This window comes from Ambystoma mexicanum, chromosome 10, assembly GCF_040938575.1.
Source record: "Ambystoma mexicanum isolate Mex_15411 chromosome 10, UKY_AmexF1_1, whole genome shotgun sequence".
Taxonomy (NCBI): domain Eukaryota; kingdom Metazoa; phylum Chordata; class Amphibia; order Caudata; family Ambystomatidae; genus Ambystoma; species Ambystoma mexicanum.
In genome coordinates, this window is record NC_090932.1 from 1392845944 (window position 1) to 1392918032 (window position 72089).

Below are 72089 nucleotides of genomic sequence, written 5' to 3' on the forward strand. Positions count from 1 at the left end.
AGGCAGCGATCCCAACCTCCTGAAAAGCCACCTGTCCCTACACACTCTCACCCCTACCACTGATGCACGAAACCGGACCCAGATGAAGGTTTCTCTGTGATCATGCATAGCCATGCAGGAGCAAGGAATGCCAGAGGTTTTAGTGTGCAGCAGGGCTGTGGCAGGGGTGGACTGGCCTATAGAAAACTCTTGAGATTTTCTGGTAGGCCTCTGCACTCTGTGCCCCTTTTGTGTGATATTTGCATTTGTTTTCATAGGAAAAGGGTTGTGCTTGCTAAACATTTGTAATATGGGGGTTATGGCCTTGGCTACAGTCAGCCCAGCATGCAGATTGCATCCCAAACTGAAGCACAGCTGAGCCCGGTTGTAAAAACACAGAACCACATTAACGTCCAAGATTCACAAAAAAGACACAAAGGGCCTCATTATAAGAATTGCGGAATGGGTTAACGGGTGCCGCTAATGGTGGCGGACCCGTTAAACCCATTCCGCAATATTACGAGGTTGTTTTGTTTGTTTGTTGAGGTAGCAGGGCGCATAAGACAAGAGGACTTACAGCTTGGTTACAGAAGTTACAAATATACAGAGCATGGTAAAAACAGTTTTCTTGGCTCCACAGGGTGAAGGTAAGGCAGTAAAGTGCATATACAATATGGTGTGCAGACAGCAAGTCATCATATAGCTGACGTTATACATGATAGCAAATCTATATAAGTACAGTACATGCAGAGGATACGTAGGGCGAATGCGGGTTACATAGCATTCTCAGTGAGCCATTTTATTGTGTTCTTTCTGAATTTGTTGAACGTTTGGTTGGATCTAAGAGCATGAGGTAGGGAGTTCCAAAGTTGAGCTGCCCTGACTGGGAAGCTGGACCCTCCAATAGTGGTCAGTTTAAATCTGGGCACTAGCAGGCAATTGGGACTGGCTGTTCTTGTTGGTCTAGTGGAGATTATTCTAGTAAAACGTTCTGTTCCCTCGCGGGACCCGATGTGGACATCTGGTTTTACCAGGCGTCCTTACCGGGTCCCGCGAGGGGACCAGGGAGCTAACAACGGGGCAGTCGTAATCAGCCCGTTGTTAGCTCCCGCACCCATTCTCATTGAGCCCTATGGGGGCTCAAATGGGAATGGTGAAGGTCCGGTACTGGGTCCGGTACTGGGTTCTCTGAGGGAGGAATTACCGGGCCCTCCAAACTCGGAATGGACCGGTAATTCCCCATTCAGGGAACCCGGACCCGGATTTGGAGGCAGCCATGCCCCAAAGTCGTCATGAGGCCCAAAAAGTATTTCCCTAAGGTTTAAGTTGTATGACTTTATTTCTGACTAAACACTGCTTGATTGAAAACAACAGTCTACAGAGGCTGTGCTGAGTTGTCAAATGGCTGCATTTTTTTGAGTATTCCGAGTAGCAAACTAACCCTAGCACCGCCTTCCTGCTGGCATCTATTTTCTGCCTTGGTGTGTTAGAGGCCACTATAGGCATTGATGGTTCTTCTGAATATAAATACTCGTCTGGAACGCTTATATATTGTCCACTTATTTATTGTTCACTCTATTTTTGATTTACATGTATTTACAGTTGAACAATATTTATGTTGCATATTATATCTCCGGCCACTTTGCATGCCAATCACGTATTTGATGCTAATGTTAAAAAATGCATACATTTCAAATGAAGAGGGTAATTTTAAACAAAAGGAAGAAACTGAAATTGTACGAGGAAATATGGGGAAGGTTTTTGGGGCTAATGTAAAGAACGGACTTGTGTTTGGCCTTCCCAGACCATGTTTTTGTCAACTTTTATGTGTTGTACTATAGTAAATCTAATAGAAATTTGAATATAAAAAAATGCATTCATTGCACGGATGCGACCTGTTATATTTGCGCAAAAAGTACCTTCCAATGCAATTTTCATTATTTTCACCACAAAGTGCAACCGGAGTGAAAACAGGTCAAATTATCTTCCTTTTGAACTTTGTAGTGCAAATAGTGTTAATGTTGCCTCCATTTGCACATGGCAGACAGCATTTAAATTGGATTCCTATAGAATCTGTCTTTTTTCAGCAGTTGTAAATCGCAGATAGATCGTGTAGGCGTAGATCATTTGATCATTTTAATAAATGAATACATGTTTGAATAGGGTAGGAAGGGCGGGTTCTTGCGGTGGACTCTTTTGAACATGAACAAACATGATGTTGTCCCCTTCCATATGATGTCATATTGCATTAACACTAGATTTCTTTCCTAGTTGACATTTTTAGGTTTCCTTATTCCTTTTGAATTTGCCATAGCTTGTTCTCTCGATGCACTCCAATGAGCAGGTGCTCTGTGATGGACAAAAAAGGTTGCCGATACCCGTGTGATCAACTGGAATAGATCAAACTAGTAAGGACGCTGAAATTGCTCCTTCATGACCAGAAATCGTCATGGGGCTTGGGGTCATGTTATCGATACTAGGTGCCGTCCTCCACTGGGTTTTGTACAGTGAGATTCCTTCCTGATGCCATGTATTATTGATGATCTATTGTGCAGTTGAATTTCCATGTGCAATGCAAATTGCCTGATGCACTAGGGCAGCGTGGCCATCTCATGGTCTACCACGTCATCCCGTACAAACAAGCTGCCTTTGTGGCAGGGATGTCTGCACTTACTCTTTTGGCGAATGAGTCAGTGGTCCCCAACCAATAGGCGGGGGAAGCCTTTCGTAAACTAGAGACAGAGCGAATGGCACTATTTTAGTTTTTGCTTTGCTCTGCGGCAGGACCTTGTGCTCAACATAAAACCGGTTGTATGGGGCTTCACCTACTGGCACTCGAGGCGATGAGGATGAAACATTTACATTGCATCCTAAATCATCTATATTGCGAACCTCTCTCTGTCAAGATCTGTTACAGGACTGCGATTCTACAGCATTGCCTAAGGCGCCCTCGGCAGAGGTAGTGGGGCCTAAAGTTCCCGTACGTAGTACATGCATCGACATTCTGAAGTGCAAGTGAAGCATTCTTGCGCTGGCTGGTCTCTCAAGTGGCAGCACGTTTCATTGAATGTGTGTAATGGGAAGATTTGAAGCGGCCCCCAGTAGGGATTCTCTGATATCATTGGGGCATAACCGCATCATGCAAATCAGTTTATACCCCTTTTGGAATGCATGGACACTTTTAAAGTTTCCACCCATTGGGCCTCATCACGACTTCGGCAGCAACCCTTAAATCCGGCGGTAGCGCTATTACCGCCAGATTTAAGGGTCCGCCAAAGCAGGACTTCGGCCGATTTCTCCCCAGCTCTGAGCTGGGCGGAAATCCGCCGAAAATTCGTGCTATTACCGCCGGCGGGAAATCCGCCGGCGGTATTAGCGCGAAATTTCCCCATTGAGCCCAATGGGGAATGGGGCATTCCCGAGAGGGCTCAATGGGGAATGGGGATTGACATTACCGCCGAACTCGTGATCCGGCGCTATTAGCGCTGGGGAGTTCGGCGGTAGGGCTAATACCGCCCGCGCTAATAGCGTTACCGTTACTGCCCAAGTCACGATGAGGCCATTGTGTTTACAGAGGATGTCTTGTGATACTCTCTGTGTGTTTTGGCATGTGAACTGCACTCTTTGCAGGGTTTGGCTCATAGGAGGAACCAAAGTTACACCTGGCAGCACCAGATATGACGGTTTGGTGTGTGTGTGTGGAGGAGACAATGGCATTAGCAGATTCGTACGGTCCATTGGCTATATGTGCTTCTTTTCTACGGAACTGGGCTGCTGATTGGTTGGAAGCAGGTGCATGTCATTTGTCGAGTGTTGTGCATTTCATCGTGTCTGGCAGGGTAACGTCCCTGCAAAGGGTATTCGCTGTTTTCTTTTCTCGTATCATGTTTTCATTGAGAATGGGATTCTACGTTTGGTGACATTCACGATGGTTTTGTGTATAACTAGGCTTCCCTTCTGCAGCCTGTAAACGCGTGTTTTGCACACTGTTGTAAGTGACCTGGATTTGAACCATTGAGCGTTTGTTTTTGTTTGTCCAAAGAAGACAGGATTTCCAGTCGATGGCGAGGAAAGACCTCACCTTGCAAGTGATGATCTGCTCACTGTATGATGCATCTGTGCTCCAAAACGCATATGTATTACAGACTGAAAGTATGTACCTTTGAGGCAAATGTCACATTACTGGAAAGAGTGGTGCGTGACAGCTTCAGATCTGCAAGACATGAGGAGCTGGGATAGTGTTGTGGCCTCCAATGATCACACAGGCACAATCTGGTGTGTCTATGCCCTTTATTGCCAATTAGGAGAAATTCTCACACACCGTTGCTTCATTGTATTTCTTATTCTCTTGTGGCATGATGGGTAATTGTCTATGAGGGGTTGCAATAGGGGTGGGAGACAAGCAGGGGATAGAGGCTTGACTTGCTGGTTGGAGCGCTGGGGCTGCAGTCCTCGCCATGTCCAGCTCAGGCTGTGAATGCCTTTCGGCACACTGCACTCCTACTTCTGCTTTTCGCCTCTCGCAAGAGGTCGGGTGTGCTCTTGTGAGAGGGCGCTCTACATACCTCCTTTTGTTGGAAAATGAAGGCAGGTGAAGCTACTCCATAACAAAGCCTGTGAATCGTATTGGTCTCTTTCTCTCCCTCTGGGGTCAACCTTCTTGACTCTCATTCTTCTCTTGACGGTCCTTGGCTTCCTCCACCCAGTCCATTCCCACCTTCTGTGGTGTCTAGTGACACTCCTCCTGGTCCTCCTGACTTCCTACCATCTCTTTGCTCAGAGTTTGAGGTCTTTTGTCGATCCTTCGTTCTTCACCCTTCTCCCTGCTTTTGTGGACCTGGTCCCAAGCTCTGGGTCCTGGTGATTCTTTGAGATTTCTTTCAAACAGCGACACTCGTCCCAAGTTCCATCTTTTCCCATCCTGAGTGCACACATGATTGATCCCCCTTTCTCACACACGGATGGGTCTGCTGAATTTGGACTCTGCAACTTGGTCTCTGTGTGACAGCTTTATCTTCACCCAGTCTCCTTCACGAATCCTGCTGATTTGGGAGGCCCTCCATTTGTCATTCCATTCCTTCATGAGTGCCTTGCTCTTCTTCATTCTCCACACCAATTCTTCCATGTCACCTTCATCTCTTACTTGTGACATCAATGAAGGAACCAATGTGGATGCTGCTCTGAGGTCATCTCAGCATCCGAAACAGGGACACATTGGTGATCCTGTTGGGGGTCATTTGGTGGGCTGCCACAGCCTCCTTCACTCTGTAAAAAGAATCCATTCCTGATGCTGTAGCTAGTTGCATCACTCCCTTGATTAACCTATTGGCCCGTTCCACCATGCCATTAGCTTGGGGGTGATACAGCGCTGATTTTACTTGGTGAATGTTATTTTCCTTCAGCAATGTGCTCATCTCTCAAGAGACTAATTGGACACCATTGTTAGTAACCAATTCTTTGGGCAACCCTTCCCACTGGAAGATGTTCTTCAACACTACGATCACTGTGGAAGATGTAATGTCATGAACAAACTCCACTTCCACCCACTCCGATAGGAAGTCTATCAGCACAATGCCATGCTTGTGCCCAAGTCTCAATGGCTCCATTGGGCCTATGAAGTCAAATCCTACCGTCTGCCACACTCTGTCTGGAATTTCTGTTGGATGGAGTGGTGCTAGCCTCACTTTCAACCTCTTCTCGCTTTTGAGGTGCTCATGGTACCTTTCATTCATAATTCTTATGTCTGGGTTCATGCCCGACTACCAATATGATTCTCTCACCCTTCTCCTCACCATGTTGCTCCCCAAGTGCCATGCGTGAGCCTGCACATGATGGTTCTTCTCAATGCAATGGGCGGAATAGCTTGGTCGTCTGTCATCAGCATGCATTGGTCCTCATCTTGTCTGATACTTTCCTGTATGACCACAGGCCCTCCGGGATCATTCTTTCATCCGGCCAGCCGTTTCGAACCCATTGAGTGAGCTTTGCAGTGGTCACGCTCACTCCTTTCAGACACTCTTGTACCTGACCTTTCGCTATACTGGTCTCTTAAGCTATTCTGCTCCCACCACATTACTGTCCCTCCAACCTCTCCATCTCACTAGTTCTATGTTCTTTCTCTGGCAGTTTTCTTTTTCGCATCACTTTTTGCCGAAAAATATTTGCCGAAAAAAATCACAGATTAATTTTTTTAATTTATTTGAAAAAAACAGGATGAATGAACGTCATACCCTCTCACTCTGCCTTTCTACCTCCACCCTTCAATATTACTTCTTTTCCTACTCCTCTTCTTACTATCACTCCTACCTTCAACTTCCCCTCTATCTCCTTTATCTCCTTCCTCTCACTCTCCCTCCCCACCTGTTACTGTTCCTCTAGTTATAATCTCTATTTCACACTGTGCCAATTTTACTATTCATCCACTCACTATCACTCTTCCCACTCTTTGTCAATTTTTGGTATTACTTCATTGCTAACAGTATCCCTGCCCTACCTTCACTTCTCACTACTATTACTGTTAGACACTTCTATTCACTAGCACTCGCTGTTGCCCTGTACTACCAATTAACACTCTACTACTTGATTCTCACCCTTGCTACCCCACTATTCCTGCTACCTATTATCTTTACTCCCAACTACTACTATTACTTTTATAAGAACAGGGATATGGTGTCCTGCTTACCCCTTCCACTATCATAGAACCCAGGGATATGGTGCCCTTCTCACCCCGTTCACTATCATAGAACCCAGGGTTATGGAGTCCTGCTCGCTCCTTCTCCCTTTCTGCCACTCCTACCACTACCCTTCTACTACTACTACTCTACCACTACTACTCACACTCTCTACTTGCACACTCAAACACTCCACAGACCCCCTCCTAATAATATACTATGCTCTCCTATTCGCTCTCACCTCCACTGGTCTCTCAGATATCGTACACCACCTCCTGTCCTCACCCAGCTAACCCACACTAAACCATTCACACAGGCTTACTCAAATACCCCACCACCTCCCAGGATTGGCCGCTTACCTTAACAAATAGCTTACCTGGCTACAGGGTGTGTGACAGGGGAAGGTCATGGGAGGGCTTAAAAGAGCTGGTAAGCTCGGCCCCTTTCTAACATGGCACCTGCTGGGGTCCATGGACGTTGCACTGGTCAAGGCCTACAGAACCTTTTAAAAATAATATTCCCTAGTGGCATGGTGGGTTTAAGGCCTTTCTGGGGCCTTTAGTTATTTAAAATAATGCCGGGTGGGCTAGCGGGGCTCCATATAGGGGCAGACTCCAGCAGACAGTCTGCTGGAGCCTGCTGGTGTTGTGATGGAAGCTGCACTACATGTTAGACTTGAGCAAAAAAAGCTGATACCGAAAACTTGATAGCTGGGATGTTGAACACACAACCTGCAATGGAGCTCAAGTGTCCCCCATAAAAGTCACCCTTGCAGTATGGAGGGGTATCATGAAATGACTAAAGATTAAACAACCCAACCATGGCAGTTTCCCAGCCTGGGACAGAACTGATATCCAACCTACATTAGACAAGACTCTTAAAACCTCCTGGGAAACAGCAGGGTTGTGGGACTTTTTTTGCAAACAGGGGTTTTGTGACAGTGGGGAAGGCATTTGAGATTCTGGGTGATAGTAGGTTGGTCAGGCTACAACACTATCAGCGAGGTCAGTGCTTGGAGCCAAATGGATATCCTTTCCATTAGAACCAGAATTACATCCCTGTATCAACTGACTACCTTGTCACATTACAGTTCACAAAATAAATGATTTGTAGATCTTCAAGCAGACATCGCATACGCATATGATGTGTGAGACACGCTTAGGACCTGAACTAAGAGATGTCCTATAATTCAAGCTTCCATTTAATGCACTTCAAAACCCTGCATAGATTGCACTAAACCCAGAACAAAGTACAGACATTTGGGGTGCATGCACAGCTGGTGGGTGAAACAGGTCTAATGACCCACAAGCTGATTTTCTATATGTTTTGGTCATACCCGGCTTTAATGTACTGCTTTAATGTATATCTATAATAATGACCGAGCCACCTCTCGCGCTGCCAGCCTCATTTGCCGTCAATGAAGCGAGTGTCAGTCACAGCTTTTGCCTCCACTTTCATCCCCCCTCCAACCACTGTTTCTGAATCTCCCTCAGACTCCACCTCTCCAGCTGTAACACCCCTTGATATCCTTGCCCCTGAAACGTGGATCCACCTGAAGCCTGCCTCCAAGTGCAATGACTGGTATGACTCTGTTCTAGCTTCTTTGAAACGTAAGTGCATAGTTGCTGAACAGAAGTGGCAGACCTCAGGTTCCTCCTCTGACAAACTGGCATGTTGCCTGCTCAAAAGGCAATATCATGTTTCTATCCACTCCAAAAAGAGGGTCCACATCCAACCCTGCATCTCTGGAGCCCCTAAAAACACAGTTGAACCTTTCAAAATCTGCAAGGAACTCACAAATCCAATTGCAGTCTCCACCTCTCGCCTTCCTACCCAGGCTGTCTGCATGACTTTGGCCTCCCATTTCACTTCTAAAACCCAGGACATCCTGTCCTCACTCTCCACCACCTCAATCTCCACTCCCGCTTCTGCCCCCCTGCCTCCCTTGGCTCCCCTCCCTCCACACCCACCCTCTACTCCCTCCTGCCCATTGGACCTGATGAGGTCTCAAAAGTTGTAGGCTCTATGAAGGTTCTCATCCAAACAGGTACCCCCCTGCTCTTCTAGAACAACATCTCCTCTCTCACCCCGGCTCTTGCCGAATTCTGTAACCCCTAATTTTCCACTGGTTCCTTCCCTCTATCCCTCAAGCACTCCCTTGTGCACCCTCTCCTAAAAAGCTGGTTGCTTACTCCTCCTGTCCAGCTAACTATTGCCCTATCACCACCACACCCTTCCTGGGTAAACTCTTGGAGAAGTTGGCCCTCCCCCGATTGATCCTTCATACTGAACTTGTTGGTTGTCTCCATGACCATCAATCTGGATTCCAGGAATCCAGAGGCATGGAAACTGCTCTCCTGAATACCTGTGAAGACATGCTTGCAAATCTTGTCTCCAACTCTCCTCCTGTTGTTCTAATTCTCCTCTATCTCTCCCCTGCCTTTGACATGGTCAACCATCCTATCCTCATAAAATGGCTCTGTCATACCCTTGGTATCATGGAATGGATACTGGATTGGCTGACCTCCTCCCTCACTAACTGCCCCTCCCAGTTGCAACTAGGCCCTTTCTCCTCCACCACCTCACTCTCTACCTGCAGCATCCACCAGGGCTCTATCCTATCGCTGTGACTCTCCAATATCCTTCTCCCCCCTCTTGCTCACCTGATCTCCTCTTTCTCCCCTCATTGCCAGTATTATGCTGATGACACACAGCCTTCCTTCAAACTTCCCTCTACTACCTCCTCATCCTCCTCCCTCATCCCCGATGATCTGCCTTAATGCCAGTAAGATGGAGATCCTTCTCATTGGGACACCTGCGCCCTACTACCCTCCTACAATCTGGCCACCCTCCTTGGGCCTTCTACTCTCACCATCCTGTGAGGCCAAAATCCTTGGGGCCATCTTTGACTCCTCTCTCTCTCTTTCACCCCTCACATCTTGAACCTTGCCAAGAAGTCCCACTTCCAGCTTCACCTCCTTAGAGGCATTCTCCCTTTCCTCACCTTTTCCAGAAGCTCAATGTCTCCAGATCTCTGGGCTTCTGGAGGTTGGACTACTGCAACAACCTTTTCCTCAATCTCCCCCTTTCCTTTATATGCTCCCCCTTCAGCGAATCCAGAATAGGGCTGCAAGACTTATCCTTGGCCTCAAGCCCAGGAACCGTATTTCTCCAGCCCTAAAATGTCTCCACTGGCTCCCGGTGGTCGCGAGGATCAGGTTCAAGTTGCACTTCCCTCTTCCCCTGAAGCAGGATGGGCTCCCTCCCACCTCATGGCCTGGAGGCCTGTGGATTCAACTTTGCCCCACCACTGCTTGAAGGTAGGCCCTGCAGCCAAATTTGGGTATGATCTTAATGCGCTCAGGGCGCCAACTGGAAATCTATGTGTTGGGCTGAGCATTGTTTTGTTTCACATGAAACAAAATATTATTTCATCTGGAAGTTCTGTTTAATTGCTGCACATTGCTATATTGGAGGAAAGGTGCCTGAGCACCATCTTCATTCACTTATCTGGTCTCCTGCATCATGGCCAACGCCTTCTAACACAGTACTGCTGTTGCCTGGCCCTTTGCCTGCTCGCCTTTGATTGGTCCCTCAGTCATTCTTAATGACCTATCAGGCAAGCTGGCAGACGAATGCCGGCCTACCTCCAAGGCCCACGAACTAAGGCCCTGTCTGTTTCACTACCCGTTGCCTGGCTCGGTCTGTGGGCCCTCTCATAACCCCATGCAGATGAACGCTGAGGAGACCTCCACACGCTCTGGTCTAACAGATCTAATGGAACATCTTACACTTCACTAAAGGTCAGTTTCCCACAACAAACTTTTTATCCACCTGTTTCCCTCACTCCTGGGACTGTCTCACCTCAGACTCTATCTCATCTGATCTACCACTATTCTGGCTGTGCCCAGTTGCCACATGTTGTTCACCTTGCCTTGCCAATTTTGAATCTGGTTTTGCCCAGTTCCCGCATGTTGTTTTCACCTTGCCTTGCCAATTTTGAATCTGGCTGTTCCCAGTTGCCACATGTTGTTCACCTTGCCTTGCCAATTTCGAATCTGGCTGTGCCCAGTTGCTGCTTGTGTTTTCATCTTGCCTTGCCAATTTCGAATCTGGCTGTGCCCATTTGCTGCATGTTGTTTTCACCTTGCCTTGCCAATTTCGAATCTGGCTGTTCCATTTGCAGCCTCAACCGCCTCCCCCTTTTTTCCTATCCTGCTCTCCCCATCCTACCGCACCCTCTCTGCTTCATTCTCCTCTCTTCTTTCCTCCTTGCATTGTTGGTCTACAATCCCCCCTTCTGTTTCAAGCACCACACCATCTTCCTCCCTCCACCCCACCTCCCATTCACTATACCGTTAAACTGCTTAACTACTCGGAAGGATATTAATGCCCAGTAGCCCACATTCTCCTACACTCCTGCCCCCTCACACCTCCACCCCCTCCACTGTTTCTATGTTACGCTGCCATGCAATTGTTGCATTGTATAGCCTGTCTGTTCTACCCTAGACCCCCACCCACCTTTACCCTATTTGTGAAATGCACTTGGAAAAACTAAGGTCTGTTGTCAGACATGAAAGCGTTATCTTCACTGTTATATTTATTGTTTGCACTTATTCCTGCACTTACTTGCTCTGTGCATGTCTATATCATTCAGAAAGTCAATGGCTCTGAATGACTGTTGTTTTTTACCCATCCCCCCCTTGAGCGCTTTGAAACACAATTTGTGTATAGGAACTATGTGAATAAAAAATAAAGAAATGGGCCACGCTATCTCCAACTTTCTCTCCCTAACTACCTCCCTGCCAGAGCCCTCCTCTCCTCTAACTCCAAATCTCTGCTTGTCAATCCTTCTCCAAGTGGAGAGCAGGGGGCAGGTCTCTCTCTTCAACTGGTGCCTCTCTTTGGAACAGCCTCCCTGCCCCTCTCAAACGTGAGCCAGACATCCTTAAATTCCACAAACACCTCAAAACTCTGCTTTTCTCTACTTCTTTCCCTCCCCTGCTAATCACCCCACTGCCACTGAGACTGGTGGCCTGGTCCTTCATGAATCTCACAGGTAACCAGGCCCTCTACCCAGTCATGACCAGTGCCCCTTCGCTCACTCATCACTGCCCTTTCGGGCCTCCTGCACGGGAGCTGTGCATCCCACCCTTGGGATTTCACTGCCCGAGCACTTAGCCAGTGGTCTCCTCCCCCCAGCCTCCCACCAGCACTTGCCCTACCACCCCCACCCCTCATTTCAAGATGCCTAAAGTTAAGCAGAAGTTTCTAGATCTGTCCTTATTGCCAGTCAAAAGAACCATTCTGCAACAATGGAAGTTGTGAGCACCACTAGAGATGTACGCTTGGCTGAAGGACTTGACTTGGGCAAATAATACAGAACGAATACTTTCGACAACACAGTGTGGATGTATTTTCGTGCATATTCATTATCTCAGAGCACTCCTGCTAATCTCCCCACGATATCAGATCCTAGCATGCCGAAGCCTGTTCCATGTCATACTGTGTGTCCTGCAGTTAACGTGTATGAATAATTTTACATTACTGTAAATACATTCAGGATATATGTTGTTGACTTGCAAATTGCTGTATATAATTAACCAAGTGTATAAGTAAACAATTTTCAAAAAAGTCACTGGACCTATGGGTTTTTGAGACTGAAATATTTTATACATTTCTTTTCTTAGGTAACCTCTTGCACCACTAGGGGGCATGCAAGACACGTGTTTTAAAATAAATAAATAAAAGTACAGGCCGGGTTCCTTGAGGGGTGCATCCTTCTTAGAAGGGACCCCCTGTGCATTTACGCATAGTGGACCCCTCAAAGGAAAACAATTCTGATTTAAGAGACACAAGCAGAGCACTGGTATGTCTGTTGAAAACAGCCGACCCTCAATCTGGAGGGCCAAGCAGGTACTCTATTCACCACCCAATAATTTGGTTACCAGGTTGTTCCTGCAATTGGTATGCTTTGCACTGTTGCCAGGAGGGGTGCCACACCATACATCACTGTCATGGCCCAAGGCACTTCTGCTCTGTACTTTCTGTGATGGAGGGCATAGCGGGGTCAGCCCACAGCTGCATCCTCCCACAAACTCAGGCTTCCACCACCACACCAGTCATACTGGACCCTAAACTTGTGCCTGCTCTCCCGCCATCTTCCCAAGATGCCCTCTCTTCCCAGTCTATCCTCGTTTGTTTGTTTCCATCCTTCACATTCTACCCATATTTCCTAGTTATTTCCCATCCTTCCCTTCTATCCATTGGTTTTCTCTTTTATCTTTTTTCCTTCCCCCCACTCCAGGCCCCTTCCCTCCCTATCCCATCCCCTGTTCTGCCATTCCCCGAGTATCTTCACTCCCCCCTGTGCCTTTTGTTCTGTCCTTTCCTCATACTATACCATTTCAAAATTCTTCATGTTCCCCAAATACCTAGCATTCCCCCCAGTTCCTCTTATGCCCCCATCTGAGAGCCCACTACTTTGCCTGCCCCCCACTCCTTCCATCGCTAGTCAATTTCATCCCCAAAACACGAACTTCCACCAAACTTCCACTACCCCAAGCACAAGTCTATTCAACTACTCAGTTCATTCCAGTCCCAAACACCTTGCTCCCCCCAATGCCTTTCCATCCCCCAACTCTTTCCTGTTCTCAACTCTTTCCCATTCCCCAGCATTTCCCATTCCCCAACTCTTTCTGATTGCCCGACTCATTGCATTCCCCAACTCTTTTCATTCCCCAGTTCTTTCCTTACCCAAATGCTTCCTTTGCCCCAATTCTTATCCCTTACCCCATACCCTTTCACTTCCCTAATCCTTTTCCGTTCCCTAATTCTTCCCGTTGCCCACTACTTCCCGTAGCCCACTACTTCCTGTTCCCACACTACTTCCCATTCCCACACTACTTCCGTCCCCATTAGTTTTCATTCCCCCTTAGTTTACTTCCCCATTTTCTTCCATTCCCCTTGTCACGAGCTTCCCACCCACCCAACGTTGTTGGTGTTTCAAGGACTTCCAAGCCCCATACCGCTCTCCCTTTCCCTGGGTCTCCCCTGAGTCTAGTACTCCTGTGTGCTGTTCTTTCTAAGCAAGTGGCTGTGCAGACTCCTTGTGATATCTGCCAGCACTTTCTACTGGGGTCGACCTGTGACTCCGCCATGACTCTCTGCTGGTTTCCGGCAGCAGAGAGTTTCCCCCAGTCACCTGGTCGCGGCTCGGCCTTGGACAAGGGACTTAAAACTAACGTTCACCTAGCACGCACACCCACATTCACCACAAGCATTGATGCCATCAGAAAGGCCACCCGAACAGTGTCTGGTGGCGTGATGACAATGGAGGGGGGCTCAATCCCCAGCCTGACCCTTGCGTGAAGGCGTCTATCGTACAGTCTGTAGGGCAACTGAGCTCCTTAACCAGGGGGCCCTCACCTGCTGCCGGTGGCATCACAAGTATGTTCAAGCTACTCCCAATCGGTTCCAAGGCACAGAGGGCCCCCTGTCAGAGGACGAGAGTGCGTTTAAAGTTAAAGGGAAATTAAAACCCTATCCCCACCCCCTTGTTGCAGTTACCTCCTTCTGTCTCCCCCAATGCTCCTCAACCCTTGCCCTGTTCATTCGCACCCCAGGCTAGCCAAGGCTTCTCTCAGTTCCATGATCATTAAGGCCACCCCTACATCCGACAGGTGTGTCCTATCCCCCGCAAAGTAGCCCAGCATTTTCAAAGTGATTAGGGGATGCCTGATTCAACCCATACCCATTCATTTTTAAAATGCTCCCATTTTGGTGTTCAAATTTCTCCTGGATGTCTCAATACCTTTGTGACAGAGAGCCCCCTGCCATGCTTGTCTGCAGATTATCTTGGACCATAGTAGCTCTCCGTCCCAAAACCCATTGCCCATCTGTGTCAGAGTTCCCTGCATGTTGCTTAATAGTTACCTTCTTCCCAATAGCACCAGATTGTTCCCCCAGATGGATTACTTGAATGTCCAGGGGCGCATTGTGTTGTGTACATGTGTCTAGTATCCTCCACAATTGACCCAATATGAACCCTCCTTTTGCGATCCACCAAATTTGTGTCCTCAAGAAACCCACATTGTCATCCCGTCTCGCCTTTCTTGCTCCCTCCAGCTGATCTTGCAACAAATGAGTGGCCAACGACCCATACCAAAGTACAATCCGTGAAGAGATGAATGCAAGTTATCTGCGATACAGGCCGTTGGCTGCCACCTAGTTGATGGTACACTCCACCCCCTACCCAACCTTCCCATCCCCTTCACCACTCTCCACCCCAGGCCAGTATTCCTTTTGTTAATTCCCACCCTCTATCACATGCCGGTCCGGCACAAACCCTCCTCAGGTCTGATGTACAGTTTGAATCTGTCAGAGTCCCATTTCCCTATGCGCTTCATCAACTCATCCCCCAGGTCTTCCACATGCGCTATCGTGGCTGCCCCTATCCGAAATGAGGGCGGTATGTAACAGTCTGAGTCACACCCCGCTCTGGCTAAAGTAGCCGCCAGGACTTTCCAGAACTGGAATTGTGTGAGGGGTGATCTGTCTAGATGTGAAAAGAGGTACACTGCCCCTTCCATCCTTGCGCCGAGGTATGTGGACATTGCCACAACTGGACAGAATTAATTCTGCCCTAGCATCCTTAATACAGCTGACTTCCCTTTTGCATGCTGATCGATCTTGGACAACCTTATCTTTACATGCAGAGCCCCTCCAATATGGCCATATCCTCTTTCAGTAGTGCCCTGTAATCGGAATCTTACCTAGTCTGAGTCACCAGTTCGCTGATGGGCAGGGCCCCAACAGATTCCAGCGTAAAGCAGGCTTTGAAGAGGATGTGCTTGTATGCTGAATAACACACGATCCCTAGCAATTTATCAGACTACACTACCAGACGCTTGTTGGCCAACTCCTTAGGCCATTAAGGTAAGGCCAACACTATGGGGAACAGCTCCAGAACATTGATGGTCTTGCTGCACCCCTTTCTGTTCCAAGCATTGGGCCAGATCCCCCTGCACCATTCCTTACCCAGGATGACCCTAAAACCATGCCTCCCTGATGCGTCTGTGAAGGGCTGAACTTGGGAGCAGGAAACCCAGGGGGCTTGCCATAGGCATACCCCATTGAAATCTTTCAGAAAATACAACCAGACCTGAAGATCCTCCCTTAGACCTGGGCTCAGGTGCACACTGTGCAAACCTTTCGCGCCCCCCACTCCATCCTGAAGGCGAGCCACCTTGCGAATACCCTCCCTGCCCGGATGACCTTGACCACAAAGTTCAGCCACCCTACCTATGACTGGATAGCCTTCAATGGTGCCCTGCTGCAGGCTAAGACTGCGTTGATGTCGGATACGCACTCCAGTATGTTTTCTTCTGGTAGACTGCAAATGCCTTCAACCATGCCATTCTCAATGCCCAGGTAAGTCATCCTAGTGCAAGGGCCCTGCCTTTTTTCTGCTGCTAAGGGTACCCCCAAATTGGCTGCCGAGCTTAGGAACTTGCTAAGGAATGCGCTGCAGGCGTTAGACCCCCCCTTCCCTGCTAGATACAAAATCAATCAGGTAATTGGATTCCCCCGCCCCTGCTTTCCATCTCGCTCAATGCCCATTCTAAGAATGAACTGAATGCTTCGAAATATGCTCAGGATATGCTACACCCCATAGGCATGAATCGGTCAAAGTAGATATCCCGCATGTACTGAATCCCAAAAGGTGGAAACTGCCTGGCTGCACTGGCAGAGATCTGAAAGCAGCCTTGATGTCCACTTTAGCCAACAACGCCCCTTTCCCAGCCTTTCTGGCCAGACTGATTACTTGGTCGAACGAAGCGTAAGACACTGAACAAGCCCGCACATCTAACCGATCATTAACTGAGTCCCCCTTTGGATGTGACAAATTGTGGATCAGCCAGTATTTTACCTTCTCCTTATTTGGCACCACCCCTAACAGGGAACTTATTAAGTTGTGCAATGGCAGAACAGGGTATGGTCCTTCCATCCTGCCCAGTGCTCTTTCCTTGTTGATCTTATCCCTAACCATGTCTGGGAAAGCCCTGGCTGATCTCAGATTCTCAGCTGTACATGCGCCTAGGGATCCTTTGTAAGGTATAACAAAACCCATTGTGAAACCTCCAACCAGGATGTCCCTCTCTTGTGCCAGGGGGACCATGCCAGTCATGGAAGTAGATTCTCAATCTTAATGGGGAGGGGCCTTTGGTGGTAAGCACCCCTAACCTCCCCCCGCACCTTATGTCTTATTCCCACCTGTCCCACCAACACCCCAGCTGTCCACGACCCCCAACTGATCCCAACCCCGCTCTAATGTCCCTTCTTTCCGCAACCATTGAACGGTCATTACCCTTTCCCAGAGAAACAGTTGACTTGGAGGCTGGGTGAGCACCTCGTAAATTTCCTTTAGCTGCCCAATGAACATTGCCACCTTGAAGAAAGACATATTTTTTTTAATTTAGTATAGGTCATGACAGAATAATTCACTTCAAACATTTATTATCAGGCCCTCCAAAGGGGGGCCACATCGCCATTCCGTCCTGCTCTAGGTCTACCTCCTGCCCTCGCCGGTCATGAAATTTCCCCCTCCACTCCTGCAGAATCTTGCCGGATGGCCAATATTCTGCAAATCGATCAGGCATGCTTATAGCAGCAATTGGGTCCCCATTGACACTCACTGTCGTCATAATACCTGCATGTGAAGGTGAGCCGCCCATTGGCCTGGTTGCCTGTTCCCCCCTGCCCCTGAAACCACCCTGCAAACGTACCTGCAGAGACCTTGGCCTGGTCGCGCTGTGTTGGGCCCGCAGTTCCCAGCAGTCGGTTGGTGAGTGCTGTCCGCCCCAACCCCAATTACCCACTTCTGCTCCTGTTTCGTCAATGGTGAGGCTGTTGCGCCCCCCAGCTGGGTGTTCCCTGAGACCGAGCCCATTTAGTGGACAACCCGTGCACACCAGTTCATGCCGTAGCGTACAGAACACGGTTCGTAGACAGGTGAGCCTCTAGATCAGGACACAAACACCGTGAGCATGTGCACATCGGGACACTGACACCGTGGGAATGCGCACAGCAACACGCGGTTACGAAGCAACACAAGACGTGACTACTTAAAGGAAGCGTGCATGCGTCTCCCGCATCACACTATCGCGGAGATGGCACACAAACGCAGGAAGCTATGAAGGTAAGACACAGCTCACTAGCGTTGCTCTTTGGCTAGTTCTGCTGCCATTGAGACAGCCTCCCCCAGCCAGCCCCTTCCACCGGCAAAACAGCTGGTATTTTTATAATTTTTATAATTGACCTCGAGATGGCTACACGCCAGGTACCATGCTCCAGGTAGGCATGCCAGTGGACATGCACGGTTACCGCACTGCAACCAAGTGGCTCCATACAATCATATGGCCTTGTTAGCCATGATACCTAGCAAGGATACAGGGGTCTCAGCAAAAACACCCCAGAAGGTGACATGCCACTGATTGATGGTCACCCGAGTACATAGAACTAATTAACTTGCACTAAAATGGCCGCCTGGCCAAAAACACAGCCGGCCACACCTGTCATTCTTTATTTAAACGTGACTGCAAACAATACATGACAGTTTCTCTTTATCTTTTATTAACTTGCAGCACAACCAGCAAGATACCCGAGCCTAACTATACAGGACAAAAAACCACCAGAGGAGCACAAAAGACACTTTGAGAGAGAAATGCTGCATCGTTTCTCATTATCTGTGGCACTGAAATCAAAGGCGCAGGTAGGATTCTTAATAGCACACACTACAGGGACTTAGTAAATCCTGTTGAGAGACACCATTGACGTTATTTTATTCTTTACCTTTAGATTATCTACCCATGGGCTACACCAGTGACACCACCCAGTCCACTTCTACAGTCCTGAAGACGGCATTAGAATTTAATCACTTTCATGCCAGAAACACCACAAGTGTCGACTAGACAGATGTTTTGGTTATAATAACCACATTCTAAGTCACTTACTGTAGTAACCTCCACCGTGCAAAAATCCGACTGGAAATTGTGTATTATATGAATGTTTAATATAATATCAATTGTATAACAGTCACATACACAATGGGGTCGAGAATGATCAGATATGTTTAATGGCCGCATTAGGCCTTTTTATGCTAAAAAAAATAATAAAATTAGTTAAATAAGCAAATACAAACTTGGTGCTCTCAAAGTTATGTACAGATCAAATACTATGATCGGTTATATTGTGCTATAAATACTACCGGCCAGTGCCAAACAGGTGGGGTATCCTATGTTTTAGAGGTAGGCATAAATTGTTCACCTGACAATAGACAACCCATAACAACCAACCCCTTATAGAAAGTATACTTAGATGTTCCCGTTGAACCTATCACAACCCCTCATAGGTTTTCCTTATTTTCCCCGTACCGTAGTATCACATAACGTCTGACGTTATGCAATCTCCTCCTCCATTAGCTAGAAGATTGCAGGGTTTCCTGTGGAGAGGGGCCAATAGAAATAAACTTGCAAGAAGAACCCGAGATGGTGGTCAGGTCCCCCTTTGACAAAATCCATGCCCGGTTTCTACCGGCGCTCTGCGGACAGAAGGCAAAGTGATCGGATTGGAAGAGGAGTCAATACTGAAGGCCTTGAGTCGATTAACAAGCAAAGGGGATGGGGTTGTGATAATTTTTTGAGTAACAGGAAATATTGTGTGAAGAGAAGTTAGCGCCTAGAGTCCTAGCTCAAGGGAGTTCAGAAGGAGATGTCTCAAACTCCAATGGGAGTAGAGTGAAATATATAACACATGAACAGGTTTACGTAAGGTGACGTCTCAAACCCTGTACAGTTTAGAGAAAAAAGGTTAAAGAGAAAAAGGTGAGCACACTGTTTATTAAGGTGTAAAGTTGTCTAGTATGTATGTTGTTTGTTGAGTAAAAATATCGAAGACCACTAGAAGTTGTGAAGTAATTGAGAAAAAGTTGAGGAGTCATAGTGACTAAGCCTAGCAAAGTGGTTGGTACAAATCCAAAGGTAGAGATAGCTAATTGAGAAATTAGAGGCTTGAGCGGCAATTGATGGTGCATGATCATATTGTTTTTTTTAAAGGCATTGAAAAAGTGGTGATTTAAGCAAAAGTATAAAGGGTATTTTGTAAGTCTGGCAAGTATTGACAGTCAATCGAGACTTGTCATTATGGGAGATACTCCTCTTACACATTTATGCAAGTCATTACCAAAGCACATGACCAATCTGAAACAGTATAGTGCGGAATAGGTGAAAGGCATGGCAGATTAAATGTTCATGCCATGGCCACAAGGGGGATCATTGTCAAAAGCAGTATTGCAAGACATGACCACATACTTGCATGCTGTGTACACGGGGAAGAAATTAGAGGAAAGGTTAATGATTCTAGAGCTCTGGAAAATATACCAGGAAGAGAGGGAAGATCCACCACCTGCGGAGTGGCTGCTTAGTCAGCGTATGGAGGAAGGTGTTGAGCCCCGAGCTCCCCTTACCTCACCTGAAGTGAAAGGCGCTAGCACGGAAGAAATAGGGTTATATCCTTTAAAGGAGTTGAAAGCAGCGACTGGGTATAGTAATCCAATATACAAATCTCCCGCTTATAGTAGTGATGATAGCCCAGAGGACAATACGAGAAAAGAAGAGATCTATAAAATCATACAAGACAAAGAAGAAAGGAGTGAGCGGTCGAATATGTCGACAGAAATAGAAAAGAAGATTAAGAGATGGAAAGGATAGAATGATAAAGCTGAAGAGATATCGCTTGTGCAGAACAAATGGATTGGAGGACAGATGTTACTTAAAATCGATGGGAAAAGCATTGAGGAAGTTTGGCAAAGAGAAGATGAGGACGAACAAGAAAGAAGAGACAAAGAATGAGAAAAGAGATTGAAAGAAGATGATCAGAAAAGGAAGAACAGGGAGCGATGAGAACAGATGTTTCTGGAGAAGCAAGAGAAAAAAGAAGAACAGGCAGAAGAACAAGAAAGTATGACAATAGATAGAGAACGATAGAAGACAGTGATAGAAGAGAAAGGAAGAGGGAATGAGGAGGAAGCACAAAAATAAAGGGATAAAAGAATACAGAGACAAAGGCAAAGGCAAGAAGAGGAAAGAAGGGAAGGAGTAAGAAGAGAAGAATGAAGGCAAGAGGAAGAAAGAATTAGAACGAAAAAGAAGACATAAGGGTCTTGATAACAGTCCAATTCGTAAAGAACCAGTAAGGTTAAGCCCAGAAATACGATGAGACAGAATAGAAGAGTTCCTTCTGACAAAGGAAGCAATGTCAGGGGCATCTAGAGTTTTATTGGAAGAAGAAAGCTTTGATGCTGAGAGCATCAGAGACAAGATCAGTAAGGCCTATCAAGAATTTAACGAAGGTAGCAAATATGGATGTCGAGGGAGAAGCGATCAATCCCTAGCATTTCAGTCATGAAATGAAGAAGAAATTCCATTCAGTTACGAACGTAGAGCTCTGTCCTTAAGCTGACTGAAACTAGACAAAAGTGAAGGGGATGATAGTCACACTAGTTGGGGACAAGACATGTAAGATGAGGAAAGAGAATCCATTCTTGGGGTAGAAGGAGGAAGCGTGTGCGCCCCCGAGGGAAGCTTTCAAATAGATAAAGAAATAAGATGGCCAGATCTGGAACAACCTAAGGGTAGGATGCCAGATCTTATAGCATATGAAGAGCATCCCGAGGACGATCATATAGTGAGAAGGGAGAATTTCCACCATATATGAGCCGGTTAAGGTTGCTAGTGACAAGGCAACGGGCAGCGACAGTCATCCCTAACTAGACTAACTATGGGAGCTGACTGTGGGTTGGGGTTTACACAGTTTCCATTATTGGAAAAAGGGGGAGCAAGACCACAGTATATTCCGTGGCAACAGATGGGCAAGGATAATTTAAGGTGTAAGCTCCAGAGTTTGACTTTGGGTGCTAGAAAATGGATATACGAATTAGAAAGCACGCTGGCCATAGGGGACATAAAAGGTCTTCTGGCAGCTATTGTTGGGGAAAGAGCTGATGACATATGGAGGAGGGCAAGATATTCAGGTGTAACAGCACAAAACACAGCGCATGATGGAGCGCTGTTTAATAATTGTAGAGCAGATGTTTGGAGGGCTCTCAGGGTACGTTATCCCGATACATCCGATATGGGTGCAATTATGACACGTAAGTTGAAGGAAGATGAAGAACCTATTGCTTACATTCAGGATATTCAAGAGAAATGGCAACTTGAAAGCCATGGGAAAAACTGTGGCATTATTCTACCACATTTTATGCCTGGGGTTGCCTGAGCTAGTGCAGAGGCAGATGAAGAAACAAGTGGGAATGGAAGCAAAACCATGGGCTGAGATACAGCTGACGATAATGCATCACTGTCGGCTATTGCAAGAGAAAAATAAGAAGAAAGATGAGACTAGGGAAATCGAGGAAGCCAAGTTAGTTCCAATTTATTTTTCAAAATTTGCCATTGAAGGGGCGGTATTGACAAGCGGAGAAGGATTGGGAGTGCAGGAAGCAGTAGGTGATTCGCCGACAAGTGATCAGCACCCAATGGACCAAGGTGGAAATATGAGTTTGTGCCACAAGGCAGAGGCATGGGCTATAGAGGAAGAGGCGCAGGATTCCAAAATAATCAAGGTGAGTTTCAGAATATGCACAATGAGAATCAGAGTACCCAGGGAGGGTATACCAAGGGGGACATGTCAGACGGGCACCCCCAGCATCTTGGACTGCATGTGGAATCACAGGGCACATTGCACACATATGTGGGAGTGAAGGGAATGTACAGAATGGCCAATTTTCAAGAGAGGGGACAGCTTAACCTCTACCATATTGCACACAAACTAGGGAAGAGTTCACCAAAGATCACACATTGTATCAGACACAAGCACAGCGAGTACAGCAGGTACAGCAACAAGAGCAAGTGCAAATGAATCCACCACAAGGACAGTCGCAACAAGCCCCTTTGCAGGCACAGCAGTACACAAACACAGGACAAGTGCTGACATCCAGAATAGGAGGTACCACTGTGGTAGGAGGAAATCCTTTCACAGGAACAGGGATGAGCCTGTAACCACAATAGGACAGCTCACAGGGTGACTTGATGTGTTCAATACTATCTGTGACACCAGACCCCCAAGAGGAACCGAGGGTGAGGAACCGAGGGTGATGTGACGATAGCAGGCAAATCCTTTTCTTTTCTAGTAGACGCTGGGGCTACTCGTTCATGTACACGAGAGGGAAAATATTCAATGTTGGAAATTGCCATGAATGCTCAAGAGTTCTCTGGAGCTACAAGTTAAGTTCCTTTTACTGATGAATTACCAGTCTCTATAGGAGAGTGTGACATGTCTGTTCCTTTGTTATATTCATGACAGACACCGGTTAACATTTTGGGAAGAGATTTGATGACAAAATAATTTCATTTACTGATCAAGGGATAGTGTGCTCCACTCCAAGAATACACTATTTAAATGTAGCAAATGTATACTGGCGTTCACAGGGCAAGTGGCTCTGCAAGGCGTTACATTAGATCTAGAGATTTTTCTATATGGAGTGAGCATTCTATTGACGTGGCTACCTGGCTTTGTGGGAAAAACTGTGAGGATACCTGATGAGTTTTTGTTTAGACCGCGAATACCTATGGACAAAGAGAGGGGACAGACTTTCCCTATATATTTAGAAGCATCCATAGTATGAAGGGAAATGGCAATGCTCAAAGGAGTAGACAATGAGGGTAGACCATGGAGAACAGTAATAGCTCTCGAGGAAGGGTACAGATTGACTGACATAACTGATGACAACATGTTCAGGGAAGACCAAATAGATGATGTAGTGGTGTTGTTTATGAGCATCACATATTGGATAAGAATAGACAAGAGGGAAGTCCCACAGCGAATGGTGATAATGCGGCAGCATCCAGCATTTTTTCAGGAAGACTTGGAGAAAGTGCCGAGTGTCCTTTGGACCACAGTCCTGTATGATGTAGGTTTATTAAAGGGAATAGGGGAAATTAGAATAAAGTTGAAACCAGGAGCGATTTTACCTCAAGCAAAACAGTACTCCAATGTCTTGAGAGGCTGATGAAGGATTATTTCAGACTATTTCAGCACTGATGAAACGGGATTCTGGTGCCATCAGAATCGGTGTGTAATACCGCAGTGTATCTGATCAAAAAATCTAAAGGAGGGTCGTGGAGATTTATACAAGATATGAGACTAATTCACCAGATTGTAGATGCAGAGTTTCCTCTAGTTCCTAATCCGGCGACGATACTATGTGGTATCCCTGTAGAAGCTCAATATTGCACGGTAATCAATTTGAAGAATGCATTTTTCTTGATTCCGTTGCACAAAGGCTCACAAGACTTGACTTCTTTTATGTTCCACCAAACTCGACTGAAACATACTTGTTTGCCCCAAGGGTACCGTGAGTCCCTATTAAGCATTAATAAAGTCCTACCGATGGATTTAGGCAATATTGATCTTAAGAGTGCAGTGGTACAATACATCAGTGACATTTTTGTTTGCAGCACCACAGAAGATGAGTGAAGACAATATTATATTCGGTTGATGACTATTCTAGCAGACTAGGGATATAATGTAGACAAGAGAAGTTACAATATTTTCAAGAAGAGGGCATATATAGGGCAACTGATTTCACATGAAGGCACGAAGGTGACACCTGAAAGAGCTGAGGCGATTATGAAAACTTCAAAGCCAAAAACAGTGAAACAGATGCAACAGTTTTTGTGGATATGCAACTACGTTAGAACCTGGTTGTTTGATTACAGTACATACACAAGACCTCTTTTGCAAGCTTTAAAGAAAGCACAAGTGGATAAACTAAAAATAGAATGGACTGAGGAAATGGAGGAAGGGTTTGAAGAGCTGAAAAAAGAAATTGGTACAGCCACTGTTTTAGCAATTCTCAATTACGCTGATGAATTGTATTTGATTTTGCGCATGAATGGGACAGTCATGACAGCAGTGCTTAGGCAGAGAACTACATTGGTGTACAAACCTTTAGCGTATTAGAGTGGGATTTTAGACCCAGTTATGAGAAGACACTTTCCTTATGAAGAGTCATTGGCAGCTGCTGTGTTCACATTTTTAGCTGAGACAATAACAAAAGGTGATCATGTGCATGACTGTGCTAATTATGTTGAATTTTATGATACACCCTGTGTGAAGGAAATGCTTTAGCAGGAAAGGAAATCCTCTTTATTGATGGTTCTTCAAAAATGTATCAGATTAGTGGGGAAATGCATTCAAGCTCAGCGGTAGTGAGACACAGATTAAATGGAGAATTTGAAGTTGTGGCAAGTGCCAGGCTACCCTCTCACTTTTCCGTGCAAGCAGCAGAAGTAGTGGCGCTTATTGTCACGCTCGAGAAATATGAAGGGCAGGAAGTGATGGTGTACAGTGACTCCATCTGCGTGATGTGAACCGTACACGGAGGGCTAGTACGTTGGAAAAGGAGGGGCTACCTTTGTGCGGATGTCACTCCAGTGCAGCACGCAACCTTATTGGACAGGCTTATTAACGCATTACAACTCCCAGTAGCCAGAACAGTCGTTAAATGCGCAGCTCATACTGAGCGAACAGATTTGATCTCTTGTGGGAATCAAGCAGCAGATGCAGAAGCCAAAAGTGTTGCATATTCCCCAGATATTTAGAGTTTTGATACTGAGAGAATTAAAGTAGTTACAGCCATGTTAATGCAAGAAGGGTTTAATAAATTGTTGATAACCCAACTAATGGAGAGTCAAGGGAGTGCACTGCAGGAAGAGCAGGAATTGTGGAAAGGAAGGGGTTGTTCTTTATCCCCCACAGAAGGATTATGGCGACAAGATAGCACTGGAAAGCAGGTGATGCCAGTAGCGTTATTAAAGTTTGCACTGGAACAGCTGTATTACCCCACACATGTTGTAGAGGAGGGTTCCATCACCCTCTCTCCTGGGCATTGGCACCTCTGGGCAAAGAAGACACTCTGGAGCAAAGCAGGACACTCAGACTGGTTTCAAAAAGTCATCAGGTTTATTTCTTCCAGCAGACAAGACACAGTATACACAGGATACAGCATCAAGAACATCTCTAGGACTCTCCTCAAAGTTATAAAATGTCCCTCCTTATATGCCCTTCTTGGTTGGTTCAGTTCCCTGTCTATGATGCAGAACACTGTCATTGGTTCAGGCACTCCAAGACAGGCCCCTTCCTGCTCTAGGGTTGGCTGACTGGGCTGCCAATTCACAAAGGTTCCCATGGCAAATACAAGAATTAACTCCATAGTTACTGAATTTTAGTTTCTATAGGGTTTGAAAGTGAACTACTTTTTTCAACCTTTTCTTCATTTTTTTAAGTTATATTGTATTTTTCAAACTTTTAATTAACACGCCTCTAAATATTATAGTCCATAGTTCATATTCATGTGATATTTTCTCCATAATTGAACATTTAAGTTTTATGGCTTGGTGCCAATATTTTGTCTTAAAACTCAATAAAATGCATTTTTATTCAATAAAATGCATTCTCTGCAATACTTCAATATGTATACACAAATGTACAGTGCGCAAAATACAACACATAAAACAAGACAGACAAACAAACACACTCGACCAGTCACACATATTCTTCTCTCTACAGCCCTTCTCCTGGACATGTCTTACCCCCTACGATACCCCATAAAATGTTTAAATCAACCTCTTAAAGTCTGTCTTTAACCAGAACTCATCTCCTACTGCTTCCACTATGGGATTTTAGGTTAAGATTTCTTCTGACTCAGTCTTTAAAATTCATGCCGGGGCGTACTCTATTTATCGTGGCCTCTCTCATGATACCTCTTACTTGCTTGGCCACACTCAAGTCAAGTTCTCAATAATTCAATTGCTTGGACTCTCACAAGTCAATTGCTCAATATATACAATACTCATATTCTCAAGTTAGATTAACCCCACCTTCCCGTTACATTCTAAGCTGCTAAAACAGTGATTTTTCCCCCAAAAATCCCGAGGGGCGCCCCCCACAAGTAATACATATTGTTTCTAAAAACTGTTCAAACATTAACTCAAAAAATATTTCTTCTAAAAGTGGTCTCAAAAGGGTGACTTTAAATGTTTCTTCCAAAAATGGAAAAATAATTAATGAATAACATTTTCTTGAAGACCCGTAAACATTTCTAATTGAAAACATTGTTGGGAAGTTTTCCCAAAAAATACTTTGAAAGAATTTTGTTTGGAAGACTGCCCAAAAAATAAATTGCCTTCTCCAACCCCCAGCTGCCAAGGCCCTCTGCCATGCTAGCAGGCCTGTAAGTCTCTTCTCTTTTTTAGTGTTGGGCGGGCAGCTGCAGTTTGTCCCCCCACCATCATCTCATCTCTCTCTCTCTCTGTCTTTTCCCTCTCTTCCAGGCCTCATAGCATGCTTTTATCTTATCTTCCAGGTCAGTTCATAGTCTTGGAGACATCAGCTCAGGACTGCTGGCATGGCTCGCCAAATGTAGAGGAAGGTCCCATCACCCTCTTTCCTGGGCATTGGCACCTCTGGGCAAAGAAGACACTCTGGAGCAAAGCAGGATATTTAGACTGGTTTCAAAAAAGACATCAGGTTTATTTCTTCCAGCAGGCAAGACACAGGATTCCCAGGATACAGCATCAAGAAGATCGCTGGGTCTCTCCTCAAAGTTATAAAATGTCCCTCCTTATATACCCTTCTTGGTTGGCTCAGTTCCCTGTCTATGATGCAGAACACTCTCATTGGTTCAGACACTCTAAGACAAGCCCCTTACTCCCCTTGGGTTGGCTAACTGGGCGCCAATTCACAAAAGCTCCCATGTCATACTTACATCTGTAACTGATTAAAATTTTGTGTGCTGTGCCTGACCTTTAAAATGGAACATTGCTGATGTCATTCCTGAGACAGTTTTAGCAACAGCATCATGGTTTCCTGTCCCAGAGGCCCAAATATGGGCATCAGCTGCATACTCTCTGCTAATTGAACCAGCTGAATGCAACACCCACTTCCTTGACTGCTACCTCGCTCCCATGGCTCATCACTGTCAAGATTAGAGCTAGGAAGCCCAGACACCATGTCCTTGACTACTAAATTCTCACTGAACTATCATGAGGTAATTATGTTATCCTTTCAGCATGGTTTCACAGAAATTCACTTATTTGTATGCCCAGCATCCATCTTGGAGTGCCTGACCCTGTCGCAAACCCAAAATGGCTGTCCACATTACAAAATGCCTGACCAACCTTTGTTTACTTAAAACTTGGTACCTGCTCCGATTTGAATCTAGTTTCTTTGATAATGTATCATAACATGTACTACCTGACACATTCTCTACTGCACATGAAGTTTTGACTCCAAAAAATAGATCGTCTTCCGAATCACTTTTCTAGAAGGCACTACAATTCTGATTTCTGTAACATTTAAAGTCAGTGATAAACCCAATAGTTTAATTCGGGTTGGGTGTGATGGGGGTACTCATCCCTCTACACTCCTCCCTCTGTATAGTATTTAATTATCTACTCAATACAATACAACTACACCCATGTCCACCCTCCTCAATTTTCAATGTACCTACACATTTCTGACCTAATCACCTTTTCTATAGACAATTTACTGTACCGAGGAGAGGTATCCTAACACATTTCTACAACGTCAGTACTAACACATTATACTCTCCTAGTCTAAACATGTATGTGTCCCGAAACACTACGTTTATTTACTAACTATATGCCTCAGATAATTTGACATCTACTATGAGACTCACGAGATTAGTCAAGCTTTGAGGTAACCCATTAGCGCATTGTCTGCACACATTTTGTCCATATCGGGGCTCATATTATACATCCTTTCCGCAACTCCTACCGCACAACATTTTCTTCCTTGCTCCCATTATCTTGCCCATGCATCTTTTCAGTAAAAATTAATTTTTCTTCTCATCAATACATCTTCCACTCGCATGTCTTCCAGCCGACTCATCCCGGTTTGGCATCCACTGACCGTCTGTGTCCTGTTGATTTTGTCCTCTTTTTTGGGCTGCCTTGCAGCAGGACCTTAGGCCCTTTAATCCAAAGGCCGGTACTTTCGCATTTCAGTGTCTCTTTTTTCCATAAAGCACTCATATTCATAGTTCACATTTTTTGTTGAAAAGTCCACAAGAGGGGGCATTTTTTAGCAAGGGAACACATGGGTGGGGGAGTCGTTTGCAGAAACATTCAGAATAATGGTTACTCTAACAGGGCTTTTAGTTGGGTTCCTCAGTGACTTCTCTCTCCTCACATGGTTCGATGCTTTCAATCTCCTGAGGCATATAGGTCCCTCATTGTCCCTCTATAATAAAAAACTGAATGAGTTTTCTTTGCAAAATAAGTATGTCTCTTTTATCAGTATATTTCCTGTCAACCCATCCCACTAAATCCCTTTTTGTGTGTTCTGTCAAAATTCACCTGCCTGCTAAACAAACTTTATTATCCTGTTTTCTGAACACCCCTACCTCCTAGACAAATCCACAATTTTAACATTTTGATTCGTTGTGTATCAAAGCTATTAGTTCTCTCCATTTTTTGTACATATTGGGCCTCATTCCGGGTTTGGAGCTAACCATGGAGTAATTAGCTCCATGGTTGCCTTCGAAACCGTCCCAAATCCGGCATGGTGAATGGAGTAATTACCGGTCCATTTCAGGGTTGGAGGGACCGGTAATTCCCCATTCACCTTTTGCCCTTCCCCATTCCCATTTCTGCCCCATAGGGCTCAATGGGAATAGGGAAGGAGGTAATTACGGCACCGTAAATTACAGTACCGTAATTACCTCCGAAGTACCTTTGCGGGTCCCGTACTTAACTCCTGCTAAAAGCAGGAGGTAAGGAAGGACCCGCAAAGGGACCTCGGAATACGTAGGTAAGGGATTACCGGCATCGGCACCCTTACCGGTGCCGGTAATTCCTTACCTCCAACCTCGGAATGACCCCCATTGTCATTTATCTTATTGTATGTGGTAAATTTGGTGGAACCTGATTTGTTAACAATAAACATATATTTTTTAGGCAATAAATACATTTGCCTATCTCATTTTCTCTGCCCTTATGTCATCTGGGCTTTCTCTTTATACACATTTAATCTGTCCCTTCATATAGAGACACTTGAAATGATACATAATCAATACAAACAACATCTCAAGAAAGGCATGTCATTGTTTTCTCCATCTCCTAGGCGCATCCGTAGCAGACGAGGATACCTTTTCTTAGGGATCCCTGTTCTCTGTTAAGAATCAAAATAGAGACAAAAGTAATTTGGGTACTGGCAAGTGGGTCAAGTTTCTTCCTGACCTAAATTCTGTCTCCTTGCTGCAAAAAAACTATTTCCTGGATTCACTTCTATCTTTTTCAGCCCATTTAACTCACAGGCTTTCCCTAATTCGTTGGTGCACAAAACAATGACATTTTTCACTAGCCCTGTTGTATGCTAGGACTAGCACTCTCTTTCTCTACTATAAATACTTCCCGCTCAGCTGTAAATAATTGCTGCTCAACTGTAAATTCTTGCCGCTCAGCTGTAAATGCTTGCCACTTAGCTGCAAATGCTTCATTCTGCCTTTTTCCGCCATCTTTTTCCCAATTGCTTTGGACCATGGTCTTTTTCATCTGTGCTTTCATCCTGTTGAGACAAAATAAAACGTTTTGCTGCACATTATCTCCTCTTTACCCCACTACGCGTAATCTAGTCTACCCCTGTTTTTCTAGACTATGGCACCAATTCTTACTATGTGCCTTCATTTATATCATAAAACTACAGTGTTTGCTTAATCTAAACATTTTTCTATATGTATATGTTTAAACTCTGCCCTTGTTGGCGTTCCGCCAACTATTGAAATGTATAAAAGGTTACCCACCTGTCATCTGACGTCTTCTATGTTCTGCGTTTGTCTGAAGTGGCCATGCTTGCATTTATATGCTACTCTATTCACACCTGATTGCACCTAGCTTGGGAAAACTGGCTACATAATTGAAGACATTGTGTCTGTATCTGCCTCTTTTTCTGTTACTCACCTGGGTTCTTTTACTCTTAATAATGATCAATAGTGTGTCCACACCCTTTTAGTGTGAACCAGTAGTTATCTCTTTTTTATGTTCTCCCTACTTAAGGCCATGCAGACATTCCTCCTATGTTCACGCAAGGTCCATCATTTTCATCTGTAACATAAAGCAATATCATTACATACACTTAAAAAATTGTAATTTACTTACCTTTGTACGTTCTTCTTGATTTGGCTCTGTACAAAATTGCCCTTGTCTGGTTAACCCAATTTTGGTCAACCATTCCCCGTTTTGTTCTCCTTTACTCCCTAGTGCTTTTTTATTGCTCAGCGCAATTTTTTCAATTTTGGCTTTTAACACTCATTGATGTAATTTTTTAGTAAAATTTGGGATTTTTTTTATGCTGGGTTTAGTTCCCTATCCATTCATTCATTCACCCAATATTTTTTTCATTTGTTTTTCTCTTTCATTTATTTATTTATTTATTTTTATTTCATCCAAATAATGTCAATGTTTTAAACTGAGCTCTCCATTCCTATACAGTTTAAAACAAATTATTTATTTTCATTTTCTCCTACTTCATTTTTCTGGACCCATGCCAAAAGGCCCAAAGTCTACCTATCGGTTTTTGACACATTCTCCAATTTTCTTTAATTTATACTGGATGTTGCTACAGTATCTACATATATACTAAAATGTTTCTTTTCCTCTCTTTTTAATGTGTGATGTCCTTGAATAAAGCACCATTTCATAATTTAATAAGCCTTATCTAGAGATATCGCCATTCGTGACGTTACTTAACCTAAACCTTTTTATGAAAACCATTACTATGCTTCATGATTCATTTTTATTATTCAATCCTTGATCATTTGCCATGTTTCCTTACTCTATGGCTGTTTCTAATTTTGCAGAGGTCATGTGTCCCCCCTCTTTGTTCATAAATATCTGTGGTCTGAGACTGAATTCACCAAATACTCTCACCATTTTTCCACTATGTCACACAGTTATCTATAATACTGTGTTTTTGCTACAATAATAAAAAAAACTTTGGTTTCTAAGAGAAACATAAGGAGAGAAAAGAGGATCCAAAATGGAACCCTCCCGTCCCCTGCACACCTTTGGGTTGCGTCAGTGTGACGCCTTGAAGTTCAGTTTCATACAATAGTTGATTAGATATATATTCAATTTTTTTTTAATAGTAACGCAAATTTGGGAAAATGCAGTAATGACATCCAGTATAAAGAGTAAAAGATTCTTTATTCCAAACGCAAAGTCCAAGGGGGATTCAATTCATTTGATAGTGGCTGACGCGTTTCGAGAAATTCATTCTCTTCATCAAGAGCCCAGAACAATGAATCAATCACTGAAAATAGAGAAATATATACAATCAGATATTTTAGAGCTCTCCAGTTATTTGCATCATACATTTGGAGTTAATGTTGAGTAAATAGTGTGTTCCCAGAGAAATCTGATCAACAAAATCTTCAAACTTTTTTTTATAGGAAAACAAAGATGAGGTAACTACAATAGGTCAACATGACCAGCAGTTATGATTCAATTGTATCCAGAGTCACAAACAATCGAAACGAGGGATGGCCGCTAATCCAAAGATCTATTAGGAATTCATAATAGATTACAAGGGCACTGGTATACTACCAGAAAAAATATAAAGTAAAGTATGTTGCTTACCAAGACTAGAAAAGTCCCGTACTTCAATGGATAAAGAAAACCGATCCGTATGTGCGGGGAAAAAACTCTGAGTTGAATTCAAACGAGATTCATCCAACGCAGAGTAAGGAAGTCAGGTACACTATAGAAGATAAATAATAAGTGCAACGATAAGTGTAAAATGCCATAAGCGGCACGTCCAGGAAAGTGAAACAGTAAAAGGGCAAACACTCACCCCTGAGGGATGCCCAGCAGGCTCACACCATGACCAGTGATTTCGCGTAGCGATGCACGAGTGGCTCGTAGTCTAACTTTTAAAGTTCTAGGCAGTCTGGTGTCCGGGCCTATAAGAGAAATAGCGGCCGCTGTAAATTGGTGTCTGTGTGACACGTATGCAGACAGTACTGCAGTATCACGGCGAAAATCGCCTCGTACTATTAAATGCTGCTTACTTGTGTTAGTAGTTAGTGTGCCATCGGGAGACGAAATGTAGAGTGCGGAGTGAATGGGGTTCGTCCAAGCCCATCCAAGAGAAAAGACGTCCCCGGAGATAGTTGCTATGCGTGAGACGCTCATTCGCCAATGCAGGACCCTCAGTGCAGCGACGGTCCGTGAAGCGTGGCTGATGTGCGTAACAATAGTTGTAGGACTATTGGAGTGAATCTAAATAGTAGACTGTTGGTAAAAAGAGGTGGCCATCTTAGAAGATGAACAATGTATGAATGTAGATGAAGACATGCTTAGTGTAGGTGCAGACTGAAATGGTCTAAAGTTGGAAAAATTGGAATAAATCAATTCGGAAGGGAAACCAGCCATCTGGGTTACGATGTGGTGACTCTGGATTTGCAGTATTTAATGAACAAATAAGTGTACTTGGGATAGTACTTAATTCACGTATGATGACAGTATTTTTCCAAAATGGACACCATGTGATATCGAATGGGGGAAGTATAATCATGTAATGATGCAGGGAGAACAAAGGTCAATGTTAAATGTTAGTACTGAGACAATGTAAAGAGATCCATGGGGTGCATACAGAGCTGAGGTATATTGAGAGACAACAGTACAGCATATCAGATAAAGCATTTCAAAGAAAATTCATCATTAAGACCCTCTGGTAATAATGTGTTGAGTGTGTGAATCCAATATTTCTCTCTCCGTGAGAGCATTGATACATAGTCACCTCCCCTGTAGGGTTTTTTGACTATTTCAAGGATTTGGAATTTTAGTTGTGCAATTGTATGATTGTTTTCCATGAAATGTCTGGAGAGGGGGGATTTAGTGTTTTTGCATCCAATGTTCGATTTGTGTTCCGCAATGCGTTCTTTGACAGGTCTTGTGGTTTGACCAACATATACTTTGCCACAAGGACATTTAATCACATAAATTACTCCAGATGACATGCAAGTGGCATAGTGTCGTAACTTACTCATCTACATTCATACATTGTTCATCTTCTAAGATGGCCGCCTCTTTTTACCAACAGTCTACTATTTAGATTCACTCCAATAGTCCTACAACTATTGTTACGCACATCGACCACGCTTCACGGATCGTCACGGATCGTCGCTGCACTGAGGGTCCTGCATTGGCGTATGAGCGTCTCACGCATAGCAACAATCTCCGGGGACGTCTTTTCTCTTGGATGGGCTTGGACAACCCCATTCACTCCGCACTCTACGTTTCGTCTCCCGACGGCACACTAACTACTAACACAAGTAAGCAGCATTTAATAATACGAGGCGATTTCCGCCATGATACTGCAGTACTGTCTGCATACGTGTCACACAGACACCAATTTACAGCGGCCGCTATTTCTCTTATAGGCCCGGACACCAGACTGCCTAGAACTTTAAAAGTTAGACTACGAGCCACTCGTGCATCACCACGCGAAATCATGGTCATGGTGTGAGCCTGCTGGGCATCCCTCAGTGGTGAGTGTTTGCCCTTTTACTGTTTCACTTTCCTGGACGTGCCGCTTATGGCATTTAACACTTATCGTTGCACTTATTATTTATCTTATATAGTGTACCTGACTTCCTTACTCTTCGTTGGATGAATCTCGTTTGAATTCCACTCAGAGTTTTTTCTCCGCACATACGAAGCGGTTTTCTTTATCCATTGAAGTACGGGACTTTTCTAGTCTTGGTAAGCAATATACTTTACTTTATATTTTTTCTGGTAGTATACCAGTGCCCTTGTAATCTATTATGAATTCCTAATAGATCTTTGGATTAGCCGCCATCCCTCATTTCGATTGTTTGTGACTCTGGATACAATTGAATCATAACTGCTGGTCATGTTGACCTATTGTAGTTACCTCATCTTTGTTTTCCTATAAAAAAGGTTTGAAGATTTTGTTGATCAGATTTCTCTGGGAACACACTATTAACTCAACATTAACTCCAAATGTATGATGCAAATAACTGGAGAGCTCTAAAATATCTGATTGTATATATTTCTCTATTTTCAGTGATTGATTCATTGTTCTGGGCTCTTGATGAAGAGAATAAATTTCTCGAAACGCGTCAGCCACTATCAAATTAATTGAATCCCCCTGGACTTTGCGTTTGGAATAAAGAATCTTTTACTCTTTATACTGGATGTCATTACTGCATTTACCCAAATTTGCGTTACTATTAAAACATTTTTGAATATATATCTAATCAACTATTGTATGAAACTGAACTTCAAGGTGTCACACTGACGCAACCCAAAGGTGTGCAGGGGACGGGAGGGTTCCGTTTTGGATCCTCTTTTCTCTCCTTTTGTATTTTCAGTATCCCTGTTCCAGGGCTGCTTTTCCTCCCCCGCACCCTAAAAATCCTTAATTGTTGTTAAATTGGTATATGTAAGCAATTACTCTAAATCTTAGTGTGTGCACCTTCCATCCTTTCCCTTCTAAGAGAAACATCTCATTGGACTTTTTCCCTGTTCATGTTCCTATGGATGCACCCATATTCAAATGGTGCATTCTCAGAACAAAATACTCTATCCCTAATTCACTAAACAAAATCATCATGTTTAGGTTTTGTCATCCAATCGTTTCCTCAAACACTGGCAGGTGCCTGTTACAAATATACCAAAACCTCGTCATTACACACTCTCCTCCAGAGACTGCTAATTTCTCACTAGACAAACAACTACACTTATAGTCTTCAAAAAACATCCTCAACCTTCTAATATTCATTTATCACCTTTCTGTCTTTGCTCCGTGGACATACTGTCCCAATGTCTACCACTAGAACAAAAATTCTTCTCCCTTTGCCATATTAATTCTTGGCACCTTTAAAACCTAGTTCCACTAACAATTCTGAACACATCAAGCCACTTCTGTGAGTCAGTCCTACTGTGGCTGCATGCGTTCCTATGTTTTTGTAAAATCATTTCTCCCTGTTAAACCCAACACCTTCATTCCTACGTGCCATTGTTTATTTCATGTTTGCACATTGCTGAGCCTGCGTGTGGGCTCACTTACTTGCACTCTGCAGTAAATTTGTTTTGCACCTTTCCTAAACTGCTGTACCTGCTGCACTCCCAGCGTCTGATACAATGTCGGTCCTGGGTGAAACCCTTCCTTGACTTCTGAGCTATACACTAGGGGGTATGCTGTCTCCTCCTCTTAAGAATTGCCAATTCTGCATGAATCCTTGGCTTCTACACATGCGTACAAAGTGTTCTAACATACCACATGTCCAATATACAGGCGGTCTCCTAACTTGCTCCTCCTGCATGGGTTGACTATTCTTTTGCGTGCTTTGAAACCCACCGGGTTACTCTGGAAATTTCCCTGATTATTTTGCCAATTCCCTTGATTTTTCTGAAAGCCTCTTCCTCAAAATCCTCCCCTTCCTCATGGAGTAAATACATTATTGCCCTGATCAATACTGCCTTTGATTATTCACCTGAAATTTGCTGGGAGCATGACCCTACCCCACTAGTCAACCTCGCCCCTTCTATGGTTATTTTGACAATTCTTTCTGCTTTTACTTTCACTTCTTCACTTTCCTAGCATAATTTTTCTCTCAATTCCTCTCTTGCAATAGCCTGCAATAATATGTGATGGTCAGCTTTATCTCTGACCATGACTCTGCTTCCAGGCTCACTAATTTCTTAAGCTGTTTCTGCATGGTTTCTGACAGCTTTTGGTATTTGATAGCTCTCTCATCTGATGTGTCCAGATACAGCACTCTAAGAGCGTTCCAGACTGCCTCCCTACAATTGTTTAAACATCGCTCCGTCATGAGCGGTAATACTCAAATATCTTGCCTTTGACCGAATGTCATCAGCTTTCTCTTCAAGGATGACAATCAGGAGACCCTTAATGTCCTCTATAGCCAATGCATTTCCTCCTGTCATCTTTTCTAATTCATGTATCCATTTCCCAGTACCAGAAGTCAAAAGGTTGTTTGCACCTTAAGTTATCCTTGCCCATCTGGGGTCAAGGTACATACTATGGTCTGCCCCCCCGCTTTCTCTAGTAAGGGAAACTGTAAAACCCCAAACTCATTCTTTTCTCCCATCATCTGTTTTTTCAAGGTAGGAACTTTTACCTGGCAGTGACCTTAATCTGCTCACATAAGGTGGCACCTCCCCCCTCTCACCATGAGGTTGCCCTTCAGGTCGGTCTAACCGCATCATTGATTCTGACGCCCGAGATATGGGTAGGCATAGACCCGACCATCTTACTTCCATATCCATTGAAAAACACCCTTCAAGGCCATATTGCCACCTTTTTTTTCTCCATGGAAGGTTGCTCTGTCCTAGTCTGACATATCCTGTCCCCAACTAATGTGACTCTTATCATTCTAGTCTTTTTCTTTTTAAATCAAACTGTCCACAGACAAGGCTCTAAGCCTGTGTTCACAGTGTGCTCTGTCATCTCTGCATGGGTGCAAGCTGTTGATTCCAAAGCCTCACAGAGATGCACTCACTTGTTTGTGATTAATCAGCTTTGACCTTCACAAGCTGATTAATCACAAACAAGTGCAATGCAATGCACGGGTGCCGCATTCCTAACTCTCTTTATCATGAGCCAATATTAACTTTGGCAGACTTTTCCTTACTGCTGCCCAGTGCTACATGTCCTGCGAGTTAACCACCACTCCCACTTTTTGCCGAACCACTTTTCTTATCCTCTTCAAACAGCCTTTTTGATTATATCCACAGTAAAATATAATTACTGTTCTTCATTCTTGCTTGCATACTACAAGAATCTTAATATTTGAAAATATAAATACGCAAATCTCTGTCCTTCCTAGGTTTTCCAAAAGGGCCAAACTATTGTCTATGTGAGCTACCAATTTAACTGAAAAATAAAACCATTCTGTATGCTCGTTAGTGTGTGCTTGTAAATGTGCATGCACATCCTCTTTTGTCCATGGTGCACAGATCAATTACACTTCCATACCTTTGTATATGTGTCTGCATGTGTGCGCGTGTGTGTATGTCCTTTCTCATGTCAGTGCATCTTCATGCATACCTGCTTAGGTCTGTACAGCTTGCTAGCATTTCCTTCAATGCTTTACCTCTTTCGTTTAAACTTAATTCACTATTTTTCCAACTTTGTCATATTAGCTCAAAAAATGTTTGTCAAATAATATTTCTTCCCATGTACTACTGTCATCTCCCATAACTTATTTAGTGTGCCTGGTTCAAGTACCGTCTACGAGCACATTGGCCTGCCTTTAGCGGTATTTGGCACACAAAAACTACACAATTTAATTCTCAGCTACACCTGTGCTCTTGGACACATTTTCCCCAATATATTTTCAAATATCCTCATAGCTCGTAGACATAATATATATCACTGGGAACATCTCTCCCTCACTTGACACCTATCTTCTGTGCAAATTAATTTGGTGCACAACATTTTTAAACTCACGTGAATGCTACTATTTTAGTGCAATATTTCTCTGTTCTCAACTCTAGCTATAGCGCAGAAGAAAACCCATTTCACTTAACCCTTTAAGTGCTATGGGTTTTTCCCCCCAGTGCCAAGGCCTTTTTTGGTGATTTCGGTATGTCGCCATTCAATGCCTTGTAATTTTTTGTTACATGAGATATCTCGGCCAAATTTGGCTCCTTTTTCCCACATGTAGAAATCTTAGGTTGCTGTAGGGGAGTGAGAAAAAATAACCAAATAGGGGGAACATTTTGGGTTTTTTCAAAACATGCCAATACAATGATGTACAACGAAGCCTGTGGTCTTTTCGTTGTAAGAGCTAGGAACAAATGGTTTGCTGTGCTGAATTCCCCAATTTCGTGGCTTTCAAGAACAGGTTGAGCGGAAACTAAAGTAAATTATTTTGATGTGGTTATCAACTGTTTTGTGAGAGGTAGGCGATTTTGGCCATTTTTTCCAATTGGACAAAGGGGTGATTTGTGCAGGTCAGGCAACAACTAGTTAGGGGAAAATTCCATAGTTTGGGGGAAAAGCTGGAAAATGTCAGCAAAAAAGGTATGTGGTGGACATGGTTGGCTTCGTACAGCAATGGCTTCTATGAATTTTGAGAAAAACAATGCTCTGCTATATTCCCCTGTCGCTTGCAGTTAGGAAATCACACATTGTTTGTAGTGTTTCACAAAACAAACAATACCACAAGCCAAACACTGAGTCATGGTACACAAGAGTTTTATGCTTACGGCCTGAACAGATGTACTTAGCATGTGTAAATCAGGAAAACCAATGTGGTGAGGATTATTTCATCACATAATTTAGTCAACCCCTTATACTTTAAAAACAGCTTCTGTAATTGTTTAAACACTGTCTCAACGTGGCTTTCAATTTCAACCAGCCACTTTTCATTAATTTTCAAAAACATCAATTCTTTCACATATGTAATCATTAAATAGTTATCTTGCTATGTTCTCAAACAGAGGCTTGCTTCTCTATCATCTGTTGAATTAACCATTACTTAATATCATGTCTTTCACACACACAGTTCTAAACCACATTCCATTTAAAATTCTGTTTGCTGCTAACATAGTTTATCTCATCTAACTGTGTAGGTTATACAACTACACACTATCCATTCTCCAACAGTGCGTGCAGCCTTATTTTGGCACTCTGCCAACTTAGCATTTCAAAAATAAATCTCTTTTCCTTGCCTAAGAGTCCTGAAAATCCAGTGTGGTTCTGTACCGTACAAGGTTTGTTAGCTTCTTAAAGGTGTTGACACCATAAATACAAGAGATTAACCTTCTGTCTTCTTGCATTTTTCTACTGCACAGCTTTTCCAAAGTGCCTATGCATTTTTCGAAAGCACAAATAATTCTTAAAAAAGCATACTTCTCTGTCCTTTGTTTCTGACAAGACAAATGCAAAACCTTATTGTGTAAAGTTATTTGGACAGCTCTGCTGGTCTATTTTTTGGCAAATACAAGAATTAACTCCATAGTTACTGGATTTTAGTTTCTATAGGGTTTGAAAGTGAACTACTTTTTTCAACCTTTTCTTCATTTTTGAACTTTATATTGTATTTTTCAAACTTTTAAATAACGTGCCTCAAAATATTATAATCCAAAGTTCATATTCATGTGATATTTTCTCCATAATTGAACATTTAAGTTTTCTGGCTTGGTGCCAATTTTTTCTTAAAACTCAATAAAATGCATTTTTATTCAATAACATGCATTCTCTGCAATACTTCAATATGTATACACAAATGTACAGTGCGCAAAACACAACACATAAAACAAGACAGACAAACAAACACACTCGACTGGTCACATATATTCTTCTCTCTACAGCCCTTCTCTGGGACATGTCTTACCCCCTAAGATACCCCATAAAATGTTTAAATAAACCTCTTTAAGTCTGTCTTTAACCAGAACTCATCTCCTACTGCTTCCACTATGGGATTTTAGGTTAAGATTTCTTCTGATTTCAGTCTTTAAAATTCATGCCGGGCGTACTCTATTTATCGTGGCCTCTCTCACGATACCTCTTACTTGCTTGGCCACACTCAAGTCAAGTTCTCAATAATTCAATTGCTTGGCCTCTCACAAGTCATTTGCTCAATATATACAATACTCATATTCTCAAGTTACATTTCCCCCACCTTCCCGTTACATTGTAAGCTGCTAAAAACATTGATTTTCCCCATTTTTCCCCAAAAAACCCTGAGGGGCGTCCCCCACAAGTAATAAAAATTGTTTCTAAAAACTGTTCAAACATTAACTCAAAAAATATTTCTTCTAAAAGTGGTCTCAAAAGGGTGACTTTAAATGTGTCTGCCAAAAATGGAAAAATAATTAATTAATAATATTTTCTTGAAGACCCCTAAACATTTCTAATTGAAAACATTTTTGGGAAGTTTTCCCAAAAAATACTAAATTGCCTTTCTCCAACCCCCAGCTGCCAAGGCCCTCTGCCATTCTAGCAGAACTGTGAGTCTCTTCTCTTTTTTAGTGGTGGGCGGGCAGCTGCAGTTTGTCCCCCCACCATTATCTCACCTCTCTCTCTGGCTTTTCCCCTCTTCCAAGCCTCATAGCATGCTTTTACCTTATGTTCCAGGTTCAGTTCATAGTCTTGGAGACATCAGCTCAGGACTGCTGGCATGGCTCGCCAAATGTAGAGGAGGGTCACATCACCCTCTTTCCTGGGCATTGGCACCTCTGGGCAAAGAAGACACTCTGGAGCAAAGCAGGACACTCAGACTGCTTTCAAAAAAGACATCAGGTGTATTTCTTCCAGCAGGCAAGACACAGGATTCACAGGATACAGCATCAACAAGATCTCGGGAACTCTCCTCAAAGTTATAAAATGTCCTTCCTTATATACCCTTCTTGGTTGGCTCAGTTCCCTGTCTATGATGCAGAACACTCTCATTGGTTCAGGCACTCTAAGACAAGCCCCAACCTGCTCTATGGTTGGCCGACTGGGCTGACAATTCACAAAAGCTCCCATGTCATACTTACATCTGTAACTGATTAAAATTGTGTGTGCTGTGCCTGACCTTTTAAATGGAACATTACTGGCATCAGTCCTGAGACAGTTTTAGCAACAGCATCATGGTTTCCTGTCCAGAGGCCCAAATATGGGCATCAGCTGCATCCTCTCTGATAATTGAACCAGCTGAATACAACACCCACTCTCTTCCCTTGATTGCAACTTCGCTCCCATTCGCTCATCACTGTCAAGATTAGAGATAGGAAGCACAGACACCATGTCCTTGACTACTGAGCTCTGACTGAATTATCATGAGGTAATTCTATTATCCTTTCACAGAAATTCCCTTATTAGTATGCACAGCATCCATCTTAGAGTGCCTGACCCTGTCTCAAACCCAAAATGGCTGCCCACATTACAAAATGCCTGACCAACCTATGTGTACGTAAAACTTGGTACTTGCTCCGATTTGAATCTAGTTTCTTTGATAATTTATCATAACATGTACTACCTGACACATTCTCTACTGCACTTGACGTTTTGACTCCAAAAAATAGATCGTCTTCCAAAGCACTTTCCTAGAAAGCACTACAATTCTGATTTCTGTAACATTTAACGTCAGTGATCAACCCAATAGTTTATCATCATTCGGTTTGAGGTAGAGGGGGTCTATCTCCACTACATTCAGTTTGAGAGGGAGGGGGTACTCATTCCTCTACGATGTAACTAGGGAGAGTCTTGCTGCAACGATTGCGGAAGACTGGTTAATTGCAAATTTGTTGGAGCACGTTGCACTATTTATGGTAAACTGCACCGTGTGTTAAAAGTTTACTGCTGGGCATACACTGAGAACAATTAGAGGGGTAATACCTCGACCGAACAGTCCATTTCAGCATTTACATATCGACTATGTTGAGATGCTGCAGGTGTGTAATGGATATAGATATCTATTAGTGGTGGTGTGTCTCTTCTCCAGGTGGATTGAGGCAGGTCCATGTACACACCCTGATGCCACTTGCTCAGCAAGGTTTTTAGTAAGCAAAATCTTTCTGAGATGGCGTGTGTGTGAAGTGCTGAGATCTGACAATGGGCCACCTTTTGTTTATTAGTTATTTGTACAGATAGGGCTTTTATTGAATATAAACCACACGTTTTCATCTGCTTATCACCCACAAGCGAATGGAATATCTGAGAGACTCAACGGCCTCCTTAAAGAAAGGAATGGTAAGATTACATTTACTTTGAAAAAGGGATGCTATAATGCCTACCCTTAGCTTTATTTGCCCTTCGGAATCAGCCAGGATCAGACCATTACCTCACCCTTCACAAACTAGTTACAGGGCGGCAAATGAGAATGCCTCTTACGCCTCCGTCTAGAAGTAGAAGTGATGCCCAGAGTGTAGCCAAAAATGTTAGGTGATGAATTGCATGACTATTTGACATGCAGATCCAGAAGCAAGACAAAAAGAAGAATTTCAGCGTGTGCAGACTTCATCGATGACGAAGAAGAAGGATGATAAAGTAATGACCAGTGAATGAGACAGATTTAGCTTGTACTAGAATTTGGATGACAATCCTTAGAGATAATTTAGCAGGAGTGTAAAGAATTTTAGTAGGCCAAAAATGAACTTTAGAAACACATTGACGTATCAAAATTATGCCTAAACGCCAGTTCTTGGTTAGAAATTGGTAAGGAGATCATTATCCAGATTCATTTTGTGGTGCATAGCTGTTCTAAGCTGTTAAACATATGGTACTTACTGACAGTGATGTTCATTGGCTTGTGCTTGCTGTTTTTATATTCATACTTCAAGCTTATCCTGCTCTTGTCAGAAGAGGAGTTGCTATTCACACTTTTTACAGGATCCTAACAATGGCCCTGTGATTAGAAGACTTTTAATGGCAATAATTGAGCAAATGTTACAGTTGCAAGTATAAAGAAATGTTATAATTCTATTAAAAATGAGAAATGAGGAAGCTGACACGGTTCTGGAGAATGAACAAGTCCAAAAAGTACCAGGATGGTGTGAAAGGTGGATGCAGATGTTTTTGTGCATAATATATGTCTCTATGATTACTCTCTTTGTCTTCCTGTTCCGCATTTTCTACAGTCTCTATTATGTTAGTAATAGTGCTTCCACTGAGGCAGAGGCCCCTATGGTTCTCCCCACTATGAGAACTACTTTGGATTTGCCTCATGATCATTACACACATTTTGCATATGGGAGACATAAGAGAAATGCAGAGGAAGATAATGAGGGGTTACATACCTATCTAGATAATGCAGCAAACTTGGGTAATAACCTGTTGTATCAGCACATGAAAAAGGTGGGAGGGAGTACATCTAAGGAGAGGTGCTATGGCTGCGCTCTCATACCCTGTGCCATGAATTCAGTGCAAACTTTCATCTCCAGTGAAGTCCCAGAACGTGATTCTAGGTGCCTCGTTCATCCTGCAGCATGTAAGACCAGAGGACAATTCCAGGGAAGTTGGGATACTTTACGATGGAGTTCGAAATGGTCGTTTCCGTTTCAGGATGATTATATAAAGACTTCACAGATGGAAAAGGAACCTGGATGGGAGAGCAATATGCTTGTGAAGAGGTGGTAATCAAAGACATGAAGAGAATGGAATGCCCTTACATAACAAAAATAGCTGGATCCCCTGGATGTTGGGAACAACTCAAGTCTTAGTCTATGGACGAGTGAAATCCAAGAAGGGATGGGACGGAGGACTGATGTCGTATGCATCTCATCTACTGAAGTCAGAATATGTGCAAGAGGTACAGAGAGTAAACGATGGGTGTTTGAAATCATGGGCTAAGCATGCCAAACTACTGACATGTGTAGAAGATGAATCAGGTCCAATGGTTGTGATTCCATTGGCGAATGCAACACTGTGCTTCCATAGAGAAGGAAGGAAGCATGTGGGAGATAACATAGGCTGCAAAACTACAGTTGACGTTTCCAGAATAGGAGAAGGGACACCCATCCTGATGGATAGATATTTGGCTTGTGGGCTTGGGGCCTACATGAAGCTGCCCAAGGATTGGGGAGGAACGTGCTCATTGGTGCTCATTCATGTTCCAGCATTAGTGATTCCTCAGAGTGACCTAAACATTGTTGAATTTCCAAAAGTAGATGCCCATTTGAGAAGGAGAAGAGCACTTACACTTCTCAATCGGACCAGAAGAGGGAATTACTTCTCAGCCAAATCAATAGAAGTATGTGATGCCATTCCTTACTAGCACAGGTTGTTCAGCAAGATTGCTTCAATATTTATGACTATCTTCATGCCTGGGATCCAGACTATGGCCAATGCCCAGTTGTTGCAGATTACCAGACACCAACAATCAACACCACCATAAAGGGATTCAATGCTATCAAGGAAGAGCTAAGGGCCATAAGACTAATGACCCTACAGAACAGTTATGTCCTTGACATGATCACAGCGATGGAAGGAGGAGTTTGCGCCAAAATCAGGCCTTCATGTTGCACATTCATACCTTTTCATGATGAAGAGAATGGACCTTCTCAGAGGTCATAAGGTTACTGACAAACTTGCACAACAAGATGGAAGATGAGACAGAGGACATTATAGATGATAGTTGGTTTGCTTCCATATTCTCATGGATTCTGCAGTGCCTGGCAAACATCTTCAAGTTTCGTGGAGCAATACTCGTGATGGTGATGTTTGGATTCTGTGTGATTAGGATAATAATTTCACAATGTAAGAAAACAGCAGAAAGAGCAGTAGGAATTAAGATTATGATCAATGTCAAATCAGGGTTTGGACACAAGGAATTGACTGATGAAGATGTCAGAAAATACAGAGAGGCCAACATCGTTGCCCCTGAAGAAACAAAGTTCCTTTATCCAAAGAATCATAAGAAGTACGTAGGATGATGGGTCTATTGTAATCTGAATGGACAGTGCAACTACATGACCTGGAGTGTGGATGAACCTGTTAAATCAGCCGGTACCCTGAGTGGGATGATGAAGATCTGGACTCCAAAAAAGCACTTCTTCAAGAGAAAATATCAAGATGTGGAGACTATTGAAGAGGTGGTCAATTAATCGACCAGAGAGGGAATGTAGAGGAGCAGTTACATGCCTCTATGGGAAGTCCCACCCCCTTACCTCCTGTATTTTGGAAGCTTGAGATTATGCCATGCTTGACACCAGCAGTTGTGACCATACTCAGCGAATATTTGAAAGAAGATACCCTTTTAGAAAGCCCTACCAAATGAATTCCAGAAGAGACGACAATCTGAGGAAGGAACTCCACGAAGGAATATGAAAAAGAGCGAAAGAGGAGCTGGTGACGTCATGAAAGATGAGTGTGATGCCCTGAGAATGCTGGCTGAAGAGAATGCAAGGACCTTATAGAAACTGATGATGAAGTTAAGAATCGAGTACATTTTCATATGCGAAAAGAAGATTGCATGTGTGTGATGCACTGCAGAAATTGCAAGCCGTTCAATAATTGTACAGATGCTGTAACACAAGTAGACTAAGTGATCGTAGAAGCTGGCTATACGTAGTCAATAGACTGCAGGCAAATCTACCATTGTATAGAAGCTGGACATCAGTGTCATTAATTAAGTAAGCGCTGACCCATGGAGAGGAAAGGCTGAGAATTGTGTTGCAGCAAATAATGAGCTGAGATTGTGGACACAAATGGTGAGACTGTCTGGCCTGGTACCAAAGCTGAAGCAAGCCAAGGCCGGTTATCTATTCTTGAAGGCAGTGAACATGAGAAGCTGAATCATCCCTTGTTAAGGTGCAAAGAAAGAACACCAAGCGTGGAAAGTTTTATTCAGTTAAGACATGTAAATGCTGCAAAATGGACCAAATTGTGGTCACCTGTCAAGGGAGCCAAGGATGGAAATAGAGTTGAGCATGGAGTTCTAGAACAATGATGGTGCATTCTCACACCCCTTATATTACCAGAGACAAGAATACTTTTCAAGGCCAAGTTCAAAAACAATATTCATGGCACAAGGCATGGGTGATGAGAGATGCTGGGCTAATTGGGTGGGGAGGTAATGTCAAGTCCACCTCCCAGCACCGGGGTCTGAGCCTACGTGCTGTTAAGTAAACTTAATGTTCCAGACATGGCACGAGCATGCCAACCAATTAAAGAGGGCTGTATAACAAAGGGCCTTATAGTTTGAAAGCCAATGATATACTGTGTACTTAATAGTGTAGAAGATTAAATGTTTTAGAGGTAGGCATAAGTTGTTCACCTCACAATAGACAACCAATCACAATCCCACCCCTTATAGAAAGTATACTTAGAGGTTCCCGTTGAACCTATCACAACCCCTCATAGGTTTTCCTTATTTGTCACATAGTATGACTCTATATCTGATGTATATTTCGTATATAAGGCTTTTTTAATGAGAAATACACTGATAACTCAAGCGAACGTCCGTTGATGTCCGTTGTAACTCCCTGTTTTAGATAATTGTTAATAAAACAGCAACCTTTGCCATCTTCCTGAGTTGGTTTGATTATTTGGTGTCAGAGTTATTCAGCATCCCCATCCATGCACGTTATCCAAAGGGCCATATGCTTAGTCTTGTCAGCCGATATCCCCCCGCTCTACACAGGATTGTGTTGTCTGAAATTGCACAGTTTGAGGTTGTGTAAGCTATGCTAGGCACTGACGCCACCGTGGATGCCAGTGCTGTTGTACCGATACGTGCAGTTACCGCCATTCATTTTGATTGTCTTTAACGGTAACTGTTCAAATCAGCCCCCCAGCTGAAGCCTGTGATCCCCCGCTGGTGTTGGGGGAAAGGGATATTATGGCTTTCATACTGTTGAACACACCCATGAGGCACCCCCATCTGTGCCATTGCTTCTTCCCAACCTATGGTTCTTGCTAAGGTGGCAAATCTCGCCCATGACTTAGCGTCCATCAACCAGTCTGCAGCTGATTCTCCCCAACTTCCTCCTTTACTATCCCTTCTTCTATCTGTGTGTCGTCCACTATCTCGAGACCCGAGCTTCCTGGCACAAACATGGCGATCTGTAGGAAGTGGAAAGAGGTCAAGGCCTGCTCTACAGAAAAAAGCTGTCCCGTTAGCCCTCCCATTTCCATCGCGTACTCGCCGCTGAATGCCTGCACTGTACCTTCTTCTTGTGCTCGTTGGTCTGTCCTCAAAACGTCTTGGTACACCGATCTCCTTGTTTTGCTAACAACCTTTGATCCTATTACCTCTAGGTGAGAACGATAAAACATCAGTTGTACCACTCGGATGGGGATATAACACTTGAGTGGGGTTATATCAACGGGGTGGGGAAACGACAATCACCTCGCCAAAAGTTGGCCTGCAGTAACCTTCCAGGCAAGTGGCCCTGCTGGCCACTTCAGTGACCTCAAACAATAACAAATTTACCAACAATTTGACAGTGAACTCCTTAACTGTGCCTCTCTATTTAGTTGTCTATGCACCTTACCAATGCCCCATACATATGAGATTAATTCATGACATTCTGTGCTATTGTAATAACATGGAAGTACCAGAGGTCTAACATGCAGCGCCAGTTGGTAATTTAAACAAATAACCCTTAATAACGGAAACGAGATTGCCCATGGCCCGTCCCCTTGGCTGTTACACGCCCTTGATTGGTGGAAACCTTGCTTACCAATGCACCATTTACAATTACTTTGAACATGCCTACTAAAACCTTCCCATGGAAAAACGTTTGTGATTAACCCTGCCCGCTGTAACATCCCCACATAGCCCAATGCATTGTGGCGCAGTGGCCGTCCATGGTAATCCATTGACAAAACATTCTTTGAAAGCCAGCAAAGAAAGCCCAATGCGCACACCCTCACATATGCTCTGGTGCTGTTGCCACCCAGGTTCAGGCTCAGTCTTAGAGGCAGGGGAAACCTCCCTCAGGTCTTAGGAGGGACATGCTGAGGTTCCACAGAAAGCAGAAGGGCTGCAAAGGAGCACTGCCGGGACACTCCCTTGCAGCACATGGGCGCGGCTTCCTGGCATCTGGACCTCCAGCTATACCGACAGTGGGAGGTGGAGAAACACACACAAACAAGTAAATGACAGCACGCAGTTCCTCTAAGTGTGGCGGCTGGGAGTCGGCATCAATGGTTGCCTTTATATAGGGGACCTTGCAAACCCGGTGCCTCCAAGCACTGTTCCACTACTACTGACCCATACTCTATGATGTTAGAATGTTAGAGGCATTTCTGAAATGTTAAATGCGAATAGCAATGACTTGTTTGTCTGCGTACTTAAGCAGATTCTAATCCGCTCACAATTTAAGGAATACACCCGTGAACATGATCCTGATCATGTCACGGGATCCCGCGATTATGTCCCAATGTAAATCCAAACCTCTAGAGCCCCTATCCATTGTCCCGTGGTCACATGACAAAACTGAATTTCACAATAGAGCTGTGCCGGAATGGCTAGGCTCTTGACCTGGGCCCTCCTTGAAAAAAACTTAAATTCGCCCAAAACAATATTTATTTATTTTATTTTATTTTTTAGTTATAACCTCAAGTGGTTTCTAAGCACAGGATCGGGCTTCGAACCTTTGCTGCGCCACGTTATAAGATAAGCCTGGAAGTGTTTTAGTGTGGGGGAGGCATGCAGGGTGACACAAGTGAAAGAGATGACAGTAATGACAGTGATGACAGTAATGACAATTTTGCAAAAGGAGGAGGCCAAACGGGATGTGAGGTGGAAAAACTTTGGCCACAAGATTGATTGTAACAATAGCTATGGTGCAAAAAAAACTGTCCTCCTGGACTCCATCTTTCCCCTTCCCTCCTCCCACTCTGGTCGAGTATTTCTACATAATTGCTCTCCCACGTATAGAATCCTTTTGAGTCACTTTTCCTACAAAACCTTTGTTTTTGTGATACTGCAAAAAACAACAACCATAAAACATCATAAGAAAACGAACACAAATATTTTGGGGAACAGGGATCACGTGAGCAGGGACCCTACTCCCATGTAGGGACAACTCGAGGCTGATCCCTGCCGCCCTTCATACAAAAAGCTTGTGATGTTTGGTGGACCCAGCGTGTGAGCTGTGTCTGGTGTATTTGGCGGACCCAGCGTGTGAGCTGTGTCTGGTGTCTCTTCTTTGACTTTGCAGTTGACCTTCCTCTGCATTCTTTATGTCTTTTCCATGCAAGGTGGAGAGGTAAATGCCTTTCATCAAGCATTGTGCATACCTTCTTATCTCTCTGGTGACCCACTTGTGATATGGCCCGCTGAGGGGCATTAGTAATCTTTTATCCTCAGAGGTGGATTCTGGAGCATTGGCTTGCCTCCCACTTGTCTTTAGTTTTGGGGCATTGTCCTTCCCTTAATCCCTTTGTGTTGCAGCGTGTGAGCCTGTTGCACTGTGTTTAGGCATCCTTATTATCTCACTCTGATCCACTTGTGATATGGCCCCTAGTGAGGCGCTATTCATTTTCATCCTCAGAGGTGGGTTCTTGAGCTTCCATTACTTGCATCCAACATAATCCGGTTTTGGGCATTGTCCTTGCCATGTCCTTCGGGAGGCATTTGCCCTTTCCCACTGCTGTGGTCCTTTTGCCTCGCTCTGAGGCATATGTCGGCATTCCTTTAGCTCTTATGACCCACTTGTGATACGGCTACTTGAGAGGCGCTATTGCTTTTTAATCCTCAGATGTGGGTTCTGGAGCTTTGGCTAGTCTTCAACAGGGTTTCAGTTTTGGGGATAGTCCTTTCCTTGACCCCTTGTGGGAGGCGTATTGTATTTCCCCACTGTATGTAGGCCTTTCTTTTGCTCTCTGATCCACTTGTGATATGGCCCCTTGTGAGGAGCTATTAATATTATCCTCAGAGAGGGGTTGTCGAGCTTTCGGCTTGCAAAAAAATGGATTCTAATTTTTGGGATTGCCCTTCCCAGGTGCCCTTGCGCCTTTATTCCTTGGTCTGAAGCATGTGTCGGCATTCTTTATGCTCCATGATCCACTTGGGATTTGGCCCCATGTGAGGCGTTATTGGTTCTTATCCTCAGTGGTGGATTCTTGAGCTCTGCCTTTTATCAACTTACTTCAAGTTTAGCAGCCTGTCCTTTGTTTTTTGGTTATTTACTTGATTTGCTTTATGAGGCGTTTGCCTTTTAGATTAACTGATTTAGATGTTTATTTAGATTGATTGAGTTCTTTGATAACTTCTTTATTTGCCTCTTCCTGTGACCCTATTTCCTTTCATTTGGTGCCTGTTTTATCTTGAGGGTTTTTCAATTTTACCATTAGTGCCTGTCCGATTTGATCCCCGATTATACGTCAATATTGCCACTATTTAGCGGGTTGGAGGGAGGGTTTTTTAATCTCTGTCCTGCAGCTCCAGATTGCTACCAGGACTGGGGAACAGATGCCTGGGGGTTGCCTTGTCCGCCCTAGTTATAGGCCAAAACTGGCCTGAGAGCAAGGTAGCTCCCTTTGATGCATCAAAGGCCCCTTGTCTCCGCATCCGGCCGGATGGGAGGGGGCCTATGATGTGGGGTGTCAGGGGCAGGGACTGCCTGTTGTCACCTGCCCCTGCCACCTCCCTACCATCTCGGGTGCCCAGATGTCTGGGTCCCCATTGTGGTTAGGGCCTGGAGGCCCGCCCTGTCACTGGCATGCTAATGGGACAAGCACCTGGGAGGAACTGGCCCAACCGGACCCACAACAACCCCAATCCCAGTTTATGCCTCTGGGCCTTCCATTCCGGAGGGCCAATATTTAGAAATGTGATTAAATCTGATGGGGATCCACTAAACAAAAACCCCATTTCCCAAAACTCTTGTGGCCACAGCGCCGTACAATTGCATGAAATTCACCATGGGACACTATAAAACTTTGCCATAAACACTGCCGGCAGCATGGCGGCCGCCCAGTGAACACCGAACACGGCCACGATCATGGCCGTATATGAGCCAAGGGAGAAATATGTATCACTAAACCAAAGCCATTACACCCGCTCGTCCAGATATTTTATTTATTTTAGTGGTTTCGGGACAGGATTTCGGCTAGCCCACACTTGAAATGCACACCTCCGAGGTGTTTTGTTTAAATGGATCGCTTGCATAACTCTGCGCCCACATATCATGAAACTTGATGCCCCCTCATGCAATTGCCCAAAATTCACCATGGAAAAAACTTTCAATCAACCCCCAACGGCACGGCGGCCGCCTAGGGATACACCAAAGAACACAAAATTACATCGACCATGGTGCAAGTCAATCAATAAATCTGGTTAATTGATTTGCACACATCACGGTAGGATTTCCAATCAAACCTTACCATTAAGACCTCCAAGGACCACCTCGCTGCCCATTTTTAATTGAACAATAACTTTGCAGGGGTAAAGATTTAGCACCAAACTGTTTAAATAACCACGCCCACTCATAATCAAATGTAACCCCTTTGCTATGATTTGTATATACACACACCTATGCATTGATTTCTGATTTAAATGGTACGTTACATGAGTTCAATTACATTAAGTCAACAGGACAGCTATACAGCAGGCAAACCCACCAGGCTGCACAAAACAAATGCTTTAACATTCCCACACATTGCAATACAGCCCAATACTTTGCCATGCGATGTCCGTCCATGGTCATTCATTCACAAAAAGCTTTTAGAAATCCAGCAAAGCAACCCCAACGCGCACACCGTCATATATATTGCGGCGCGGTTGCCCCCGAGTTAGACATTTTGCAAACCTCATGCCCCCACCCTATGATGCCTTAATGCCCGGTGGTGGCCCCTCAGCGGGGTTGCGTGGGATTTAAATGTAATCAAAATGTGCTGCAGTAATCACTTTGCGGCACCGCAGGGCCACCCCGGTTCCAAACCCTGCGACCTCCTAGGCATTGCCATGTGGTCACGTGACCTGGCCCTCCTTGGACAAAAGTTTGTGGGATGCTGCTAGGCCAATCACTTTGAAAGTGAAACGTGATTAAACCTGATGGGAATCCACCAAACAAAACCCATTGTGCGAAACCTTCTGGCCGCCGCACCATACAATTGCACAAAATTCACCATGGGAAACCTTTCAAAACCCTCTACAGCACGGCGGCCCACACAGCACAAAATTACATAGAACCTGGTGCATGTCGGACAATCACCCCTGTGTGATTGCTTTACATACGTAACAGTGTACTGCAAACAAACCTTACCATTATGACATTTAATGGCCGTTGCTCCGCCCAATTTAAATACACCATAAAAAAACTTAGCAATAAAACCCCCCCTGGCAGCATGGCGGCTGCCCATTGAACACCAAACACACAATTACATCGACCACGGTGCATTTCAAACAATAAACCCACTCAATTTATTACACGCATACCGGTAGGCTTGGCAATCAGGCCTTACCATTAGGGGAGCCCCAGGGGAACGCAAAGCATTTCCCGCGGGGTGATTTTTGCTGCTGCACAGGCCAGCGAGCTGGCCTGCGCATAGAGCGCCTTCTGGGGTATTTAATGGTTTAGGGAAGGTTCGGGAGCAGGCGGCGGTTGGGACATGAGTTTGACCTGTTGCCTGCTCCCGAGCCTTCCCTGCATCTGGGCCTCATTGTGGCAGTTAGTGTAGGTGAGGCAGGTTTATGGGGTATGGATTAGTCCGTTGGGTGGGTAGATATAGTTAGGTTTGTTTAAAAAAACAAACAAATTAATAATATTTCTTAATTTACATATTAATGGGTGTACCGTAAATAAGGTACACCCCACTTACCTGATTTGCGGCTTTCTGGCGGTTCGTTCCAGGGACCCTTGCGACTTCTGGGGCATGGGCGTGATTGGGAGCGGGGTTTTTTCTTTGTGGCTATTGCCATTCGCACGGGTTGGGTGCTTGCACCCTGTCGGCAGGGGTGGGCCATCGGGGGCCAGTCCTGTGTGGGTTGCTGGGAGGAGGGTTTCCTTCGGTGTGGGCTTTCGAGCTCTGGCCTGCCGGGTTGGCGCAGTAGCAAGGAGTGGGCAGAGGGGGCAGTCCTAGCCCTTAAAGGGGCTGCGCTATTATAATAGCGTTTGTTCTTAGGTTCAGCTGCCTTTCATTGAAAGGGCTTGCCAGTGCGGGCAACGTGCCTCTAGGTGGCGGTAGGGTTTCTGCCGCTGTTGGTGTGGGGAGTGGGGGCAACCACTGGGGTTCTGGGGCCCCCCAGCCTCTCAGAGCTGTTGCTGCGGGTAGGGTTTACAGAGGGTATATGGGGGAATTTTCAGACAGGAAGGGCTATACAAAAAAATAATAAATAACAAATATATAGTACATCATTGAATAGATAAATAGATAATTATAATAGTATAGAATATAAATAAATCAAGAAAATAAATACATAAATAATTAATATAGGCAGAAAATAGAGAGCGGTATTTTAACTAAAATAGATATATGATAAGATCAGGAAAATAGTTTACAAATAAATATAGAGAGTAATCGGAGCAACGTAGAGGAGAGTTAAGCTTATAAGGGGACAGGCTCCCCCTCTGCTGGTTCCTACCCACTTTTTGCAGGATTTCTCCATTAGGTTTGGGGTCATTGGCATTGTCTGCCCCCCCCCACTACCTCCTTGCAGCCCTGTGGCGGGTAGAGGGGAGGTCTGGGAGGATAGGGGTAGGAAGATGAAGAGGGAGATTGACAGGAAAGCATCCAAGGGGGGACTGCTGTTGGGGGAGGGGTCAGAAAGGGGTTTGGGGATAATGACCAGGTGGATGAAGGGCACGCAAGGGGTCTCCAAAAAGGTGTAGGTAGGGTGGGGCATGAAGGTGGAGGTGATGGGGTGCAGAGAGGGGTGACAGGACAGAGAGGAAAGGGTGGAAAATACCTGCAGAAGAGTGCAGATGGGAGGAGGAGAGAGCGGTCCCCTTCGACTAGCGAGGATAGGGAGGGGCACAGAATGGCCCACCCGGCTAGGAGGATTTCGGGTGGAGGGCGCAGAGCAGCCCCCGCTGTCGCAGAGGCAGAATATGGAGAGGGTTTAAGAACGGTCCCTCCTCGAACTTCGCAAGGACAGTCTAGAGGACACAACACGGCCCCTAACGAGGAAGACCACAGGGTGGAGGAGAGGACCCCCTTGCCCGAGAGAAGAGGACCAGGAAGGGGTTTCTGCGGCCCCTCCGAGAAGTTGTTGTCGGAGTGGCGGGGCGGACGCCCCGGGCTCACAAGAAGAGGATCTGCCCGACCCGAGCATGCGCTCGCAACAAGAATGGTATTATTTGGGTGATGATGAAGGGATGGAAGAATATGTGGGGCAGTGGGAGGATGAAGGATACAGTGCTGTAAGGAGAAGGGGAAGGGCGAGAAGGGGCCTAAGATGGGAACGGAAAAGACAGGAGCAAAGGGGCTGGGGAGCAAGAGGTCGGGGGAATAATTGGCTGGGTGAGACGGCTGACATGTTTTGTCCCAGCAGCAGGAGCCCAGTACGGAAGGATATGAGGAGCATCGGAGTGGAGGCCGGGCCGCAGAGGGATGATGGCAGAGCTGAAAGAGGTGAGCGGGATAGGGACTCGTAACTGCATGGCAGGGGGAGGACACGTAGAACGGGGGCAAGAAATGAAGGGTTTGATTTGCAAGGGGTAAGGAGAGATAGGTGTACAGGCTATTGGGGCCTTGGTGGGAGAAAGGGAAAATTGCTCGGTGGAGGCACAAACGACAAGGTGATTGAGCCATTGGCGCTCGAGGTACAGGTTTCAAAGGAAAAAGAGGTTGAAGGGAAGGGCAAGGAGAAAAAGCTACCATACATGGGAATCACGAAACCTTTGGGAGCACACTTGATGGCAGAAACTATGGATAAGATTAAGGGAGGGGAATTTGTGGATGTTTTTAAGCTGTTTCATAGGGAAGTGAGAGCAAAGGGGGGTTCTAAGGAAGAGGAGAGAGAACTGGACTCGAACCCAAGGGTCCCAGTGACAATTGAAAATTGGACCTTGGCATTTATTATCTATGGCAGTGTCTATTGCGAGAAATTTCCGGAGCGATGCGTGACTCTGCTAAAATACATGGTTGGGATTAGAAAGGCATTTACAAGTTTTGGGGGCTTCGCTTGGGCGCGTTATGATGAGGAGTTTAGAGCAAGGTTGGCAGAGGACAGTCAGGCGGTTTGGGGACAGATAGATATGGATCTCTGGGTGCAATGGATGGCGCCGACGAGCCCAGCTCCAACGGTACACATGGCAAGCGGCTTACCCGTGCCTTACCAGCCCTTTCTTGGTCGCCCCACCACAGAAGGAGCGGGGGTACGAGGCAGGAGTCAGCCCTCAGCAGCATGTTGGGCTTTCAAGGATGCACAAGGATGAGGTGCTAATTTAAACACGAGTGCAGCAGGTGTGCAGGTTGGCATTGGATTACATATTGTTTTCAGGCAGGGAACAGTGGGACAGGGTGAGGAGCGGGGCAAGGAGGTGGGGGGGAAGACCGCATGCCAGTTAAAGTGGGGGTTTCCTGCAGGTCGGGCTCAGTTTATCGGAAAAGGAGGGGGGGCACAAAGTTTGGTGAGAGGTTTTGGGGGCGATCCCAAGTGGGTAGGAGAGGGGTGAGGAGGAACATGTTTAGGTAGGATGGGGGAGGCCCACAGGGGGGATGTACCTGTGAATACATGGTTGGGATTAGAAAGGCATTTACAAGTTTTGGGGGTTTCGCTTGGGCGCGTTATGATGAGGAGTTTAGAGCAAGGTTGGCAGAGGACAGTCAGGTGGTTTGGGGATAGATAGATGTGGATCTCTGGGTGCAATGGATGGCGCCAACGAGTCCAGCTCCAACGGTACACATGGCAAGCGGCTTACCCATGCCTTACCGGCCATTTCTTGGTCGTCCGGCCCCAGAAGGGGCGGGGGTACGAGGCAGGGGTCAGCCCTCAGCAGCATGTTGGGCTTTCAAGGATGCACGAGGATGAGGTGCTAATTTAAACACGAGTGCAGCAGGTGTGCGGGTTGGCATCGGATTACATATTGTTTTCAGGTAGGGGACAGTGGGACAGGGCGAGGAGCGGGGCAAGGAGGTTGGGGGGGATGACCGCATGCCAGTTAAAGTGGGGGTTTCCTGTAGGTCGGGCTCAGTTTATCGGAAAAGGAGGGGGGGGGCACAAAGTTTGGTGAGAGGTTTTGGGGGCGATCCCAAGTGGGTAGGAGAGGGGTGAGGAGGAAGATGTTTAGGTAGCATGGGGGAGGCCCACAGGGGGGATGTATCTGTGAAAATGTTAAGGGGTGGTGGCCGTCGCTTGGAGGGCATGGACCACGGTGGTGAAGCCCTCACACTTGCCGCGCGACAAGTTGAGCAAGCTTTAGGGGGACGGGAGAGGGTTATTAGCGACACAGGAGTAAATACGGAGAGACTGACAGAGGTTAAGAAGAGAGCGCAACTTCGAGCATGCGGTAGTAGCCCCAGTTCACAGGAGACAGGGCACAAGATATGGCAGGAATTGAGTATGCACAGCACGAGAGGAACTTGGCTCATTTGAACTTTGGTGCAGCTGGGGGGAATGAAGAGAGGTGACTGCATTGACAGAGGTGCGGGGGCACCCCTGGTGCAGGGGGGGGAAATTATGAGATGAGATTGCATGGACGTGGGTGCACTAGGGCCCCTGGTGCAGGTGGGAAAAATGGGGTACCCGACACAAGTTGCTGCAAGAGTACGTTATATGAATTGGACTGCATGGACAGGGGCGCAGGTTTGTCCCCTGATGCAGTGGTGGAGAGGAGTAAGGAAAAAAAGGGCCTGCATGGACGGGGGTGCACTAGGGCCCGTGGTGCAGGTGGGAAACATGGGGTAATAGATGCAAGGAGCTGGAAAATCAAGTATGGGGAGTGGACTGCATGGACGGGGGCGCAGGTTTGGCCCCTGGTGCAGTGGCAGAGAGGAGTAATGAGAAAACGGGCCTGCATGGACGGGGGTGCACGTGGGTCCCCGGTGCAGGGTGGGCAACACAGTGCCATAGTAGGAAGGTGAGGGAAGGTGGGGGGCAAGGGTGAGCAGGAGGGTAATAGGAAAGAGGAGAAAGGGATTCTAAGTGGTAGTAGGTGCATTGTTTAAAGGATAGGTGTTAAAGGTCGAAGTATAGGGGGACAGGTAGGAGAGGAGCAGGGGTGTTTCCTTAGAGGGAATAAGGAGATGGCCAGGTGAGGATGGGTTGCCTGAGGAAGGTGGGGGAAATGTGGAGGAGTGTGGAACTCAGTGATTTAGGAGGTGTAAGGAACCTGAAGGTAGCTGGTTGGGCTTGTCGGTTGATAAGGTGAAGACTTTAGGACGGTGGAGATCTGGGAACTACAAAGGGTATATTAGGGCTTGGGTAAAGGGGCTGTTTAAAATATGATGAGAGGTCTAGGGGTGGGCGGAATGTGGGGGGTGGTTGTGAATGGAAAGTGGCATTTTAATTTCCTTTTCAGAGGCTGCGCGGAGGTCGGGGGAGATCCTGCAGAGTTGGTTTGTGGGGCAAGCTACTGTTAAGTGTGCGGGGAAGGAGGCAGAGAAAAGGGTCTTCGGCAGGCAATTGGGTTGCCTCTACAAAGGGGCATTGGTAAGATGGCCCGGTTTAGGGAGGCTTCGTTGGGATCAGCGGCTGCCTATGTTGGCAGGGTTTGAGGGAGCGCTATGGGTCTCCAGCAGGAGTGATCATTCATGCGGTGGAAAATGACCTGGTAAGAGATACAGGCGGGGCTCTTAGAAAAATGATAAGGGTTTTGGTATGGATCCGGGAAATGTGGCCCCAAGAATGTGTAGTTTGGACTAAACTATTGCCGCGGAATGTTTGGAAGGGAGCGAGAAGTGAGGGAGCAATTTAGAGGGCTAGGAAGGGAATAAATAGATAGTTGGTAAATATGTTGTGCTTCTGCGGCGCTAAAGGTTTTGGAACACAAAGAAATAGTTTATAAAGGCTTCACGACCTTAAAGAGGATGGTGTCCATTTGTCAGTTTTCGGGAATAGTTATTATTGGGCGGTTCTGACCTTGCAGGTGGAAGAGAGAGTAAGGAGTTGGAAGTAGAAAGAAATGGTGAGGGGTGGGGCAGAAAGAACATCTCGGTGGAGGGTTTTCTGTTGCCGGGGGCATGACCCCTTTAGATGTGGGGGAGGGAAGCACAATGGGGGAATAGTGCGGGAAAGGATAGGATGGGGGTGGTGCTGTTTGCGCAAACGGGCTACACCGGAGGAACAGGTATTGAACCAGGAGGGGCGTGGCGCCTCCATTATTATGAACCCAGGATCTTTATGGGCCCTTGGGTGGACAGATTTTGTGTGTTCTCATAGGACAAAATGTCACTAACCTCTCCATCAACCCCCCAACCTCAGAAAACCATAGGAGATGAGTGGCATGATGTAGGGATTTTTGTCTGGTCAAGTGCAGTTTATAAAATGAGGGGACATCCTTAATCTATGATCTTATCCAGAGGCCAAGCAGTCTCATTCTGGTGTAGAGAGAAATAGCATACAAACGATTTCATTTGAGCAAGTTGAGGCTGAAAAACTGTGCCACTGTTTTAAGCACAATGCAGATCATGGCCGGGTAAGAATGGGTGACTTGGAGATACTCCACAAACTGTCCGAGGTTACACACAATCAACAGGAACTCATAAGAACGGACCCGAAAGATTGAATCTGAGTTCCTATTGGAAAACTGTCGGTCCCTCTGAAAACTCCAGTATACAATCATTGTAGTTTCAACCAATGCTGTTCCATTCACTACAAATGTACCAAGGCCCAAATGTTTAAAATATAATTACCAACAAGAGAACTCAGCCGGTGCTACAAAAATATCAATTTTTGAAAATAGGAAAGATATGAAAGTTAAATGAATACACCTGGGGTTTCCCAGAATGTTGACATGTTTTCAAATGTTATACTAAGAAGAACATGCACCTCTGTATTGACTGTATTCAAAAGCTCTCTCTAATATAATAGTGTATTAATTACTCCAACTACTGTCCTATTTAAATATAATACAGAATGGTTTAAGTTTTCATACAATAAATACATTAAATTTAGTATTGACTTTGCAAATACTTGTTTGGTCAGTGTTCCATTTCACTGAGTACATCGGCCCCCAACCTTTTAGAGACGTTCTTAACACACATATTTTAAAAACAAATATAAAATGGACTTGAAGTGGGGGTAAACATTATTATAAGAGCGGAATAGATGCCCAAGTTTATGGCCAGCTTTAAAGAGGGATTCATCAATTAGCAGTCATCTCTCGACCCTGTTTGTCTGCACACCCTGCCAGTTTGCTGAAGATATGTGAATAACAAACACATTAAAGCCTATTGGAACGTTCCATGCATAATTGTCAGAAACTACTTACAAGGGCTTGTTTAACTGTGTTGGAGCATTGAAGCCCCTAATGGAAAAACACGCATGTTACTTATGTGTACTTATCAGGTCAATTTAAATATGCATCTATATCATGCCATTATTTCTTGTATAAAAAGTGAATAATATTCATAACTCTGGAACTGCAAGACCCAGGAATATGACATGTGTGTTACGAAGATAAGGAACTCTTTGTTAATTTGAAGCCAAAATCTAATTTAATAAATTAATCTGAAATTATTGAATTTTGAGAAATTCATAACTTTATTAAGAAATATGCTATAAGTGTTGCCTACCTAAACGTCCATCTACAGGTACAGATTTAAATAATCTTGATTTCATTAAATGAGCATTTTGCTGACAGGAATTTTAGAGAACAAATAAAATAGCATTTTGCAGTTCTAGAGTGAAATCACACCCTCCCTTCTGCTCACATTAAAAACATAGAAATTGTAATAAGCCAAGGAAGGATAGGGGTGTCTATATTTTTGTGAGTGTCTGATTATTTAACATGGCAAATCTGATTATAAAGTAGGCTTCAGACAAATACATGATTATTATTATGGCTGGATTGAAGACCCCAACTGAAGAGCCAGGATTCCCAGGGCACTGCAGACAGGATGGTTCCTATTTTACGGAGATGTGCCAAATCCATATGGGTACCTGTGCCGATCAGCTTAGGGGCTTTGCTGATTGCGGGATTACAATTTGAGAGTGACCAGGCTGATTTAAAAAATGTAAAACATAATTTGAAGTCAGTATACAAATCCCCAATATACATCTGAACTGCCCTACAGTCCTTTCCATGCTAGGCCTGCAGTGTAAGTGGTCTGGGAGCACTAGATGTAAAGACCATTGAGGGGAAGGGCATCAACACTCTTTCCCGAACCACAGAAGCCAAATTGAATTGACCCTCCCAACGTGGTAGACACAGTTTCCTGATGGTAGAGGCACAGGTAACCATGAGGCAGCCAATGGTGGGAAGAGGATTTAGGGAGAGACTGTGGATAGGGAGGGGGAAGTCGGAAAACCACAAAGAGGGTTAGGGTAATGAGAATGGATGGGTAGGTGGAGTGTAGGGAAATAAACCTTGATACCTAGCAGTTTATATCTCAGCAACCTGACCTGACCTGTTTCTTGACCATACATGTAATCGTATCCCAGTTTGGCCCCTGACTTCAAAGCACTACATCCTACACATGTAACATGGAACATGGACTTTCATAGGCACAAAGTACTTGGTTTTCACAAATCTCCTTTTGGAGTAAAATGAACATGAAAATGAACATGCAGTCATGAACAAAGCACATATACAATAAACAGCATAATAAGACCAACAACAGAAACTAGTTCATCTCATGCACAAACACATGACTAGCACATGGAAGTGAAATGACACAAACAGAGCATGGACAAGGCAGCAAACCTGGTTCTGGTTTCAAAACGTGTTTTAGCTTCACACGTGCACCCTGCAACCTACTAGTTGCTTAGTTCAAAATACTTTTTCATAGTTCACTGTTCTTAGGGTTGAAATGCTGAAAACCAATATGCACAGCAAATGTTCATTTTAATTGCCACATGTGTTACCGAAATGCTAAACATGGAAGAACTGCGAAGCATTTACTTAGCTGAGGCCCGGGAGCCCCATGAGGCAACCACTGGCGTAACAGGGGCCCCCGCAACCACTGCGGTGTGGGGGGGCCCCGCCAGCACATGTCCTGGGAGGGGGCACCAATAAAAAAAAAAAAAATGACATATTTTTTTCTACAAAAAAAAAAAGGTTTCTTTGGAAATTCACTCTGCATTCATAAAGAACATTTCTGAAACAGAAATAATTTCTTTATGAAGGCAGAGTGACTACAAAAAGAAACTTTCTTTTTGAAGTCCTAGGGTCCCCCTACCCCATGACATGGAAGACCCTAGACTCGAGGCCTCCATGTCATGGGGCGGGGGGAGCCCTATCACTTCAAAAAGAAATAGTTTGTTTTTGAAGTCACTCAGCCTTCATAAAGAAATTATTTTGGTTATGGTTCGGTCCTTAACTGAAATAATTTCTTTATGAAGTTATAGTGGGCCTCATCACGAGTTGGGTGGTAATGCCGGTGGTATTACCACTGGCGCTATTGGCCCTACCGCCAAAACCCCCCGGCACTATTAGCGCTGGATCACGGGTTTGGTGGAACGGTTAGTGCCCATTCCCCATTGGGCCCATTTGGGAATTCCTCATTCCCCATTGGGCCCAATGGAGAAAATTGGCGCTATTACCGACGGCGGATTTCCCGCCGGCGGTAATAGAGCCGAAAATCAGCTCAGAGCTGGGGGGAAATCCACCAAGGCCATGATCTGGCGGACCCTTAAATGCGGTGGTAATAGCACTATCGCCACATTTAAGGGTTACCTCCAGACTCGTGATGAGGCCCAGTGACTTAAAAAAGAAACAATGGGGCTCATTCTGACCATGCCAGTCCGGAAACAATGGTGCTGGGAAGCTTACAGGCACTGTTGTTTCCAGACCTGTTGTTTCCGGACCGGCATGTTACAGGTCTGCCTGCTGGGGCTGCTGTGCCCGACAGGTCTGACACTGCCAGGCACAGCAGCCACGGTAGGCAGACCCGTCACGGAAGCACCGGCACTGTTAACAATGGTGCAGGTGCTTCTGTGTCCCCATTCCCGTGGAGTCTGGGGATTAACGAAATTACCGGCGCCTGATTTCCTGGCCACTGGACTTAAAATAGCACGGTGGCACCGGGAAGTCAGGTGGCAGTAATTTTTTACGGGTCCGGCGGCAACCCGCCAGTAGCACCGGCACGGTTACGGTTGGACCCATAATGAGTCCCAATTTCTTTTTGAAGTAATAGGGCTCCCCTCAACTCCATGACGTGTGCGTGTGTGAGTCTATGGTGAAAGAGTGCATACTCAAATGTATAGGTGGCTGCCTGTGTGTGTATGGTGAAAGGGTGCACACTGAAATATATGGGTGGCTGTCTGGGTGTGCCTGCATGGTGAAAGGGTGCACACTTAAATGTATAGATGGCTGCCTGTGTGAGTGTATGGTGAAAGGGTGCACACTTAAATGTATGGGTGGCTGCCTGAGTGTGCCTGTATGGTGAAAGGGTTCACACTTAAATGTATGGATAACTGGGTGTGTATATGGTGAATGGTGTGTGTGCTTGTGTACAGGGGCACAACAAAACCTTCATTTCGGGGGGGCTAACCCTTCAAATGTTGGGAGAGGCGCTAACTTCACAGGCAGTGGGGATGGGGAAACCTATTTGTGTGGGGGCATCCAACTTATTTACACATTTCAATGAGACTATTCTAGTGCAGATTCAATTTTACAAGCAGTTAACTCTCTCCTTTAAGTCTCCTGTTCCCTGTCTACCCTTCCAATCACTCCTCTGGCATTCAAGTACTAAACCCACATCACGATTTCAATTGCCTAAACAATGTGGCATTTGAATGCAGGTACTAACAGTGAAATGCTTTATGTTGGTAATTGCTGGGTTCTTGTTAACAGCAAAAACCAGGTGCCGTTTATTATTTGTGTCCTGTTCGGTCCTGCAACTGCTCTAAAGGTTAGCCAGGTTGAGTCAATATAGCCCAACATTTCAGGAGGGCTAGTGCTGAAGCTCAGTCAACTCAATGGTGTTGCACCACGACTTGTGTTTAATGCTTACTCCTAGCCCTATTCTTCCTCGTCCCAGTACTTATGTATGAGGCAGTACTTGTGTGTGAGGCACTCTGCCTCATACACAAGTACTGGGAAGAGGTAGAGGTACAAGGAGGTAATGCCTGATTTAGCTACCTGTTATCTTCATCACTCCAAGTCCCACTGTTCCTCATCCCAGTACTTACCTATGAGACAAGGAGCCTCATGTGTAAGCTCTGGGACAAGGAAGAGGGACGTGGAGTTAATTCTGGGCCAAGGAGCTGATTGTGGAGGTTGGGGTAGTAGGTGGGAAGGAGAGGGGATGTGTGGGGGGGCGGGATTATGTGATAAATCATAATGGATGTCCATGTCCAGGCTAAGCAGGCATGATATGTGGTATTAGTGGCTAGAGAGGCCGTTTGGTGCAGCCAGTCTAGTCATTCCTCAGTTTGGTATGACTTTCTTTTAACTGGACATTTCTGATAAAGCAGTCCTGCTAACTTTAATTACCTGGCTAGATTGGCATTTGGGTGCTGCCAATCTAGCCATTTCTTACTGCGGCATTGTATATTTTTCTAGGCATCCGTGATAAAATTATATGATACAAGTCATTTATAACGCGCCTGTACACAAGTGTACACAAAGGGAGGGAAGATAGAGGGAGGACAAGACAAACAATCTCACTAGGCCTTGTGTCATTGCAAGAACGAGAAGTGCAAGGAGGAAGGGAGGGGTGGAAGTGCAAGTGAGAGGGGAGGGGAAAACAGGGCAGCAATGCTCTGAGTAAGTGCAGCCAGGGCAGAGCGGCAATTGGTTGTGCAAGGAGAACAAGGGACCGCAGGGTTACAGTTACAGCCCCTAAGTGCATGGTAGGCCCAGAGGCAGTGCAAGGATGACCAATCAAGGAAGAGCCTGGACTCGGAGAGACTCTGAGGGTAGCCAAGCAGCCAGTCGGTAAAGCATACAGGTAGGTCAGCAGGGGAGGGAGAGAGAGAGAGAGAAAGCAACAGAGAAGAGGAAAGTTTTGAACTGCTTCTGAAACTTCAGGTTGTCTGGCTCAAGTTTGGGGGACAGGGAGGCCATTCCAGAGGGAGGCACCAGCAGAGAAGAGAGGTCTACCCCCACTATCTGGCTGGAGAAACGTCTAAGCCTTAGAGAGTTGGAGGTAGCTGAGTGAAGGGATAGAGAAAGAAGGTATTTTGGAAGAGAGCGTTGGATTTAGTGTGGGCCCCGGCCCCAGAAAGCCTTGTGGACAATGCAAAGGTTCTTGAACTTGATCCTTGCAGCCACCGGGAGCCAGTGGAGAGATTTGAGGGCTGGAGGAATACGATCCCAGGGCTTGAAGCCAAGGGTAATTCTTGCAGTTCTGTTCTGGATTAGTTGCAGATGATGGAGACTAAAGGAAGGCAGATTCAGAAAGTGGCTGTTGCAGTAGTCCAGCCTAGAGAGAACCAGGGCTCTGGAGACAGTGAGCTTCTGGTGGAAAGTGAGAAAGGGAAGAGTCCCTTTGAGGAGGAGCAGCTGGTAGTGGGACTTCTTGGCGATGTCCGAGATGTGAGGAGAAAACGAGAGTGTGGCGTTGAAGATGACACCAAGGTTTTTTGCCTCGCAGAGAGGCAAAGGAAGAGGGCCCAAGGCGGTCTGCTATGGTGAGAGAGGAAATGCAGAAGCAAGGGTTGCAATGAGTAGGATCTCCGTCTTACTGGCATTAAGGCAGAGATCGTTGGAGGCGCACCAATCCTGAATCATGGATAGACAGTCAGGAATGAGCCAGAGAGGAGAGGAGGCTGAGGGGAGCCTGAAGGAAAGCTGAGTCATCCGCATAACACTGAAAGTTAGAGGAGAAGGTAGAGATCAGGGAGGCCAAAGTGGCCAAGTAGAGGTTGAAAAACCAGGCTGAGAGGATAGAGATCTGGGGAACGCCACAGGTAGAGAGAGGTGGCAGAGAGAATGGGACCAAGATGGACCTGGGAGTGGAGGGGCGGTCCAAGTGGAAGGAGGTCAGTCACTCTAGGGTCTCACAGATTCGATTGATCAGGATGGTGACGTTGACCCTGTCGAAAGCACAGGAAAGATGAAGGATGAGAACAGAAGGAATGCTGGAATCATGGTTAGAGAGCAGATCTTCATTGGTGTTAAGGAGAGCAGATTCCATGCTTCTGGCAGATCTGAAGCCAGACTGATGGTCATGGAGACAACCAACAGATTCAGTGTGGAGAGTAAGCTAGGAGATGGCAAGCTTTTCCTACAGTTTGCTCAGGAAAGGAGTGATGGAGATTGAGCGATAGTTTGTCAGGCAGGTAGGATCAGCAGACGGCTTCTTGAGGAGTGGGTGCACAAGGGAGTGCTTAAAGGGAGAGGGGAACGTTGCAGCGGCGAAAAAGTGATTACAAAAATCGGCCAAGGCTGGAGCAAGGGTGTCAATATGGTTTTTGACGGTTCTGGAGGAGCAGCGGAGCACCTGTTTGGATGATACTTTCACAGATCGGACTTGTCTAGAAACCTTGTCAGGTGTTGTCAGAGAGAAAGAGGAAAAAGGAGGAGGAGAGGTAGAGATGGCCAAAGGAGGCCAAGTCAGGAAGAGGAGATAGAGGACAGGATGTCCTGAGATTTAGCAGAGAAGTGAGAGGCCAGAGCTTTACAGAGGGCCTGGGAGGGAACAGGAGAGGTATAGACCACAACAGGATTGACCAGTTCCTTGCAGATTTTAAAGAGTTTGGCCGTGTTGTTAGAGGCCGCAGAGACACACGCTTTAATGTGTGCTCTCTTCTTGATGAGTGTTATTGCTTGAAGTGGCATTTTGGTGCAACCACTCTAGGTATGTCTAAATGTGGCCTGTCATGCTTTACTATAATGTTATTACGTGTTTACACTGGTCTACATTGTGCGGCCAGTTGGACATGTTTTCATTGTGGCATGGCATTTTTAATAGCAAAGCATTAATGTTCCTGTGCACTGTTGGTGACTTGCATGTATTTGATTGTGTTACCCTACAAAACAATTGCAAAAACTCTGGCTTTATAGCCAATTTATCTCAGAAAGTGTGCTGTACATTGCATTAAAACACATATTTGTACCTTTCTCCTAGTGCAGTATACCCCTTCAGCAGCATGTTCATGCGTATTGTGCAAGCGTGATAATCTAGGCCGGTCCAGAGTGTGGCGCGACCCGTGATTTGTTGCCGAGTTGGGGGTCCCCCTCACCATGGCTTGCAGGGGGGGGGCTCACATTTTGTGTTATGCCACTGGAGGCAACCCGGGCAATGAAGGAATCCGTGGTGCATAAGGAAGCCTCCCACACTTTACTGCCTTTTGATCCATATTTTCATGGTCCTCACCGCTGCCGTGATGCGCAGGGATGACCCCCTGGGCCTCCTGCTGTGTCTGCCCGTGCCACAATCTGCAATAATCCACACCTGGCACAGGTGAATGGTGGCCTTATGAACGCAGCTGTTTTGCTGCACGTGTATGCATGCTCTGCCCCCAGGGTTTTCTGGTAAATGCAGTTCACAGCCCCAGGGAGCTGCAATGCCAAGGCCTGTTGGCCTTAGCTTTGTGGCTGTGGCCACAGGCTGTGCCACCTGCCTCCATCTGGCATGCCCCCACCATATGTTTGACACTAGGGGACACTAGTTTCCAGTAGCACACAGTATGCAGCGTAAAACGATACCACGTCTGTGCGATCTAAGCGCAATTGTGTGTTTGTAAATTAAGTCCAATTACATTGACCATATGTGCTTCCACAGGAATAGTTGAGCATTCAGGCTGTGACTCAATCATGATGTTTTATAGCCTAATAGAGAATTATTGATAATTTGATACCTATAGAAGCCATAGGTATTTAAAAAGATATTAATGGATGAAGGGCAGCTTAAAGGTGTAATTTCTATTTCCATAAAAGTAAAATCAAATGTCAATCACAGGAAATCCCTTATTCTGAAACTGCTTAGTGAGTCTCATTTGTAAAGTGAAAGGAAAGGTGTATTTATATTTATTCAATACAATCTGAAAACCATTCTCCTAGATTGGGGTGGGTGAGCTGAAATTGAGTATGTTCCATATTGGTGACACTGCTTCCCTAACTTGAGACACATGCAGGGGTTTGGTGTAATTCACTAGGCGCTTACTTGAAATGACACACACACACACACCAGCAGACCTCAGCACCATAATCACATAGGACATAGGGGGTCATACAAGAGTTCCCTGATAACAGCAGCGGTTAGCAAAATTGGGGAAGTAGAAGTCCTGTGTATTATGTGCAAATATGAAAATATGTGTAGTTCATGAACATTAACGTGATACTAAGAATGATATGAATCAAGCAGCTGGTGAGCGGCCCAGTTAGAATTAGAATGTTCTATTTTTATGCAGAGTTCAACTTATATATAAACAGATTAGACTATATAGATGGATGCGTGTCTGTAATATTGTTGAGATTGAAGCAGGCAGGTACATTTTTTCTCCAGTTTTACTTTTTTCCTTCTCCAAAATCAAGCTTTATTATCGTGTTTATTATATGCAATTGCGCATTGAAACATGTTACATTCAAATAACATATGATTCTTGTAATTTTTAACCCACATCCACCCCCCGAACCCTCACGCAATTCAATGACTACAACTTGAAACTCTGTCACAGGTCACACACAACTTTACACTACATTGACTCTCATGGCAGTTTAATGTCCATATTTTGTGAAGAATGTAAGCCACGCCCCCTCTGTGCGCTCCTCATCCAGTAAATGTGTTAAGCATTCCATATCATCTATGGCTCCCACCTTCTGCACCCACTCCTTTTCAGTAGGGATTCTGTCTCTTTTCTAGTGCTTTGTTTTCTTATCCTTCCCCTTCAAAACCCCCCAACTAGCAACACAGCGATCGTGTCCTTTGAATGCCTCCCACCCACTTAAACCATGCCAAGACCTCAGCCCAGTACCGCTCTATGTAAGGGCACATGCACCACATATGATAGTAATCGCTCTGTGGTTGTTTACATTTCCTGCAGCGCCAGTCTGCCCCAATACATTCTGGCCAGTTCAGTCAGTGGATAGTGCCACCAGTGGATTCTCTCCACTTTATTCTCATCTATCCTATTCACCAGTAGGGTCCCCACACAATCTCCTCTTTCATAAAACCTTTGCTTTCTTGCCTTCTATCTCTGATCTCACTCAGCAGCAAGTCCTGATTCACTCCTGACTTTGTCAGTTGAGCATGCATGCCCCGAATCTCATCGCTTAGTCACCCTTCCATCAGGGCCCTCTCCCTCTTTTTCTGAGCACCTTCCGGTATTAGAAGGCCACGTACAGTTGCCTTGCTTGCTTCCCACACATTTTTTCAGATGGACCTCCCAGTGTTGATAGTCTTGAAATAACAGCAAATCTCCTTTCCCAAACAATCTCTAAATATTGGATCTTTCAGGAGGCCAATCATTGCAGCACCACCTAGGCATCCCTTTCCTTCCATTCTCTAACCACCATTCCACCAAAGGGCTACAGTACTCCCCCATTCCTGAGGCACCACCAAAAGGTCTATCGTAGTATATGTTTGGTGTGGTGGTGAGAAAAAGGTGTACCTCCCTGCCTGCGGAAACCTGGACCTCCATACATCAGTCCAAAAATGCACCCAGAGCAATTGTGCAAACTTCTGGTGTTCTCTTCCCCTCGTGCTAGTTCTATGTTCCCTTGCGAAACATCAGTCAACTGCTGGATCTGCGATCATATTAAAGTCCCCTCCCATCATTATAGATCCTTCACCTCAGTCTTCCAGCACATTAAATACTCTCTGGAGAAACGCCACCTGGTCTACCTTTGGGGCATATATTGATGCTAGTGTGAGCATTCTGCCATCCAGATGACTTTTGATTACTAGAAACCTACCAGCATACCTCCGCCGGACTTGCAACTCCTTTAATCACATGGATTTTGCTAGGACAATCCCCACTGCCTCCTTTTTGGAAACCTTGTGCGAGGCCCAGTGCTGCCCAATTTCTGTCCCCCTTTAAAACACACTCTTCCCCCATTCAGTAGTGAGTTTCCTGCAGAACCAGTACAGCTAGGTGGGTTTTGTGAAACATGTTTTGCATGAGGGATCTCTTATTTGGGGAATTTAGCCCCCTCCCATTCAAAGTGGCTGCCTTTAATTTATCCATATTCCCCTCAAAGAGGTTTTTCCTGGTCCACGACCATGATCGAGCAGCCCTGCATCTGTGATTGTGACAGAATTATGTGTGTACCCCCTCCCCGCCTACCCTCTTGTTCCCCGCAACTTGAACATTCCCCCCAACATTATTAAATAATTGCCTTGGCCAGGACCCCATGCCCAGCCTTCTTAAGACATATCTGGATCACTAGGGTAACAGGGAGACCATCATCCCTAGCTCATGCCCAGAAACACTTGTGTACAGGCGTGTTATAAATGACTTATCATATCATATCCTGTTGAACAGCAAACTTCAAACCGCAGTACATTTTTCATCCCCCTTCAAACACAGGGTAACTTAACATTCTGCAATGAGTGCCCCACTCTCAACCAGGGGTTTTGAATTGTGATATCTGGATCTTCTTAGATTTCCTTGCACCAGTGTCCTTCTTGCGACTCTTCTGCTGTTGCAAAAGCGTTATTGAAGCTTTCCCACAGCTTCCATCAGTCCTTCCTTCCACAACTCTAACAGCAGCAGGGCCGCATCCTCACAATGCTGGAGTTCATAATGTTCTCCACCATAGTCAAAGGAGAGGGCGCAGGGGAACCTCCAACGGTATCACACCCCTTCCTCCTGAAGCCATTGCATTAGGGGCCTGCATTTTCTCCTCTGCTCAAGGTTATACATTGATAAATCCTGGAATATTGTCACTGAGGCTCCTTCACATTCTATGTCTCCAACTTCACAAGCTTTTCGCAAGATTTTCTCCTTGTCACTGTAGTAGTGGCATTTGGACCCTGTCAAAGTGGATCTCTGTTGGGTGCTGATTCCAGTAGCTTCTGCATGCTCATGGCCCGGCAGGTACTCCAACTCTCTTGGAGATTCAGCCTCTTTACTTGAGAATCCCCATATCCTCAGATTATTTTTCCTTTCTCTATCCTCCACATTATACAGTTTACCCTTGGCTTCTCTTTCCGTGCATTCAAGTTCCCTTATCCGCATCCCTATGCCTACATCCGCTATGTCCGGAGCACGCTGCTTAGGTGCTTGGGTCGCCACTGTGAGAAACCTGAAGGTGTCTCACTTATTAGTCCCTGGGGATCTGTCATGCAGGTGGCCAGGACATGGCCATCGCTATTGGATCCAGTTCCTGGGGGTGGACTAGTGAGGGAGGATAACCTGGATGGGGTATCCTTGGGGAATGGGAGTGGGACACCGATAGGTGAGACTTGGTATCCCTCTTCTCGTTATACCTTTTCCCCTTCCTTGAAACTTAAGGGGAAGTTGGCAACAGTGAACCCGACCAAGGGATGCCGACCAGGAGGGAAGTCTGAAGTCCTGATTAACGGTGTGTTGACAAGTATCAACCCGACAGAGGGATGTTCACAGGGAACTGTTTAAAAAGACATTAAGATTTGTGAATATTACAGATAAAGATTGTGTTGAGAGCCATAGGGATTCCGGCTGACGGAGGCTAAGAATCGAGAGGGATCTGAGCCCGAACGAGGAGGAACTCAGAGGTGAAAGAACTATCACCCAAACACAAGTAAAGACAATCAAAGAAGAACCTTGGAATCAGTGTTGATTTTGAATGTTACAGATGAAGATTGAGTTGAAAGCCATAGTGAACCCGGCTGAGGGAGGCTAACAATCAATGGGGATCTGAGCCCGAACGAGGGGGATCCAAGGCTGAAAATGCATCACCCAATGTGCAAGTTGAGAGGAACGTTTGTTTGTTATTTTATTGAAGACATCAGATCATTGGAGCTAAGAGACTTAGGGCCTCATTACAAGGATGGCGGTAGGGATTTACCGGTACCGGTAAAATACAGGTACCAGTAAATCCCTACCGCCTTACTACGAGGTCCCTTTGCGGGTTGGGGGATTTAACGCCTGCTTTTTGCAGGCGTTAAAATCCAACCCGCTAAGGGACCTCGGAGCTAATTACGGCACCGCAAAATTGCGGTGCCGTAATTAGCGCCTTCCCCATTCCCATAGAGCCCTATGGGGCAGAAATGGGAATGGGGAAGGGCAATGGCGGAAGGGGGATTTACCGCCCCTCCAACCTTGGAATGGGGCGGTAAATCCCCTTTCCGCCAAGGCGGTGCCGGTATTTTACCGGCATGAGCCATGGCGCTAATAGCGCCATGGCTCACCGCCTACCGGGTAATGAGGCCCTTAATCACCGAAGGCCCTGATAAACTGAGAACAGAACTGTTAGGTCATGCTGGGACATCTCGAGAGTGTGCTGTGCTCCAAAGTCATACCTTCTCCTGTGCTCAAAACGTGGGGAAAGGAGACCCGACTGCTGCATCCTGACTTAGTATTTGTGAACACTTCAATCTTTCCTATGAACCCTATCCCACACTCTTTGTTTGTATTGATCGTAAGGATTGGCAATAGGTTTTTCTTAGTATAGGCCCTTTTATTTGACACAACGCCACTTGGACTTCCTTATTATTATTTGATGTTTGTAGCTTGCTCCCATCTTGGATTTAGGCTTAGTTTAAGAATTTTTCCAACCCGCATTTACAGTTTAATAAACATCCTTGAACTGTGATCACTTGTGTCTGACTTTACTGTTGCCACCATGAGTTCCTTACTTATGGTGCCAAGAATGGGATGTGATTCAACTGATAAAAATTGAAAACCATGCTAATAATCGTAGTACCGCAGGAAGGGGAAAATAAAAG